General features: G+C 37.8%; 1 protein-coding gene across 1 annotated transcript; it reads right to left on the bottom strand.

Annotated features, from left to right (window-relative positions):
* Positions 1-27966: 27966 nt before the first annotated feature.
* Positions 27967-63260, bottom strand: LOC311279426 (adhesion G protein-coupled receptor E1-like; the record flags this gene model as incomplete). The annotated part of the gene is made up of 15 exons (XM_084390923.1): positions 27967-28205; positions 30282-30444; positions 31848-31939; positions 32024-32090; positions 32307-32539; positions 32617-32823; positions 32899-33060; positions 33170-33351; positions 33573-33689; positions 44533-44728; positions 51745-52076; positions 57328-57384; positions 57874-58116; positions 62259-62451; positions 63102-63260. The coding sequence occupies 15 exons, from the start codon at positions 63258-63260 to the stop codon at positions 28149-28151; spliced, it is 2460 nt and encodes an 819-aa protein (XP_084247049.1). The 3' UTR covers positions 27967-28148.
* Between the last annotated feature and the right edge of the window lie 8829 nt (positions 63261-72089).

The following is a 72089-nucleotide window of genomic DNA, read 5'->3' as shown; positions in this document are numbered from 1 at the left end:
ATCTGTTTATCATATGAGGAAATATGAGCACAACTCCACTTTTTCCTTCTAAAATTCAAATTCAATTTGTACAGAAAAACGGTCACATATCCAGTTCCTTGTCAGTGCATTTTCATATAAACATTACTTTTGTTTTCTAGCATGAATATTACACTATAATATCTAATACATATTAGGTATAATATCAGGTTTTTATCTGTTATCAGTTTTAACTCAATGACTGTGATGGTTGCTATAACATTATCAGCTGCTGGTAATTGACCATTAGCTGTTGTTGTTTTTTCTCAGCTCGACACGACCAGTCATCATAACTAATCCCAACAGTAACTTCCTCAATAAGATGGACATTTCAAGTCTCATTCATCCCTCAGATTCTGATTATTGACTTGTATTAAATGATTATATATATATATATATATATATATATATAAATGTGCATAAACAGTTCTATGAGTTATTTATGTTACATTTACATACATAAATTCTGTGGAAGATGGCTGCATTTAATATTTCATATTTTTAGGGTATTCCTCTCAAATCAGAGTCAGTCTATGGAACTTTTTTTTCTTTTATAGAATGTGAAAAAACATGTTTTAAAACACAATTATTATATTATTGTTCATTGTTTTTGTGTATTAAGGTATTTTGTAACAAAAAATAAATAAATACATTACAATAATTTAGGAAAGCCTTAATGTGACCAAGCAAATCAAAATCCAATATACTCATTTACTTGGTTTGATAAATTGAAAGTGAATCTGTTCTGTCAGCTTTCTGAGCTCAACAAACAAAACAATTGTGTAAGATTGACAAACTTTACAACTTAACTAGGATTCCATACAATGTAAATTAATTTCCCTTTAGCATGCACAAATTCACTCACATTATTATAATTTTTTTAATTTGCAAACATTTAACAGAAAAAATAGTTTGATTATTTTGAGGAATCTATAAAATCATGCTTTTCTCCCTCCACCAAGAAAATCCTGCATGTTTAAATAAAACAGTGTCAAACTGACACTAGGGGCCCTATCTTGCACCCAGCGCAATTGCCTTTGTACACCGACGCATGTATCATTCCTATTTTGCACCCGCGCAAAGCGGACTTTTCCCTCCACAGACGCACGTCGGTTAACTAAGAAATACACTTGCGCTCCCCGGGGCGGTTCAGCGCAAAGAGGAGGCGTGTTCCGGCGCAAACGTTCCCTCATGCTATTTTACAGGTTTAGAAAACAATTGCGCCACTGACCGAAAAAAAACAGTTTAAAGTCAGTGGCGCGTTGCGCATGTTATTCATATGCTATTTTAAGGGCGCATGCTTGGCCTTAATCAATGTAGCGTGTGCACAACGCGCATACACTTTGATTCTCTCATCTACACACAGACGCAGCAGTTTTCATTTTTGCAAATCATACATTATTACGATAGATAGATTGATAGATAGATAGACATTTTATTATAAAAGCATACATCTAGCTTACACATTTACCCAAATTATCATACGCCTGTTTAACCGAAGTTAATTTGGGTGTGTTTCTCCATCCCCAACGTCCCTGACGGGAACGTCGGTCTCCTCGGCTGTGAACCGCTCCTGTCGTGCGCCTGGCAAATCCGCCGTAATAATAGGAATCCGCTTTAGAACAAGCGCGCCTGCTCTTAAAGGGAATGTGAGATGTCGCTCTGATTGGTTTATTTCACGTTACGCCCAAACCACACCTATGAATAATGAAGCTACTTCAGACCAACCCCTTTTAGATTTGCACCAGGCGCAAGAGTCATTTATCCCGCCGGGAAAATAGCAACAGCGCCAAAGACCCGCCCACAAAGTTACTTGCGCTTTGCGCTTTGACACTTGCGTTTCAGATCGTTAAAATAGGGCCCTAGGTGTCGCTCTTGATTGCCCAAATAACCTCACCTATTCAGAATAGGCCAATGATATCTGCAAGCACAATTTGCATAGCTGGCCACGCCCAGGACATACGGGTATTTCACAAGTTCACACTTACACATAATTAGATAGGGTAAAGGTTTGCATGTTTGGCGTGCTGTCCGGAGGTAGGGCTCCAAGCTCGGAATTTGGCCCAGACCCAGAGTGTTCCCCTAAAAAACGAATGAGCAAAGGACAGTCACCAGATTAAAAGTTTCTTTACCATTAGTGAGGCTGTGGGTTTAAGTTACTTAAAAACAGAAATACGTACATAATAACGTTCCAAAGTGATTTTGTTAATCGGCGGAGGAGAATTGCTCCTTAGGCTGGAGGTTTTGTGGCAATGTAATCCACGAGGAGAAAAAAATCATCATCCGACGGGAAGAGCTTGATTTCGGACAGGTTGGGAACTTAGGGTGGGGCCAAATGCTGATAAACTGTTAACAAACAGAGGTAAGTCTGCTATCTATATACCTCTTACCGTTAACTGAGTTGATTAACTGAATGCATTCCTCTCGTGTTAAATAGGTTAATTAACTTAACGTGCTCCTCCCGAACTTTGTTAATAGTCGTCAGATTAACTTCATGAGGACGTGGATATAGCATTGTATAACTTCTCCACTGGCCTTAATTGCTTTGGCCGCCATGCATTCCAAGCCAGACGCCTTTTCGCTCTTCAGCGAGCATATGGCGGATCGCACCTCGTCTGCCGAAGGTCAATCGTCAAGCATCAGCACTGCGGCTGATCATGATTAAGGAGCTGCTGAAAGTTCTCCCGCCATCGCTGCTGTGATCCGTCGATCTGATGAAGGAGTCATCCGCCTTCTTGATGTTGTCATTGGTAGACTTAGATCGTCCACTCAGCCTTTTGAGAGTCTGATAGTGAACACATATTCTTGCCTCAATGCTGCACTTGTACTCAATACTTGCACAATTCCAATGTATTTCGCTCACCCTTCATCGGATCCATGGCTGGGTTCGGTGTCTGGCAGGCAGGCAAAGTGGCGTGGCACATTCCACGATGGTTGTGGTGATTTGTGTTTCTTCATCAACATCATCTAAGCTAGCGAGAGCCACAAACTTGTTGGTAAGGGCAGTCATAATTGGTCCCTGATCACAGGGTGCTGAGCTGGATCCAGTTCGGCTTTGCTGATGACATTACTTTCTTCACTGCCTGTTGTAGTCGAAGCTGCAATTTGACAAAATTGCAAACATCTTAAAAAAAAACATCTTAAACTGTACACCTGTAAATCAAGCATAGCGTTAGTTCTGGCAGGTCACGTTAGTCAAGCTCGCATCAGCTGACCCTCAGCTGATCCACATCTACCTATAGGAATACGACACCTATCACCGTATACATATATAAGCTCCTTCAGTATTATCAGCAGCTATCGCGTTTCTCAGGAGCAAATTAAATGGCGAAATTCGTCAGGCAAACAACATCATCTCACAAGGAATCGTGCAATCGGGAATTTAGCAAGAGGAATTCATTCCCCACAAGGATTTCACCTCAGATTCATCTTAAACTTGAACACGAGATTTGTCGCATTGATCACAAGTTTCCTGATTTGGAAGTTACCTCAGTCTGCATTGCTGCTGGCATCGCTGCATTATTGTCACAGGACTCGACGTGATTCATTCTCCATTAATCTCTGGAAGTTTTCACAAAGCTAAGCTAAGTTCCTTTTTAATGCTCATTGTTAAAATCTATCAGGGTTTTGGCAACATGCTTGTTGCTAATGCTATACGTGTGGCTTGGGCTATTCTAACTTAGTCGTTTTCATTAAAATTGCTCTTGCAAGGCTTACGCAATCATATTGGCCATGTGCGTTACTATGTGTTGTCATTGGCAACTGATCGCGTTGCACACGCTGTGCTTTTAGCGCTATGCAGCGCAGATTCAAGCAGCTGTTTGATATGAATTAACAATTCATGGTGCAAATGGAAATATTCTGCTGTGGCACAGCTTTAAAAGACATAGTAAACAGTCACAATTCAGTTGAGTCACTTTGGACACGCTTGGTCTATCTAATTCTTGGAAACACGTCGTTCTTAAAGCTACAGTGTATTGTATTTTGTAGTGCTTTCATTTTAATATATTTTTTACAGTCTATGATTTTAATGCATTGTTTCTTTTAAGGGCTTGCATCTTTATAGGCTGAAATTCAACATGATGGTATATTTAAGCTGTGTATGTAAAAAAAAAAAAAAAAAACTATTATTGAAACACTGCTTGTTCTAAGGCTATATAGTGGCTATTAAAAAATGCTTTCTTTAAAAGATGTTAGTTGCTATTGAAACAGTTATTTTATTTTTAAGGTTATTTAGCTCAGTCGTTTTTGGAACATGGCTGTGTTTTAGTCTTATACCTGGTGTCATTGTCACATGCTATGCTAAATTTTTCAGGCATCAGTAATATGCTGTCATTTCAGCAGCAGCATTGCTATCAGTACTGTATAGTGGTTGCTAGATCAATGTTATCGAATATGTGTTTGTTACTTCGGCTTGTGCATGCTGTCCTCAGCAACATGCTATAGTAATCAAGCGTTGTTTGTGCTGGTTGCATTGGAAAAATGCCTACTTTATTCTATCTGATTATTGCAAAATAATGTGTTAAAGTTACCACATGCTTGTGGCTAAATCTATCTAGATATCAGTAACATACTTGTGCTTAATTCACAGTACATTCACCGCAGAGGTCTGGTATTCAACACTAACAACACTGTAGCTTGATGGTCCTGTGAAGGAGTGTGGAATCATGGGAGTCGTCATCGTCACCTCCACAGCCGAAGGAATCCGTAGGACGGGAGCAGTAATCATGTTCATTAATGATGAAGCACACTGTATGTCATTGCTTAGCTGCGCAGTGCACACTGCATCTGACTCAGAGCTAGAGGGTTATGCTTCTCCGACCGGACTACACTAGTTTTAATACTAGTCCTATGGTTATACAAACATGCTAGTTGTATTAGTTTTCTTGTCGCTAGTCGGAGCTATTGCTGTAGGGTGCATGCTTCCCCTGCCAATCTACACTAGTTTTAGCAATAGTTATGTGATTTACACACTGATTGTTGTATTAGTCGTTGCCGCTAGTCGGAGCTATTGCTGTAGGGTGCATGCTTCCCCTGCCAAACTACACTAGTTTTAGCAATAGTTCTGTGATTTACACACTATGATTGTTGTATTAGTTTGTTGCCGCTAGTCGGAGCTATTGCTGTAGGGTGTATGCTTCCCCTGCCAAACTACACTAGTTTTAGCAATATTTCCGAGATTTATACAACATGCTTGTATTAGATTTTGCTGCCGCTAGGGGTGTAAGCTTCCCCCAATAGATCCCATACAATTGTTAAATTGGCTACAGCAACACGCTTGTTGCCATGTGTCCTTGGCTTGCTCCAGCTTGGTGTGATGCTTCCCCAATTAGATTGGATATATAGTGCTCAACATATGACGCTAAAATCAGGATGTAACCATTCTATCAGCCTCAGTCATGGTGGGTGTAAAAATTATAATAACAAAATGTGTGTGTATATATAATTTTTTATAATTTTTCTCTTTTCTACAGAAGTAAACTACAACCAAGTATAACAAGGTTATGACGTCATTGACAGGTGGCAGTGTACGCAGTACACGTCAACAAATTACTTGTCTATAACTTTGTGAGTAAATGTATCCAAGCATCAGCATCACGCTTGTTACATTAAACCATCCAGCTAATTCTAATTCAGTATTGCTAATTCTGGGTGAACCAGAAGTTTCCACCAGGATTACTCCAGTATTGTGTACTTCAGTACTTATTTCCAATGAAAAAGATCATTGAAAATTAAATCTCCATCTCTCATCTCTAGCTCACAGAAACTGGAACTGGACCGCGGATATACAACAAGCAAGCAGCTGATTCATTTTGATATCTAACTTTAACTTCTTCATTTCAGGTGGTATGTCATTCATTGCAATATGCATGTTTACTGCTGAACATTTCAGGTATTAACAACATGCTTGTTGCTATGGCTTATGTGGGTATTGGCATCATACTCATTTAGGCCATCTAGGTAAGGGCAACATACTTGCTTAAGGCTTCTGGTATTGTTGGTAACATGCTGTTGCTCAAGCTTTTCAGGTATTGGCAACATGCTTGTTGCCTTGGCTCACTCAGGTAACTACAAAGCATCCAGATTGCGCTGTCAGTTGGTTTTGGGGGATATTGGCATATGGTTTTGTTTTGGGGGATTATTGCTGCTCTCCCTGCTCTTATCCATGCTAGGCTGCATGGATGCGCAGGGAGTTCTCGCCCAGAACGGAACCATTCCGCCAATCCAAACTGTATGCTAATTGTCAATCATATTTGACGGTAGTGGTCCTGACAGAAATCAAGCATAGCGTTAGTTCTGGCAGGTCACGTTAGTCAAGCTCGCATCAGCTGACCCTCAGCTGATCCACATCTACCTATAGGAATACGACACCTATCACCGTATACATATATAAGCTCCTTCAGTATTATCAGCAGCTATCGCGTTTCTCAGGAGCAAATTACCCTCCTCCATCCCCAGCTCCTCCTCTCGCCCAGTCAGGATTTGACATTCTGATTTCCCTTGAATCAGAATAATTATTGAATAATGTTGTACTTTAAATCTTGAATTAAATATATTTGCAAATTTTCATGTTGGTTCTGTTCTGTTTACCCCAAGGGGGATTATTGCTGCTCTCCCTGCTCTTATCCATGCTAGGCTGCATGGATGCGCAGGGAGTTCTCGCCCAGAACGGAACCATTCCGCCAATCCAAACTGTATGCTAATTGTCAATCATATTTGACGGTAGTGGTCCTGACAGAAATAACATATCTTTACATTCACAAAACTATTATATATATATATATTCGGTCTATAAATCTATTACTGTATTATATTGCATTATTGAAAAAAAAATCTTACTATTTTTATGTTGTTATATTTAATTGTTACTCTTTAATTCCTATGTATCTCTGTACTTTCCTTCTGCACTGGAAGCTTCTGTCACCAAGACAAAGTCTGTGTGTGTGTGTGTGTGTGTGTGTGTGTGTGTGTGTGTGTGTGTGTGTGTGTGTGTGTGTGTGTGTGTGTGTGTGTGTGTGTGTGTGTGTGTGTGTGTGTGTGTGTGTGTGTAAACATACTTGGCAATAAAAGTATTTCTGATTCTTAATCTGATATTCACATTTTCTGTTATTTTTACAACATGAGTCAATAATCAGAGTTATTTTTAGGTATATATTCATATTTGAATTTGAAGAGGAAACAACAGACCTGAGTTCATATTTCCTCATCAGCTTAATGGACAGATAACTTCTCTATAAACATCACATCTACTGTAAACACACACAAATATCATATTCAGTCAGTCGTGTCGGGTGAGGATCACTGTATATCAGTGTGTGTGTTTGTGTGTAAACATACTTGGCAATAAAAGTATTTCTGATTCTTAATCTGATATCCACATTTTCTGTTATTTTTACAACATGAGTCAATAATCAGAGTATGAGGGATGAATGAGACTTGAAATGTCCATCTTAATGAGGAAGTTAAGAAGGGAATGTTGGGATTAGTCATGAAAGGTTGTGTTGATCAAAAAAAAAAAAAAAAAAAAAAAACATATGATCAATTACCAGTTGCTGCCAACATTACAGCAACATCACAGTCCTTGAGTTAAAACTGATACAATCCTGATATTGAATTACCATTGAGATGCTATTGTATAGAAGGTCACTGAAAATGCATTGTAAAGGAACTGGACATGTAAGTTATTTTTAGGTATATATTCATATTTGAATTTGAAGAGGAAACAACAGACTTGGGTTCATATTTCCTCATCAGCTTAATGGACAGATAACTTCTCTATAAACATCACATCTACTGTAAACACACACAAATATCATATTCAGTCAGTCGTGAGGATCACTGTATATCAGCTTATATCAGGTAAGATCTTGTTTTTGCTCATAATGATTATCATCAGTCTATTTAAGCCAAAGGGTTAGGTTGGATTGGGGGATGTAAAAAATAAATAAATAAATAAATTCATTAAATGTATTGTGATTGTCATAACATTTTAGTAACTAAACATAATTTTATTAGGTTTAGTGACAACATGTTACAATGTTTCTGGTAAGATATGTTTTTATTATTATTATTGCTTGACACAAAGTTCATGATTTCAATCAGTTCAATTCAATTATTGTGATTTGATTCAATATTGACTCATTTGGATAAATATTAGGTACACAAGATAGGTGTTAATTTTTCTAAAAAAAAAAAAAACTCACCTAAAGCTGTAAACATACAGAGAGCCCTATCAGCTGGTAGTATTAGGCCTATTTAAGGTTAAAAATAACTAAAATTAAATATAATGCGTTTTGTATTATAATAACAACTTTATATAATGATAGTCTAAGTAAAAGTATAACAAATATGTAATACAGTACACATATTTAGCTAAATACTCTCTACAGCTTTTTTTCTAGCCAAACAGCAAAATCCCCAGTGTTAAATTAACACTGCTCAGTGTTTATGAGTCCACACTCAGATTGTTATAAGTATAACACTGAAGCAGTGTTGAAGTTAATGAGATAATTAAGTGATTAATTGAGTTATGATTGAGCATTATTGAAGACATCTGATGTTAACAAGCAGAATCACAAAAAAAAAAGAAAAAAAAAAAGAGGCAAGTCACCATTATGGTAATCAGTGTTCATTGTTAGATTTAGTTTGACTGCTGTACCTGAGTTATAACAGCCAGATGAACAAATAGAAAATGTGAACTGATGGTGTTGATTATGTTTTAACATAATCAGAATTTCACAATCATTTGGCCTGAATCACTGAACTCATATAAAGCCTAATTTCTGTGTTAGCTTTACTTTTTTGATTATAGCAGTACTGCCCTTGTACAGCATAATATTTTTAACATTATTAATTCAAAATATTTCTTGAAAAAAAAATGTTCTTACACAAAACACTGATTTTTTTTTGTTTGTTTTTGACACACAGCCATCAAGAATCAGCCTGTGAATCTCAACAATGGTAACAATTATAAAGCATGTTGCAGTGCTCTGGTCTGGAAACTCAAATCAAAACTCATTCATGGCTCCCATCATGTATTGCTGCATGAATGAATAATGAGCTTATGTTCAGAGTTGATCTGTCACCATTGCTGAGATTCATACGCTAATTCCTGATGTCTGTGTATGCCTATGTGCAAAAAAAAATCTTTTTAGAAGTTTTTTTTTTAGTGTGTAATTTCATTTGGATTTCATTGAAAAGGCTAAAAATGTTATGTAATACAAGCACAGTGCTGTAGGGATGGGGAAATGAAGCCTTGTGAATCACTGAGGCTTTCCCCTGACTGTTCTGGGAAAAGATTCAAAGCTTCCAGAGTGTCGAGAACTGGTCGAGAACAGCGCCATCTGGTGCTTATTTAAAATAAAGCAGCCAGAAGCCTGTGTAATGCTGGGTACACACCAAAAGATAATCTGGCTGATTTTGGGCCGATTTCTCCCCTTCCGACAATCCTAGTTATGATCCCGATTATCTTGATGGTTTAACAGATTTTTTTATCAGATTTTCCCTTGGTGTGAGGTGTGTTAAGAGTGTCCGAACCTGCTCGGAAGAACGTCGGAGCCGCTCCGATCGCGAATCGTAAATATTAAACGTTTAATATTTACGATCAGAAATCCTGATGTGTGGGGGGAACTCCGAGGACAAACACGCGCACGCTCTGGAGATTATCACGTGAAACGAAACAATATCCAATCAGAAAGCGAGATGATGGAAGACACGGTCATTCTCACACACACACACACACACACACACACACACACACTTGCAGGAAGCTTAATGTTAAGATTTAGTATTCATAAGTGTAAATTTCGAGGAAACAAGCCTTTGTTTTTCATTTTAAGAGCAGAAACTTTACAATACCTAAACACAATATTGGGTTTGAAAAATAAGAAAGCTGCAAAGTGCGTTTCAATCTGTAAACATTTTCAATTTTTTGTTTAACTTTTAAGTTTGTCACTGTTTATGTATATGTCTTTTTATGTTTGTTTATCGGCTTTACTCTTTGTACCCCCCTGACTGTAATTGTATAATTCTTAAAATCAATTTAAAAAAAAAAAAAAAAAAAAAAAAAAAAAAAAAGCTGAGTGTTAAGGGTTCTGTGAGGTTCTATAGACTAGAGGGATTAAATAACTTTTTCTAAAGAGACAATAAATCCAATAAAGAATAAATAAAGACAATAAAGAATGAATATATTTCTGTATAAAAGGTTATATATAATGGTAGGTACAATGGTTTTTTCACGTGAATTTTCTGTGAAAATCATTCCAAACACTATCGCAATTTCTTCCTGCATATCGTCCGTCATGCTTATTCTGAAGTCTCACGATATTTTGCGAGATTTCCTGTGTTCATAGTCGAGACTCTGGTTGAAAATCTGTTTGTGTGTGGTGTGCTGTCTTTGTCACATCATGGCACACCACACACTATAGGAGCAAAACGCTTAAATCTAGGATTTTTTGTCCTCATGTTTGTGGTCTGTCACATTTTGAAAATCTTATAAGATGTAAAAAATCTTTTGGTGTGTACCCAGCATTAGAAGCTCTGGCAGATGAAGCAACCACAACACACTCCATAGTTTCAATGTTATGTGTACAAATAAAAGCCTTACATGTTTGTGTTTGATTTGTTCATTAAATAAATTAATTTTCCCATTAAAGTGTGACAATAAAATATAATATAAGCTTATATGATTAAATAAGATTTAATGTAGGCCTTCTCTCTTTCTCTCTCTCTCTCTCTCTCTCTCTCTCTCTCTCTCTCTCTCTCTCTCTCTCTCTCTCTCTCTCTCTCTCTCTCTCTCTCTCTCTCTCACTTGTTACTGATAGTGCTTATGTAACTGTAGGAATGACAGAGAGGTGATAAAGTTTTTAATTATTTTAATTAAGAAATAAAAGTAGTTTCACAGTGTTGGGGCTGAGTCTATTTCTCCTCTTAGACAGTACTTCCCCAGCCTTAGAGAACACTCTTTCACATGGTACAGAGGAGGCCGGGGTACAAAGAAACTGTAATGCCAATGTAAATAGGTGGGGGTAGACTTGTTTCTGCATTCTCCAGTATTCAAGTGGATCTTCAGCTCTCTGTATGTTTGTCTCTGTAAGTCACCAAAAGTGCAAAGATTTTACAAAAACAAAAAGACACAACAAAACATAATAGCCTAAGTAGTGAAAAATTAATTTTGGTTATTTAAATAATATATTGATTAACTTTCAAAGTACAGCACTCTCCTCACAAACCCATTAACCAGACTGAGGCAGCAATGACTCGTTAAATACGATCTGGAGTTCGAGCCTTCTGACACCCAAAGCGAAACGCGCACGTGATTGGACAGAAAGTGAGGCTTCGTTTGTCATCGTTCACGTGACTCTAGTAAACCAATACACACCCCGATACGGGGCTTCACTAGAAATTGTGTCGCTTGTGTGATACCGCACATCGAAGCTTCAGTGTCATACGTAACATCACTACAGTGCTGCTATAATCCATAAAGTAAACTTAACTTAGAAATTATCGAGATCATCTTTTCTTTTCTCTTTGTTCATCTGGCTGTTATAACAGCCAAACAAAATCTAAAGTTAAAAATGTAAGGTTCAAGAGCCCAACTAAAGCATCACCATAATGATGACTAAAAAAAATTCTCCTTCAGTGACTACGTTTACAAGCTGTTAAAATTAGGGTTATGGTCGGGTTAGGGTCACTATTTGGGTTTCTGAAACATTCGGAATAACCCGTTTACATGCGTGAGCAGAGAGAGTTACTCCTGTATACATGGAATTTGTAATCAATTGGCAATATCCCGATGTAAACGGCGACGCACGGTTAGCGCCTGGACGTACGGACAACCTTAAGACGCAATATGCGTCATTTCCGATTCTTCTTCCTGTATCCAAAGGCAACAACAACAGCAGCAACACGCGGATAATGAATAGTTCGGGGCAGATATAGCGATCGCCTTTGTTTGCGCTTTCCTCCTTGCTCCAAAAGTGTGGTGCTGTGCTGCGTCTCGCCATGTTAACCTCTACTTCTTGTTTACTTCCGGTATACTGCACGCGGGTTTCTGTATGCGCCGTCTCTACTCAAAAGACCAAGATTCCTTGCGAATAGAACATGCGCAGAACACAAATAAATGTTCCTTTTGATGGGGATATGCCGATACGCGTTTACATGACCAAATATTCGGGTTAGAAAAGGGGTACTCCAGGGATCATATCCGGGTTTTTAAAAACCGGGATATGAGCATATCCGGGTTTTTGCCGGTGTTTACATGGCCGTGCGCGACCGGGTTATTGCTAATATTCCGGTTTTGAACGGGTTATTGGCTGCATGTAAACGTAGTCAGTGATTCTGCTTGTTAACATCAGGTGTCCTCAGTAATGGTAAATCATCTCTCAGTTAATCTCTTAATTATCTCATTACATTGACACATTAACATTGTTTTGATGGTTGCTGTCTATCTGGGACCCTAATCAAACACACCTGAAGCAGCTAATCAATGTCTTCAGGATTACTAGAAAGCTACAGACAGGAGAGTTTATCAGGGTTGGAGCTAAACTCTGCAGGACAGTGGCCCTCCAGGACCGAGTTTGCCCTTCCCTGATCTAGATGCTGAAAAATAAGGAAAATGAGTTGCTTTGTTGTGTATTTGTTGCTTTTTTTTTAAAACCTGTTGAATCAACTTAGCTCAGTGGTTCTCAATTCCAGTCCTTGGGACCCGCTGCGCTGCACATTTTGTATGTCTCCCTTATTTAACACACCTGAACCAGATCATCAGCTCATTAGGAGAGACTCCATGAACTGAACTGATAAGAGAGACATACAAAATATGCAGAGCAACGGGTCCCAAGGACTGGAATTGAGAACCACTGACTTAGCTGAACAAATAAATGGTTAAATTATAATAGTAATAAAAATACTTTTGTATTAGTTTAACATTAGGGTTAACTTGGGTTGACTCTTTTACTCCGTGGTGGATTTGCATACACTGTTAGACCTTACCAGGTTTTTTTTTTTACAGTAAAATACTGGCAACACTGTTACTGTGTGACTTTATTTCTGTCATAATCAGACTTAATGAGAAATAACTGAGGTTTAGATGTTGATGATGTATTGACAATATTTCATTTAAACTTACCATGATCGTGGTTAGTGCTTTCTTTAGTTGGGCTCTTGACTCTTTAACATTTGTTTTTCTCTAACTTCTATAACCATGTCTTTATAAGACAAACTTGTTATGGCAATAAAAGCCAAGGAAAAGTATACTCTGGTGTTGATGGTTGTGTGTTGATGATGGGGTATCAAAATCAAGTGTATGATTCTCTGATTATGAAGAATTGGTTGTAATAGTCATATGATACTACAACATGATGTCATGAGATCAGATAATTTGTGTTTTACATATTTACAAATTACAATTTTTTTCAATTTACAGGAACACACACATATATCAAGAATCAGCATATGAACCTCAACAATGGTGACAAACAAAATATTCAGATAAACAGATAAACTCTGAACATCACAAATCAAGCTACTAAAAATCAAAAACAACAACAAAAATAAAAGCACATGGTAAAAATAAAAAAAATTAATACAAATCAGCTACATAATTTATGCATGCAGCAATGCATTCTGGGAATTATGTACTATGGTGGTACCCAGCATACATTGCACCATGAAGCATTTCATTTGAATGTCACCATTGTTGAGATTCATACGCCGATTGTTGATGTCTGTGTGTGAGAAAATGACATGGCATTTTAAAACTTTCTATGCATTATATATTTTGAAAACTGTTCAAATTATGACAATGCTGTTGAATTGCATATGTGTATGATTAGTAATCAATCATATTAAATGACCCACATGACTGCTTAAGAATAGATTCCCAGTCAACACTTTGATCTCACAGTGATGTCACCATGTGGTCACACCGTCAGCAATCTGAGTTCACAGTGATCTAAAAGTGTAACCTCACAGCGCTCTCACTGTGTGCTCAAACTGTGACCACAATACCCACATAGCAACATTGTGTCGGCCCAGATCCGGCCCACATCAAGAACTACAACTGACTTCAGCCACAGCCTAAGATGAAATCAACTGAAGAGAAAAGAAGACATTAAATCTGTGAAGATCTCAGCAGAGGAGGATTAAACAACTCCACAAACAGCATTACCAGCTTCACTTATTACTAACCAGACTGACTTTATTTCTGTCAGACGTCTACAAAAGTTTTTTATTGAGAATGAACAGGTGTTTAACTCTAATGTGTTTCATTTGAAGTCACCATAACAGTGAATAGTGTTTCCATTAGTTGGGCTCTTAACTCTTATTATATCTTCTATCTTTTTTGGCCGCTGTGACAGTGTGTTTGTCAAACACATTTGCAGCAGTAAAGAAAGCTAAAGTGAAACGAGATCAGGTGATGATGGTTACCTGTTGATGGTTTTATAATCATCATGAAGTAACCTGTTTCACTGAGGTAATTTGAATCTAACAATTGTGTTGTACCAATAATATATTCTCATTACAAACCCTATGTTACTGCAGCATGAGTTCCAGCAATATTATAACAATCAATTAGAAGATTTTAACAAACATGAGCACAAAAAATTACTGTTCGATGACAAACACAGACATCAATAATCAACGTATGAATCTCAACAATGGTGACAATCTAAAGTACCTTGCTGCAATGCATGCTGGGTACCATCATTGTACAAAACTCCCAGCATGCATTGCAACATGAATAAATTATGCAGCTGAATTGTCCTATTATTTTAATTCTAAATATGTGCTTTTATTTTTTGCTGTTTTTTTTGTGACATTTAGTAGCTTTTCAGTGATGTTATGAATTAATCTGTTTATCTAAAAAATATATATATATATTGTCACCCTTGTTGAGATTCATGTGCTGATTTTTGATATCTCTGTGTGTCACGGTGGATTCATTTTTCATGTTCATGTTTGTTAAAATCTTCTAACTGATTGTTATAATATTGTTGGACCTCACTCTGCAGTAACACAGGGTTTGTGATGAGAATATATTATTTGTACAAATTACCGCAGTGAAGCAGTCTATTTCATGATGATTATAAAACCATCAACAGGTAACCATCATCACCTGATCTCGTTTCACTTTAGCTTTCTTTGCTACTGCAAATGTGTTTGACAAACACACTGTCACAGCAGCCAAAAAAGACAAAAGATATAATACGAGTTTAGAGCCCAACTAATGGAAACACTAGTCACTGTTATGGTGACTTCAAATGAAACACATTAGAGTTAAACACCTGTTAATTCTCAATAAAAACTTTTGTAGACGTCTGACAGAAATAAAGTCAGTCTGGTTAGTAATAAGTGAAGCTGGTAATGCTGTTTGTGGAGTTGTTTAATGAAGTTGGAGCCTGACATCAAATGTTTAGACGTCAACCTAATTTTCATTTTCAACTAAAATGTTCAAATCCAATAACATTTATAGCTGGGGTGACCTCATATTGTGGCCATAAAATGAGCACACAGCGAGTGCACTGTGATGTGAGATCAATGTGTTGACTGGGTTACCATGTGAATGAAATGAGGTACAGCCTTGTTTTAAGCTCGGTTGATGACATCATCAATACAGAGCCATAAACACCAGATCACTTTTCTCTCTGCTTTTTTGCTATAACTGTTGTGTCTTATAAACACACAGGTAAATCAGCCAGAGAAAAACTAATGTTCAAATGTCAAGGGCAAGAGCCCAGCTAAAGCCAACACTGATCACCATCATGGTAACTACACAATAAACAAACCATCAACATCTAAACCTCTGTTAATTCTCAAAAAGACCTTCTGATTATGACAGAAATAAAGTCAGTCTGGTTAGTAATAAGTGAAGCTGGTAATGCTGTTTGTGGAGTTGTTTAATCCTCCTCTGCTGAGATCTTCACCGATTTAATGTCTTCTTTTCTCTTCAGTTGATTTCATCTAAAGCTGTGACTGGAAGTCAGTAGTTTACTATAAATTCTAAATGTGTGTAATGTATTTATGTGAACATAATGTAAATATATTTATGTGAATGACTGCTCAGGAGAGTAAATGTTGAACTGAAGTGTTATTTTATGTGTTTTTGCACATAATGCTATAGTGGAGATATGTTGTTAGTGTTTAATGTTCTGTTGGAATTTAAAGGGTTTCTGTTGAGTTTTGTGTGTCACCATTGTGCTGAAGAGTAGAGCCTGTGCTTCAGTCCAGGACGAGCAGAGAAACACTGATGTTTTGCTGCATGTTGCTTTATTTAAAGACAGTGACTGTGTAGTTGCTGATGCACTGATAATCTTTTTGTTAAGTTATTTGTCTCATGTATGTGTGCTGTTGTTCACTAACAATTATCTGCAAGAGGATTGAGTTAAATTTATGTTTTGTCAACTAAATTTAAATTTATTTTATTTTTTAGAAATATTATTTTTTTGAGTGGACTCAAAATAACTAAGATCACAGTATAAATATGAAGTGGCAATTGACCATTTTAAGATATTTGGCTTCCTTAAATTAAATGAGTTTACACAGGTTTTAATTCATACTGTAAAGATTACAGTAAAGAACTGTAAATGCACAGCTGTTCTTGTTTTGCTGCTTTTACAGGTGTGCTGTATTTTTACTGTTAAACTGTAGTTGATGTTTTACAGTACTATTGAAAAATTTACAGGCTTACTGGCAACCAAAATTGCCAGTAAGTTGCTGTCAATTTTACAGTAATTTGTTTACAGCCCATTGTGCAGAAGAGTAGAGCCTGTGCTTCAGACCAGGAGAAGATCTAAAACATTGATGATATGCTGCATGTTGCTTTAATTAACAGATGGTGTGATCTATTTAATTACAATTTTCTTTTTTTTCTTTTCTTTTTTTGTGGTCTCAAGCCCAACTAATGGAAATACTGATCACCATAATGATGACCAAACATTTTCAATAAAACATCAACATCTAAAACTCTGTTAATTCTCAAAAATATATTCTGTAGATGAATGACAGAAATAAGGTCAAACTGGTTTGTAATAAGAGTGATGTCATGTCTTTTCAGTTGATTTCTTCTAAGGTTGTGTCCGGAAGTCAGTTGTAGTTCTTTTGTTTCTCTTTTCTTCAGTGATTCTGCTTGTTATCATCAGGTGTCTTCAATAATCAAACAATCATCACTCAATTAATTACTTAATTATCTCATTAACTCTAACACTGCTACAGTGTTACTTTTAACACCCTGATGGTTCCATTATCAACACAGAGCAGTGTTAATTTAACACCGGGGAATTGACTGTGCATAAATGGATCCTTAGCTGCCTATCCTACCCCATAAGTCATTGTGCGACAGCATTTTTATTTAAACAAAATTGCGGCCGAGAGTTCGGTGGTGGACGGCAAATTCACATTTAAATGTAAGTATTATGTTTTCATTTACTCAAATAGCTAGCGTGTTTCTGTAGTGCTGTCATGCAAGCTATGTCTACAAAGCTTTTAATCAAATTTGAGTATCCAGAAATATGATTTCTGAAGTATTTTGTATGCATGTCCTGATGTGTCAGTCATATTTTGCAGTGTTAACAATGCACTAATGTTAAGATTGCACCCCTGTGTTAATATTTTTCATAAGTACCCTTCTCTGCTTTTTTTAGAGCAATTCTGGAGAAAATGGGTAACTCCCATACAGGCAAAAAAAATAAAATAAAATACAAAGTAAGAAAGTTCATACACATGTCTTTGCTCAAATGTATTGTGCTGTTGTTGTTAACAAAGCAGAGGTGGAAAGTCCAGGTTCAGAAAGTAAAAGTCCTCCTCAGTATCTTGTTCCAATCACCTGGATTTGTTAATTCAGCAGGAGAGAGAACTAATTAGTGAAATCAGCTGCACAGCAAAAACTCCCGTGTTAAATGAACTCTCCAGGGCCCGGTTTTTCAAAAGGTTTAATCCGGATAAAATTGATCCGGATTTAGTCATCCTTTTTTTTGCGATCCGTGATCACATAATCCATCTTACTTTTGAGCCAGTTTTTCAAAGCAACATCGGATTGGATCAATCTGATCCGGATAGGAACTTTTCAGGATCACCAAATCCTGTTTACTAGAGCCTTAAATGGAACCAACATTGTAGCCTATACTGGCTTAGCACAGAACAACAGTTGGCAAAATACCGGTGGCCACAAATAACCATTGTTTATTTTAATTTTAAGACACAGAAACACTGTAATAAACAGAAACATTTTACTTTCCTTATTTTGTTATAATGTTAAATTGTAGATTTTGTTGTTTTACCATATCTCATTAGATGTGACATGCTTCATATATGATTCAAATATGAAGAAATGTATATATCATCAGTAAACATTGATTTTGTGATCATTCACTTAAAAAAAAACCTCTCTGGTTTTATTTGGTTCGAAAAATCACAACTGAATCCACCCTTCTGATGGGATCAGGATAATCCTGTTTTTTTGGATCAAATAGATCCCAAACCGAGTTCAAAGTTCTGAAAAACCCAAAGGGCAGGTTTGATCCAGATCAAATTTAAGATCGGATTACATGATCTGATCTTAGTTCAGAATCCCTCTTTTGCTTTTGAAAAACCCATTTCCAAGATTTGATCCAATCCATGATCCGAAATCCCACTGGATAACTTTTGAAAAACTGGGCCCTGGGAGTTTATATGACTCCAGACTCAAGAGTGTTAAAGTGTTAAAATATGAGTGTTAAATTAACACTCAAGAGTGTTAAAGTTAATGAGCTAATTAAGTGATTGCTTGAGTGATGATTGACCATTATTGAAGACACTTGATGTTTTTTTTTTTTAAATATTTTATTTACACATTTTCAATTACACAAACAGTGTAAATATAGACAGAAAAAAAAAACAAATAAAGACACATAAACTCAAATAAAAATGAAATAAGTGGAATACACATTCCCTCCCTCAGAAAGAAACAAAATAGTATAGATAATATAATATAAAAGTAAAATCAACTACAGAAAAAAAAAAAAAAAAAAAAACCTGCTCAGAAGTAATACAAAGCACTGTTAGGAGCAATCAGCACCAGTAAGAACACGCTTGTTATCTCAACAAAGTGAAATACATGTACATGGCGAGAAGCACCGATAATGCATACACACCTAAAATACCCACAGGGTTATAGTCTCGACAAGTACAACACAAAAGGCTGCCACATTTTATCAAAGGTCGCAGAGGTCAAACAAACGCTATGTCGAACCCTCTCTAGATGCAATAGATGAGTGATTTCTAATAACCAGGTCTTAAAAGATGGCACATTTTCATTTTTCCATAAAGTTAAAATATTCCTTTTTGCAATGACCATACTATATTGTACCGTTTTTTGTTGAAGATGGGTTAGAGTAGTAAGGTGTCGGGCCCCGCCCAATATAGCAGTGTAAGGGTCTGGGGTGATATCACAACCATGAATCGTGGAGAGGCAATTGAAAATATCAGACCAGAATTCGTATAGCTTGGGGCAGAACCAGAAGAGATGACCAAGAGTGCCATCTTCTGCTTTACATTTTGGACAGATTGGGGAAACAGAGGGATAAAAAGAGTGTAGTTTAGTGCAGGAATAATGGAGTCTATGGATTACTTTGAATTGGATGAGTTGATGTCGAGAGTTTATCGAGCAGCAGTGGATGGAGGAAAGGCAAGTATCCCAGTCATCAACACTGATTGTAATACCAAGATCTTTCTCCCAGGCTTCCTTTAGGTGTCGAGTAGGAGCAGGCTCATAGGCTGTAAAAATGTTGATAAAACGAGAGATAAGTCTCCTTGAATCAGGGGCCTGGTTTAGTAGAGCGTACAAATCTATGGAGACAGGGAGTGACTCAAAGTTTGTTATGTTTTTGCGTGTGTAATCCCTAATCTGGAGGAAACGGAAGAAATGTGAAGGTGGGAGTGCGTATTTTTCCTTCAGTTGCGTGAAGGTAGCGAAAGCTTTTTCAATATAAAGGTCTGCTAAAGTGGCAAGACCTTTGTTCTTCCAAATCACAAAAGTGTTATCACTTAAAGAGGGGGGGAAAGTGGGGTTGTGGCAAATAGGGGTGTAAGCTGAAAAATCGGGTAGATTGTATGTTTTTTTTATTTGTTGCCAGATTCTTAGGGAGCTGGCAACTATGAACCTATAACCAGCAATAGCTGTCGGAAGTTTGTTTGTTGAAAAGAGAAGAGCAGGAAGAGAGCCTTTGGGAAGGTCCTGTTCAATTGCAAGCCATGCAGGGGTAGAATCTGTAACATTACCTGGGTGTGCATTTTGCCAATACGTCAAGGCTCTACAATTTGCGGCCCAGTAGTAGTGCTGGAAATTAGGCAGGCTAAGGCCTCCTGTCGATTTGGGTTTGGTGATGTGTTTTTTAGAAATTCGGTGTACCTTAAATCCCCAAATGAAAGAAAAGATTATGGAGTTCAAAAGCTTTAAAAATGTCTTCGGTATGAATATAGGCACAGATTGGAAAAGATAGAGGAACCTGGGGAGAGCCATCATTTTAATTGCGTTCACGCGCCCTATCATAGATAAGGGTAACAGCCTCCAGGTTTCAATATTAGATTTAAGTTTTTCTAACATATTTAAATAGTTCAATTTATAAATTTGTTTGGGGTCTTTGGGGATAACCAATCCTAAATATTTTATTTTGTCTGTGACAATATGGAAGGGCGAGCTGTTAACAAAATTTGGGCTCAAGTTATTTTTGAGAGATAAGAATTCGCTTTTGTCCCAATTTATAGTGTAGCCGGACAGTTCACCGAATTCATTAATAAGTTCGAGTAAAAGAGGAACCGATTCTTCAGGATGGGAGAGGAACAGGACTACATCGTCCGCGTAAAGCGAAATACGGTGGTCCACTTTGCCTAGGATTAAAGGAGCAATGGAGGGGTGATTCCTTATATTGGTGGCGAGAGGTTCCATTGCCAGTGCAAAAAGTAGTGGGCTTAGCGGGCAGCCTTGACGACAGGAACGTTGCAATGAAAAAATGGGTGATTTGTCACAATTGGTGACAACCGAGGCTGTCGGGTGGGCGTATAGCATTTCGACCCAGGAGGCAAAATTATCACCCAGACCAAACTCCTTTATCACCGCCAGGATGTACTTCCATTCGAAGACACTTGATGTTAACAAGCAGAATCACTGAAGGAGAAATATCAAAAAATTAGTCACCATTATGGAGATCAGTGTTTGATTTAGTTGGACAGTTGACCTTTAAATCTTTAACTTTAGATTTTGTTTGGCTGATGTAACTGAATTATAATAGCCAGATGAACAAAGAGAAAAGGTGAAGGGGTTGTGTTGGTTATATTTGAACATTATCATCATTTGACCTGAATCACTGAACTCATTTAGAGCCTAAATCCCTGACTTAAAATTATATTGGTAATCACAGCATCACAGTGATTCTGCAGAATAATATCCAGATTTGAATATCCAATGATTTCATAAAAAGTTGTTCTGATAAAATATATATTTTTTATTTCAGGCACAAACAGACATTAATAATCAGTGTATGAATCTCAACAATGGTGACAAAAAGAATATTCAATTAGAAAAAGTACATTACTAAGACAATTCAGATCATAATTTATTCATACCGCAATACATGATGGGAGCCATGAATGAGTTTTGATTGGTGGCACCCAGAATGCACTGCAACATGCTTTATTATTGTCACCATTGTTGAGAATCACAGGCTGATTCTTGATGTCTGTGTGTCCAAATCAATTACTTTTGTAAAGTCTTTTTAAGAGATCTTTTTGATTATATTGATATACTGTAGAATCACAGGCTGCTGTAATCAACAAGGTAAACCTAACTCTCTAAATGAGTTTTGTGATTCAGGTCAAATGATGATTATGTCAAAACATAACCAACACCACCCGATCAACTTTTCTTGTTGTTCATCTGGCAGTTATAACTCAATTACAGCAGCCAAACTAAATCTAAATAGATTAAGGGTCAAGAGCCCAACTAAAGCCAACACTTATCCCTATAATGGCAAAAAAAAAAAAAAAAAGATTTTCTCCTTTGGTGATTCTGCTTGTTAACATCAGGTGTCTTCAATAATGTTCAGTCATCACTCAATCAATCACTAAATTATCTAATTAACTTTAACACTCTTGAGTCTGAAGCCAAATAAACTCCCAGGAGAGTTAATTTAACACTGGAGTTTTTGCTGTGTGAGTTCATGGGTGGAATAAACACATGGCAGGACTTTTATTTTCTGACCCCTGGACTTTCCACCTCTGTTGCTTCATGTGGGCCAGATCATCTTTCCACGTGTGCCAGATGTGGGCCGGATCTGGACCGACACAATGTTGCTATGTAGGATGAAGGCCAATTTTGAAAATCATACAGGTTTGGAATGACAAAAGGGTGAGTAAATTATGACAGTTTTCCCTTTAATGTGCCTTTTGACAATTGACAATGTTTTGAAAGCAGGAACCTTGGATTGGATAAATAATCAGTGTTTTATCTCACTACTTCACATGTTGTATCTGTATCACAGTTATACTAGTTATAGACTCTTTATATTTGTTTATGTTAGTTGTTGTCTTTGTAATAGTGTTTACCAAAACACATAATTTATTGCAAAGGAAACCATGAACAAAGATTAACAGGTGATATTTATTTAATCATCATAAAGAAAAAAAAGATCTGATAAATATCATTACTGACCAATAAAGGTTACTAGTTATTAATAGAGTTTTACCATCAATACTTTGTTTGCCAAAGATAAAAGATTCTGAATTTTATTTTTTAAATACATTTCAAGCAAAGAAAATGTAGAGAGACACACACAATAACATCAAGAATCAGCTTATGAATCTCAACAATGGTGACATGCTTCATGCTGTAATGCATGCTGGGAGCTATTAGTTTTATAATATGGTGGCTCCAAGGATGCTTTGCTGCATAAAGCATGTCCCCATTGTTGAGATTCATATGCTAATTCTTGATGTCTGTGTGTGTCTAAAATAATTTTCCCTACAATTGTATTTTAAAAATCACAATTCAGAGTGTCTGATCGGTGGCAAGAAATTATAGTTGATGAAAATAATTAATTAATTAATTATCCCATAACCATATTTGGTCAGTGGTGAGATAAGTGAATTATTCTACTTCATGGTTTCAAATTATATCATCCGGTCATCTTTGTTTCTGACTTCCTATGTAACAAATGATGTGTTTTGGTAAACACTGTTACAAAGACCACAAACTTAAATAAAAAAGGCAAGTCAAACTGACCAACTAAAACACTGATCACCATAATGCTGACTTTACTAAACCTATTATTTCCAATAAGCCATCAACATACACCTCTATTAATTGTAATTGGTAATAAGTGAAGTTTGTGGAGTTGTTTGATCCTCTGCTGAGATCTTGAGAGATTTAATGTTGTATTTTATGTTTAGTTGATTTAATATCCAGAAGTCAGTTGTAGTTCTTGTGTTTCTCTTTTCTTCAGTGATTCTGCTTGTTATCATCAGGTGTCTTCAATGCTCAATCATCGCTCAATTAATCACTTAATTATCTCATTAACTCTAACACTGCTTCAGTGTTACTTTTAACACCCTGCTGGTGGTTCCCATGTAAACACTGAGCGGTGTTAAATTTAACACCAGAGATTTTACTGTGTGTATCATTTCTTTCCATAGACAGTAAAATAAATGGACACAGCGACCCCATAGACTTCAACGGAGACAAGTGAAGTCACTTAGAAGCACTCTCCTCCTGATGGCTGAGCGTACTGTGCAGCCAAGAGAAATCTGAATCATTCCCTTCCGAATCTTGCAGAGACGGAGAGTGTGAGTAGGAGCTGTCCATGAGCTAGGAGCAGGAGCAACTTTATGACTCTATATGGCAGAGGTCTTCAATCCTGCTCCTGGAGGGCCACTGTCCTGCTTTAGTTTAGTTCCAACCTGCTTCAGCACACCTGCCTTTGAATATTCAAGCGATTCTGAAGAGCTTGATGAGCTGATTCAGGTGTGTTTGATTAGGTTTGGAACTAAACTTTGCAGGACAGTTGCCCTCCAGGAGCAGGATTGAAGACCTCTGCTCTATGGGCTTCTACCTTGACTTTATCTGACGTTTTGCCTCCACGTCCCCCCCGATTGCCTGTCAGCTTCTCCTCCTGTCTATACGGTAATTTCTCTACTGTGCGACAGACAGTCGCGTGGTTATGATGCAATCGTTAGCCTATTTTTACAAAAACGGCTTCTACGGGGCCATCACTTCTCAGAGATCTTTGATGCCAGAAATATTAGACTATTTAACAAACAAAGCCTGAACGCCCTCTGCAGAAAGGCGCTCCAGCTCAGTGGCCAGCTTCTCACATACACTCACCTAAAGGATTATTAGGAACACCTGTTCAATTTCTCATTAATGCAATTATCTAATCAACCAATCACATGGCAGTTGCTTCAATGCATTTGGGGGCGTGGTCCTGGCCAAGACAATCTCCTGAACTCCAAACTGAATGTCAGAATGGGAAAGAAAGGTGATTTAAGCAATTTTGAGCGTGGCATGGTTGTTGGTGCCAGACGGGCCGGTCTGAGTATTTCACAATCTGCTCAGTTACTGGGATTTTCACGCACAACCATTTCTAGGGTTTACAAAGAATGGTGTGAAAAGGGAAAAACATACAGTATGCGGCAGTCCTGTGGGCGAAAATGCCTTGTTGATGCTAGAGGTCAGAGGAGAATGGGCCGACTGATTCAAGCTGATAGAAGAGCAACTTTGACTGAAATAACCACTCGTTACAACCGAGGTATGCAGCAAAGCATTTGTGAAGCCACAACACGCACAACCTTGAGGCGAATGGGCTACAACAGCAGAAGACCCCACCGGGTACCACTCATCTCCACTACAAATAGGAAAAAGAGGCTACAATTTGCACAAGCTCACCAAAATTGGACAGTTGAAGACTGGAAAAATGTTGCCTGGTCTGATGAGTCTTGATTTCTGTTGAGACATTCAGATGGTAGAGTCAGAATTTGGCGTAAACAGAATGAGAACATGGATCCATCATGCCTTGTTACCACTGTGCAGGCTGGTGGTGGTGATGTAATGGTGTGGGGGATGTTTTCTTGGCACACTTTAGGCCCCTTAGTGCCATTTGGGCATCGTTTAAATGCCACGGCCTACCTGAGCATTGTTTCTGACCATGTCCATCCCTTTATGACCACCATGTACCCATCCTCTGATGGCTACTTCCAGCAGGATAATGCACCATGTCACAAAGCTCGAATCATTTCAAATTGGTTTCTTGAACATGACAATGAGTTCACTGTACTAAAATGGCCCCCACAGTCACCAGATCTCAACCCAATGCATCTTTGGGATGTGGTGGAACGGGAGCTTCGTGCCCTGGATGTGCATCCCACAAATCTCCATCAACTGCAAGATGCTATCCTATCAATATGGGCCAACATTTCTAAAGAATGCTTTCAGCACCTTGTTGAATCAATGCCACGTAGAATTAAGGCAGTTCTGAAGGCGAAAGGGGGTCAAACACAGTATTAGTATGGTGTTCCTAATAATCCTTTAGGTGAGTGTATATACCTACATCCCTTCCAAAAATGGTAATACATTCACTGTAAAACCCAACAAGTTAAGCTAACTCATTTCATTTGAGGAAACCGATTGCCTCAATTCAATTAAGTTTATAAAAACAATAGTTATGAGTACTCTGAACTTATTTTAATCGAGTCCACTAAAATAATAATTGTTCTTAATACACAATTAAACTTTACACTGCATTTAAATACTTTATATAGCTGAAACTTCACTTTGAGTAAAAACAGTGAAATGACTAACTTTAAATGAACTCAGAGCACTTGCAGTTGCTGTTAGCTCACAATGTCACACACAAAGTCAAATTCAATAAGTTAAGCTAACTTATTACATTTGAGGACACTGATTGCCTTAATTCACTGTAAAACCAAACAAGTTAAGCTAACTCATTTCATTTGAGGAAACCGATTGCCTCAATTCAATTAAGTTTATAAAAACAATAGTTATGAGTACTCTGAACTTATTTCAGTTGAGTTTACTAAAAGTAGATATACATTCCAGTCAAGAAATTAAGTGATTAATTAAGTCAGGGGTGCCCAATCCTGCTCCTGCCGATCGACTGTCCTGCACAGTTCATCTCCAACCCTAATCAAACACACTTGAAGCAACCAATTAACATCTTTACGATCACTTGAAAATTAAAGGCAGGTGTGTTTGATTAGGGTTGGAGATGAACTGTGCAGGACAGTCGATCGGCAGGAGCAGGATTGGGCACCCCTGAATGAAGTGATTAACACCTGCTGTTAACAAGCAGAATCAATGAAGGAAAGAGAAACAAAAGAACTACAACTGACTTCCAACCACAGCCTTAGACGAAAATCAACTCAAGATAAAATATGCGGTCTGGGGTGACGGGATGGGGGGCTTCTATGATATTAGACTGCGGTAGCCTATAATAAAAGATAATGAATTTCAAACCTGAACCAAACATATTTTTATTCAAATATCAACAGTCTGTCATTAGTCTTTAGTCTGCCACAAAACAAAAAAAACATTAAAATCATGAACTCAAATGTCATTGTGAAAAAAAACAAAAAAACAATGACTGTTGTAAGTAACAGTGCGTAAATCAGACCTTTCTGTATAGCCTAACGCTAATAAGCTTAAAAGAAAATAACGAAATAATTGTGTAGTGAAGTATTTTTTTGTACACAGTGCTGCGAACAATCAATCACTCCTTTACGCGTGCATCACTGTCCTCCTCGCGGCTGCGTTTTTGCTTTTTAGCAGCGTGTTGGGGTTCCGGTACACCAGCCATGCCAACGGAATGAATGGAAATTAGCTTATCAATGCATATCTAAATTCACGCCTATGGTATTTTTTTAGAACTTCAAAAAAAGAAACAAAAAAGATTCTGCAGCCAATGAGCAGCCGGCGGGGGCTGGTTGCAGGACGACTCAACCTCTGCAGACAGTTTTTAATGTTTATCAGACAATAACTGCTCAAGATTTTGCTTTAGTGTCATTTTCGGAACAATTAGGGCCAGATTCGGGATTCGGGACAACAGTTTAGATTTCGGGACTGTCCCGAATTTTTCGGTAATGGAGGAGTGTGTGCAGGTGGTGAACAGGAGTGATACTTGGAAGTGTAGTGCTGAGGGTGACTGAGCCTGTGACTTTGACATTCATTTTGTTAAGATATTTTCTAACAAAAATGCATTTGAATAATACAGGGAAGTGTGAATATGACCTGAACAAAAGCAAAAATCTTTCACATGTTTTAATACAAAAACTCAAGACAGAGATTTACTTTGAATGAGACATTAGTTGCACATTTAATATTTTTTTATAGCTTAGTTTTTACATTTATATCACTATACCAACACTGTAAAAAAATTCTAACCTCCCCAACTCAAAATTTTCTAGTGACTGGTCACATCTAAATTTTTCAATTGGCGCAAGTGAAATTCTGTAAATTATCAAATTAAATTTACAGAATTTCACTTGGGCCAGTTGGAAAATTTAGATGTGATCAGTCACTAGAAAATTTTGAGTTGAGAAGGTTAGACATTTTTTACAGTGAAGAAATCCTCTGGCCCTCCCTCTCGAAAATACATTTATGACATATTTTGTACTAGACAATTAAAGTAGTGTACTGTAAAATGGGTCCTTAAGAAACAGCTTTCTGACCTTCACAAACAAAAATATAATTTTGCAAGATTAACAAATTTATAACTTTACAACTCTGAATGTAAATTCATTTATTTCCCTTCACCATGCACACATGAAACAGTTTTTAGGTTGTTGTTGTTTTTTTGTTTGGTTTTTAAATAAATAAATAAAAATATTTCAGCTTAATTATTCTGAAGAATCTGTAAAAATATGCTTTTCACCCTCCACCAAAAAATCCTGTGTTTACAAAAGACTAAATAACGTTTATGAGCTTTACATCAATAACATTAACAGCTATAAAATAAGACACTCGTATAACATGTTTTCCTATCATTCAAGTTGAATTATGAATTTAAAATTCCCAAAACATTCAATCTGTTATATAAAATACACGTATAATAATGGCACTTTTTATTTCCTGATCGTGATTGCTGTAGTCCTCAGTGTTGTTTGACACAGCAAAGACATCTGAAGAACTTCCTGAACTGCTGTCTGACCTGGACAAGAATGAGACGAGAGGAGCTGAGTGACTTCATGACATCATTTAACCTCTGAAACTCATCAACCACAGTGGAATTTCTTTATAATAAACACGTAAGAAAACATGTTTAAAGAGACTAGATTTGCAATTTCAGAAGTAAATGTAGATACTTTTATATACTGTCTCTGAAGAGAGTGAAACAGTTTTCCTATGGAGTGTGATGATAAAATGGCTGAACTAATTATGGAGGACACAAATAATTTTAAACACTGAAGTTTGAAATTGTTTAAAAACTTGGAGTTTGAGAGGAGTAATGCTATGCACACAGTAAATTCCCCGGTGTTAAATTAACACCGCTCGGTGTTCATATGGGAACCACCAGCAGGGTGTTAAAAGTAACACTGAAGCAGTGTTAGAGTTAATCAGATAATTAAATAATTAATTGAGTGATAATTGTTCGATTATTGAAGACACCTGATGATAACAAGCAGAATCACTGAAGAAAAGAGAAACAAAAGAACTACAACTGACTTCTGGACACAGCTGTAGATTAAATCAACTGAAAAGACATGAAATCACTCTTATTACAAACTAGTTTGACCTTATTTCTGTCATTCATCTACAGAAGTTCTTTTTGGGAATGAACACATTTTTAGATGAAAATGTTTGGTCACCATTATGGTGATCAGTGTTCCATCTAGTTGGGTGGTTTGACAATTTATAAAAAATGTTATGTTAATTGTTGTCTTTGTAACAGTGTTTACTGAATATACTAAACTAATATATGATATATATTTCATCATCATCATAAAGAAAAAGTTTGACAAATGTCATAACTGACCAAAAGAAGTAACTTGTTATCAACAGATTTTTTACCATCAATATTTTTTTTTTAAATCAAACATTCTGAATTTTAAGTTTTAAATACATTGCGAGAAAATAAACCGAACACACACACACACACTGACATCAAGAATCAGCTTATGAATCACAACAATGGTTACATGCTTCATGCTGCAATGCATGCTGGGAGCCATTAGTTTTATAATATGGTGGGCATTGCATTGCTGCAGGAAGCATGTCACCATTATTGAGATTCATATGCTAATTCTTGATGTCTGTGTGTCTTCAATAATTTGCTCCACAATGTTCACAAAAAAAACAAAAAAACAAAAACATTCAGAATGTCTGTTCAGTGGCAATAAATTATCATTGGTGAAAAAGTAATCTTTTAATACCAAATACCATTTTTGCCAATTTATGAGATTAGTGAATTGTTCTACTTCATGATGGTTAAAACTACATCACTTGATCATCTTTGTTTCTGGCATACTTTGTAACAAAATTATGTGTTTTGGTAAACACTGTCACAAAGACCACAAACTTGCATAGCAAAGCCAAGAGTCAAACTGCCCAACTAAAGCAAACACTGATCACCATAATGGTGAATTGACTAAAACATATTATTTCCAATAAAACATCAACATCTACACCTCTATTAATTGTCAATAACTAGTTGGTAATAAGTGAAGCTGGTAATTCTGTTTGTGGAGTTGTTTAATCCTCCTCTGCTGAGATCTTCAGAGATTTAATGTCGTCTTTTATCTTCAGTTAATTTCATCTCCGGAAGTCAGTTGTAGTTCTTGTGTTTCTCTTTTCTTCAGTGATTCTGATTGTTATCATCAGGTGTCTTCAATGCTCAATCATCGCTCAATTAAACACTTAATTTTCTAATTAACTCTAACACTGCTTCAGTGTTACTTTTAACACCCTGCTGGTGGTTTCCATGTGAACACCGAGCGGTGTTAAATTTAACACCGGGGAATTTACTGTGCATGAGGACAGACAGACATATCAAAGACATTCTGTATTTATATTCTGACAGTTGGAGTTAGAATAATTTTGGCTCATTTAAACATTCCGTCACAGGAAGGAAATGGAAGAATAGTAACAGATTAAACAACTGACTCTGACATTTCTCTATAAAAGTCATGGATTGCCAAAATAAGAACAGGATCTCCATGAACAACTGTAATAGTCTTTCATATTCAGTTTTGAATGGAATATGGTGGTAAATTGAGTGATGTCTGACCTCATTATTGAGGACACAATAGACCAGGAAGATGAAGGTTCCCTGCTGGGAGTTCAAGATCAGGAAGAGGATCTCCAGCTCCTTCCTGCCATTAATGAAGAAACCCAGAATCCAGGGGCAACCAAGAACCACAAACTGAGCCAGTGTTTTAAATGTCATAACACTGCAGAGAAAGAAAGAAAATGAATAGATATTTATTTATTAATATATATATATATATATATATATATATATATATATATATATACACAGCAAAAACTCCAGTGTTAAATTAACACTCCTGGGAGTGTATATGAGTCCACACTCAAGAGTGTAAAGTGTTAAAATATGAGTGTTAAATTAACACTCAAGAGTGTTAAAGTTAATGAGCTAATTAAGTGATTAATTTAGTAATGATTGATCATTATTGAAGACACCTGATGTTAACAAGCAGAATCACTGAAGGAGAAAATCACAAATTGTAAGCCACCGTTATGGTGATGGGTGTTTGCTTTAGTCGGGCTCTTGACACTTATACATTTACTTTAGATTTTGTTTGGCTGTTGTATCTTATAACTGCCCGATGAACAAAGACAAAAAGTGATCTGATGGTGTTGGTTATATTATGACAATCATCATTTGAACTTGATCACTGAACTCATTAAGATCCTTATTTCTGACTTAGATTTATGTTGTTGATTACAGCATAACTGTGAATCTGCATAAATATCCAGAATTTTAGATATTTCTTGTTGTTTTGAAAAAAAAAAAAAATCTTTCTTTTAGGCACACACAGACGTCAAGATTCAGTCTATGCATCTCAACAATGGTGACGAGCAGAATATTCAATTAGGAAAAGTAAATTACACAGACAATTCAGATCATAATTTATTCATACCGCAATGCATGATGATTAATGAGTTGTGATTGGTGGCAGCGACTGCAACATGCTTTATTATTGTCACCATTGTTGAGATTCACAGGCTGATTATTGATGTCTGTGTTTCTAAATAAATTCATTTGAAAGTCTTTTGATCAGAACAATGGTTATGAAATATTTTTGGATTATATGAAAAATACTGAAAATTATGTGCTGTAGAATCACAGAGCTGCTGTAACTAACAAGTTAAGCCATCTCAATAAGTTTTGTTTTACAGATCACAACATGATTTTGTCAAAACATAACCAACACCATCAGATCACATTGTCTCTTTGTTCATCTGACTGTTATAAATCAATAACAGCAGACAAGCAAAATTTAAAGTAAACATATAAGTGTCAAGAGCCCAACTAAAGCAAACACCCATCACCTTAATGGTAACTTACAATTAGTGATTTCCTCCTTCAGTGATTCTGCTTGTTAACATCAGGTGTCTTCAATAATGCTCAATCATCACTAAATTAATCACTTAATTATCTCATTAACTTTAACACTCTTGAGTGTTAATTTAACACTCATATTTTAACACTTTACACTTTTGAGTGTGGACTCATATACACTCCCAGGAGTGTTAATTTAACACTGGAGTTTTTGCTGTGTATATATATATGCGCCTTATGGAGTGTTCAAATCTGAATGTTTGTTACTTGGTTTGTTTCATCTGTGAAACTTCAGCGTTCAGATTTTTGAGAGTTGAGTTCAGATTGATGATGATGTTGATGAAGAGAATCATGTTTAACTGAAAAGTAGAAAAATAATAATTAATCACTTTGTTTTCCCTTTAATATAAATTAAATTCATGAGAAATATGAAATGTGCTTACTGCTAATATGACACAAACAGGACCCAGAAAACTCCAGATAAAACCTTTATCAATTTTAATCCAGCAGCTGTTTAGAGGAAACATAATATAATAACTGCATGAATTTGGCAAAAATACTGTCTGGTGTAAAACTGTTTTAGTCTTTTTAATCTTGTATGTGCTTTTACAGTGTGTGTAAAAATTATTTTTTTATCAGATAAGAAATGTCACAAAAGACACAAGCTGCTTTATTTCCCTCTAATCAAATGAACTTAAACCTAAAACAACAACAACAATAACTCACTGTTCGCTGCCGTATCCTTCAGGAAGCAGCCCGACAGACACGGCCACCACAACCAGAGCAATCGTATATCCAATCACACACAGGTATCCACTGCTAAGCACCTCCCTCTTTTTGGAGCTGATCTGTGATAGGTTCTTCACACAGATGAAGAGCAGCACAGCTTCAATGAACATCCACACAAAGCCGGAGAGAAAGAGGAAGTGCAGCACACCTGATATCACGGCACACAACACCTGGAGATCATGAGAGACGGTTATGATGATTCTCAGTGAGACTGTGCTGAGCTGTAGGGCTCCTTCATCATTCTCACCTGATGAGGGCGTATGAGGCTCAGGAACTGTTGTGTGAGCAGGAACAGAAGGTGAGCCAACAGAAGACTGATGCAGAGGTTGATTCGAGCCACATTATTCACTCCAGGACTCCACTTACAAAGGGCAAAGGTCAACAGGGCCAAACTGAAGAACACCAGCCCCACGATCACACACACCAAATTCAACAGGTCCAGCAGTGAGTCGCTCTGAGAAAACATGTCAGAGCACATGAGTGCCAAATCTGTGCTGTTCTTCAATGCTCACTATAAATGTTCTCGTACCTCTGATGGGCGGCTGGTTTGCATGATGAGAGCGAATGTGGACAGATGAACACAGGAACACACAGTGTAGCTGCTGTTGGTCTCTAAAACAGAACAACCATCTACAATCCACTCGCTGATATTCCAGTACACACAGGACAGAGAACCGTCGGGGTCAAACTCCTGCAAAAAGAAGAAAGAACATGCAGAAAATATAACAACACTGTATATTAGATGTTTTCAGATGTTCATCAGTTCTCAGGTTGGACAAAAACACATTTCAGTCTCTCACTCTGATGTGTTTGAGGGTGAAGTTGACTGGTTTGGTGAGTTTAGTGTTGGTGGTTTTGGGAAGAGTAGCTGAGATCACAGTGGACATCATGGTTTTAATCGTGTCATTTGATGTGTTGAAGAAGTCTGGCTTCAGTAGATTCTCCATTGTGTTATAACTCATGAAAGCCACAGCAGCTGATCCTGTGTGACAGAAACAGAAGTTTACATGCAATACTACAACAATAAAAACAACAATATATATATATATATATATATATTTTTTTTTTTTTTTTTTTTTTTTGTATAATTTTTTTTTTTAAATGTATATATATATATATTTTTTTTAAATAAGCAAATGTGGCTTAGTGGTAATAGTATTATATTTCTAAGATTTTTTTATCCTACAGAAACATTTCACATACCTTCACTGTTGTTCTTGGCGATCCCAATGAGATCAATGTCCACAGAAGAATTCGTTGTGTCAAGTCGAGGGATTTTATCTAAGGTGACCTGTTGTCCAACCATGAAGACTTGAACCTCTGATGAAAAAAAAAAAAAAGTAATACATTTTTTTTTTTTTAAACAGTTACGTGCTATATTAAGTTATTTACAATACTTTTTTATGAAAGTCCAATTCCATTGAATTTGCACAAAAGACAAACCAATAAAATGGCTATTCATTATTGTTGGGTTTTCATCTCTGATTTAGTGAATACATGTAAATAAAAGCACTATTGTCTGTAGGTCATCTGGGCCCGGTTTTTCAAAAGGTTTAATCCGGATAAAATTGATCCGGATTTAGTAATCCTTTTTTTTGCGATCCGTGATCACGTAATCCACCTTACTTTTGAGCCAGTTTTTCAAAGCAACATCGGATTGGATCAATCTGATCCGTATAGGAACTTTTCAGGATCACCAAATCCTGTTTACTAGAGCCTTAAATGGAACCAACAGTGTAGCCTACTGGCTTAGCAAAGAACAGCAGTTGGCAAAATACCGGTGGCCACAAATAACCGTTGTTTATTTTAATTTTAAGAAACAGAAACACTGTAATAAACAGAAACATTTTACTTTCCTTATTTTGTTATAATGTTAAATTGTAGATTTTGTTGTTTTACCATATCTCATTAGATGTGACATGCTTCATATATGCTTCAAATATGAAGAAATGTATATATCATCAGTAAACATTGATTTTGTGATCATTCACTTAAAAAAAAAAAACCTCTCTGGTTTTATTTGGTTCGAAAAATCACAACTGAATCCACCCTTCTGATGGGATCAGGATAATCCTGTTTTTTTGGATCAAATAGATCCTAATCCGAGTTCAAAATTCTGAAAAACCCAAAGGGCAGGTTTGATCCAGATCAAATTTAAGATCGGATTACATGATCTGATCTTAGTTCAGAATCCATCTTTTGCTTTTGAAAAACCCATTTCCAAGATTTGATCCAATCCGTGATCCGAAATCCCACTGGATTACTTTTGAAAAACTGGGCCCAGAAGGTCAAATGATAGATCTTCCCAAATGGTTTTGATTCCAAATCCAAATGTCCAAAATGTCCTTAAACTCAAACATTTTTCATGTTTTTTCAGGAAGAGTGTTTTTCATGACACAACCTCCCCATCTGTCATCTGTCTAATTTGACGAGCTTCTACCACATGTTGAATGACTTTACACAAAACTACTGACCATTGACATCAACAACAAAACAGACATTGTTCCATGCTCTTTTAAAAAAAAGTGTAACTCTTCACAATTATATAGTTACTGTAGCTGCATTAATCATTGTTGCTGGCACTGCTGATCTCTACACTGTAAAAAAAATGCTGTAAAAAACGGCCACATTTTGACAGTAACAAGCTGTTTTCCATTAAAACTGTGTAACGAATGGGCTAGAATCATGATTCTGTCTCTCCCTGCACACAATGCACATTTCCTTCTTGCTTTTACACTCTGAACTGAGATATGTAAATCAAGACTCTCGACAATCTAAATTACCGTCATGGCTCCGTCATGGCTGGGTTTAGATTGCTTTCTTACACTTTATGGCACCTCGGAGTATTACCAGAACAACACGACACAGCATCTTCTCCTAGCTTTGCAAGCTTCAAAAGAATTCCAATGCACCCCTCTCTCTCTCTCAGCCAGAGAGATAACGAAACTTTCTACGTGACATTCCAGACACACACGCAGAGACACACAGAGCATTCCACACACACACACACACACACACACACACACACACATGGACTTTCCATGGACTTACTCATATACAGACATTTCCAAATGTTTGATATATTCCTGTGTTGCATTTTATATGACCATGTCATATTGGAGTATCTACAATTTTATCGTGTGTTAATCGAACTTTAAATGCCTATAATCGTGCATTTGATTGTAACTTTGTATCCTTAACTGTTTTATATTTCATTCTTGGTATCTTTTTAACCGTCTCGCTCTGACTGAACCAACCGTATACAGGAGATTACAGTAAAATGTATTATTCTATGTGTACCATCTTGCTGGAGTATAACTGCTGAATTTCGACATCATCATAAACTACGTAGATGACCCGATCCGACAGGACAAAGGAAATTTTCCCGCTCTGAAATCTCTGAAGGTGGTTGGTCCACGTACGCGAAGTAGGCGTAACCTAAGCCCCTCCATAAGAGACTGACACAGAAAGTTTCTCCAGAGCACTTCATCTATGAGAGGTTTCCTGTACATAACTCCTTAAGGAGTTTATCCGTATTTCCTTTTCTTTTCTTTATTCTTTGTTTTTCTTTTCGTCTTCGGACCTTTTCCTATACGTTCAGTGAAGTGAACGTAGCCGGTAACTTAACTCTGAGTAGACCTTTTTAAGCTTCCCGCGAACTCCATTTTGCTCCAGAAGTACGAGAAGAACGCCCAGCTCTTAAAGGAACACACTCACGACTCTGCTTTCCTCAGCAACACAAAGAGAACAATTTTGCAAGTATTAGTTTTATTGAACTTTTAATGTGATTTGTTTCCTTGCTGTCTCTCAAAGAGGTTCATCCTGTTTGTGATTTTGCCATAGCCTACTGTGATCATCTCGGTGATCCCTCTCATTTCTCTCCTTTTCTCTTTCTCTCTCTCACTCTCATTTTGTTATTCATTGTCGTGTATGGTCTTACTGGCTGTACTCTGTACATACATATATTCCATGTGTAAATGTAGAATTCTGTAATTCGTAGTTTCATTTTATTAAAACCATTATATTCTTGATTGCTTCTGTCTAAATGCTCATATTACAAAGTTAATGAGAAGTACGATTCAGCTACAAAACTTTTATTATTCACTACGTTGAGTAGTTTAATTTTATAAACACAGGAAAGATTAATGTTCATGGCCGGAAAATTAATCTTTCTTGGAGTTTGTAAGAAGGATAATTTTTCTTGAGAGTTGATAAAGAAATCGTACGGTCAGTTTGCTGGACAAACAGATTGTTCGATAACTAAATTAATTCCATTAAAAGTTATCTCATATAATCGATCTGTAATAAGACTATTGATATATTAATGACGAACCATAACTCATTGTGGTGATCATTCATATATACAATCGATCTATTTTCAGCTTCGATAATTTAATGTAACTGTAATATGCGATATATATTAATCATATTCCTGATTAATTATTAAAATTCCCTTTATATATTATATGAGCTAATGCGGTTACAACTGTAGAAAACACAGAGTGTTAAAATGAACACTGAAGCAGTGTTGAAGTTAATGAGATAATTAAGTGATTAACCCTTAAAGACCGATACGGCCGCCCGCGGCATAAAATAACTATCGTTCTAAAATGTTTAATAACTTTTGAGTCGCTAATCCAATCTGTATGCTTTAAAATGCACCGTAAAGATGAGATTCACAGCTTTCCCGTGTTATCACGGGTGTCTCTATTGGTCATTCATAGGCTGCGTAGTGCCGGTGATTGCGTCATCAAAATCTGCAGCAGTGATTTGTCAAGGAAACACATGTGGTTTCTTTCTCTGAGCCAAACAGGAACGATTGTTGATGCTTAGTCCCACCCCCATGCCCAGATTCGTCCAAACGGTCATCAACTCAACCAACAAACATAGTGATTGGTGATTTTAACAACCAATCACGTTTCTTTATACATTTTTAACAAACGCAATGCATTGAAAACTACGCATGAAAACTAACGGATGCAAAGTTTTTGACCATAGCGCAAAACACGAAAGAGCGCAAAACATGAAAGAGCATAAAACACGAAAGAGCATGAGTATGTAAAAAAAAACAGCAGTACAAATCGGAGGATGTGTTAGAATTGATTTTTTTAAACGAGTCGTTAGACCTGGTGGAATCTTCCGATTCAGAAAATTGTTTGAATCATTTGCACTGTTTATTTATCTATTTGTATTTAGTTTGTGAAGATTATTTGCGCTATTTGTTCATTAGCACTCAGTATATTACCCTCAATGAACCATTTCTTCATTTGCACTGTTTATTTCTTTTTGTATTTAGTTTGTGAAGATTATTTGAACCATTTGTTCATTTACACTCTGTATATTGTATTGTTAGTATTTATATTGCACAGTTGTCACTACTTGTTATATTGTTTGCATTTGTTGTTCATGTTCAAATTATAATATAATTTTCTGAAGAAAAATGTTTGCTTCAGTGTTCTGTTGTAATATAACAACTTTTCTATTTACGTTACTTCCTGAACTTATTTGGACACATCTACATTGTCAGTAAATGTAATACACCTGTTTTTACTCAAAAATGCCTAGAATAATATTATAATAAATGGCTATAACTTGCTGAGGGATTGTTACATGTAGACAAAATTTAATCTGGAAGTCTAAAACAACCAAGTCTAACTTTCTAAAAGAAAAAAACAAAACCTCAGGAAGTTCTGTTTGAGTTCACACTGAAAACACCACATTTTTTGCTACCGGTTTTCTTAAAATCCTGTTAATTTCATAAATTCTCTGACAAAAGAAATGTAAAACTGGGACTTTAAATGAGCTAGCTGGAAACTTTAGGTTCTCCTGTTTAAAATGATATATGGCACTTGATGCTTGCTGCTAGAATGGGTTAGAAAAACAAAGAAAAGTACAGGTGAGTCAGGCGCCCCAAAAATGTTCTAGGTCTTTAAGGGTTAATTAAGTGATGATTGGTCATTAGTGGTGACACGGAATGTTAATAAGCAGAATCATTGAAGGAAAGAGAAAAAACAATAACAGAAAAAAGAGAAACACAAGAACTACAACTGACTTTGTGCCATTACACAGTATTGCACTTAATATTACCAATTTGACTTTATTTCTGTCTTACATCTACTTGAGATTCAACAGAAGTTTAGACGGTAATGTTTTATGGAATTTTTCGTTTCAAGTCACCATTATGGTGGTCAGTGTTTGCTTTAGTTGGGCTCTTGACCCTTTTAATTTTTTTATGATAGTTTTTCTCTGACTGTTCCAACGTTGTGTTTATAAAACACGTGTTATTGCAAGAGAAAACATGACCTGCTCACAATATGTTTTGTTGATGACATTATCAGCATGTCATTCAGAGTCTAAATCTTTTACTATACACTGTTAGACCTTACCAGGTTTTTTTACAGTAAAATACTGGCAACACTGTTGCCAGTAATATACTGTTAATTGTACAATTCTTTACTGTAATCTACAGTATGTTACTGTAAAAATTAAGTTAACTAATTTCACTTGCAGAAACCGACTGCCTTAAACTGACCAACTGTCATTTAAATGTATTAACTAAAATTTATAATGCATTAATAATGTGAGCAAAGTATTGCTGTAAACTTCTTTCATTTGAGACCACTAAAAAACGATTGAACATAAAAAAATTTCCACTGGACCAGCAACTACACAATCACCGCCTGTTAAATAAAGCAACATGCAGCATATCATCAATGTTTGTAAATCTTCTCCTGGACTGAAGCACAGGCTCTACTCTTCTGCACAATGGTGACCCAAAAAACAAAATTTTACAGTAAACTACTGGCGACAGTGTTGCCAGTATATACCTGCTTTATAACTTACAGTTTATTACTGTTAAAATACATTTTGTGGGTGTGTCTTTTTTTTTTATCTTACACTGTTAACCCTTTCAACCCCACAGGAAAATCCACACTACAAAGAGTAAAAAGTAACATTGACGCAGTGTTGCAGTGATATAATTATGTGAATATGTTGAATAATAAGTGAAATAAGTGATGATTGAGCATTAGTGATGAACACCTGCTGTTAACAAGCAGAATCACTGAAGGAAAGAGAAACACAAGAACAGAAAATAGAGAAACACGAGAACTACAACTGACTTCCAGTCATTACACATTATTTAACTTATTATTAAAAGTGTGACTTTATTTCTGTCATACACCTACAGAAGTTGTTATTGAGATGTTTAAAGGTGCATTGCGCAACTTTTCATGTTAAAAATACCCGTTTTCTAACCCATACATGCTTAAACAATTGCCTGATGGGCTGACTGAGCCCTTCTCTGATCACTGCGATTGCCTCTATAATCCTGTACAGTAAAATAAATAAGAGGGATTCGGGTCGGAATCTGAGACTGGGCGTGATGTCATGCGCGTTCACGGCACGCTCATATGTCTGGCAGGTTTGTGTATGCGCCGACGCCGCCATTCTCCGTAGAAAATGGATTCTAAGAGACCGGCTTGTAGTTCATTTCAAACACCAACGCAAACTCCACGTAAGATAAAAAAAAAAAGAGAACTTTTGTCTAGTGCTACCAAAAGGTCCAAATTGGAGTCAGACAGGCGTCGGGGTAAGACGAGAGTAAACATAGGGAAGGCTTTCAACAAATGGAGAGATCTCCGGTCTGCTCTAGGGCTCAAACGGGATCCTCAGTTGGCTTTTTTCTTGATAAAAAGGTAAGATATATCCCATTCTCTAATGTCTGATACGGCCAATAATGACAATAAATGACGATCCATAAAATGTGTAATGCTTTAGCGTAAGCTAGATAAATGTACAATCGGAATAGGTTTTACTAACTTACCATTGTCAGTGATCAGGTTCAGAATGATTGTGATATAAAATGCTGATATATAAGTTAGATACTTAGACACAAATTTTGAGCAAATTACTGCTTAATTACGATGTATTGCTATTGGAATATGCTACTTAGCTGATCAATAAGACAGGCTAAACCCCCGCAAATCTTCGGCGGATTAGCCTGTTTGGCTTTTATGGTAACGTCATAGTGCCACTTGATTGTTTATTACCTTGAGACATTTGGGTGTACTTTGTTGACCGACTGTGTATGGTATGGTATGGTATCATGATTACAATTTTGAGCTTTTACAAAGTTATAACTTATATTGTTCATGAACGTGTTTCCATAATAATAGTCATAAGTGGATACAGTAAACACATAACACAGTTCAACATGGAGATAGATGGGAATAAAAAACGAAGTTTTCTACTACCCCCATTTTTTCCCTCACACATAAGTGTGTTATTTACTCAATTGCCTTTCCTTTCACATATTTTAAATTACTTGCAGAATTAAAACTTTATTACCTCTGAAGACATTATGATTGTAAACAAAAGATTTGTGCGGCTGATGCTCCTTGGGTTATGACCAGCTCGAGCTCGTGCAAGCGTGCGTGTGGTCCATGAGCGTGCACACCTCTGGTTGCAGTTTCGCTTGCCGCCAGAGGGGGCGTAGTTCTGCGAAAACTCAGACTCTCGCGCAATGCACCTTTAACTGAAAATGTTTAGTTTGAAGTTACCATTAAAGGAGAACTCCGGTCAATTTTAACATTGAGCAAATTTTTTTGTAAATTTGGAGTGTTGTCAGTACAGAGAACAACGACAAAAATCGGTGTTGCCTACAGCGTGTTATCCTCTTTTTAAAATTTGCACCCTGTTGACTTAAATGGGGCAAGTTTTAAACCTGCTTTTAGCCTCTTAACATCCTTGATGTGTAATTACAAGTGCCCAGCCATGTGAGTGATTCCTTCAGAGTGAACACGGTGAATTTGACTACAGTAGATGTGAAAGATATTAATAAAAGTGATGTTAATTCAGCCAGCGCACAAACCTGTATTTACTTCCTGTTTTCGGTCGAAGTCCACAGTAGTCGATTGTCGAGTTCACGCGCGTGATCCACTGTTGCTTAGTTACCTATGATCACGTGCCTTTCATGATGATTATTAAACCATCATCAAGTAACCATCATTAGAGTTCTCAACGGGCCTGAAAATAACAACCCGACCCGACCCGGCCCGGCCCGTGGCTTTTAAAGCCCGGACCCGATGTAACCCGACACATCAACATGAATTATCTGCCCGAACCCGGCCCGCGGCCCGACGCCGCGTCGGAATTTTTTTTTTCTCATACACGTATTATCATGACCAGCAGACGGAAATTCAAATCAACCTTTAATGTTCACGACCTTTTAACAATACAAACAATTGAAACAATAAACTTTAAATATATAAATAGGCTGCAGTAGCGACGGTGAATTCACCTGAGGCAAGTTTACTTTTCACCAACTCCATCTTCTTCTCCAGGCTAAAGGCGTGCACGCAGCGGCGTCAGGTCTGCCCCCGCCCCTCTCCGTGATGCGCTTGCACGCAGCAGCCAGACTTTCTTTACGGTGAACAGCAGTGATGATTAATAAATGGTTTTTTTTTTTTCACTGACTGGAAAAGATTAAGCCCGAGGTCCGACCCGACCCGAGTCATTTGATTATATTTTCGACCCGAACCCAGCCCGAACCCGCGGGTCCCGTCGGGCCGACCCGACCCGTTGAGAACTCTAACCATCATCACCTGATCTCGTTTCACTTTAGCTTTCTTTGCTGCTGCAAATGTGTCTAACAAACACACTGTCATAGCAGCCAAAGAAGACAAAACATATAGTAAGAGTTAAGAGCCCAACTAATGGAAACACTAATCACTGTTATGGTGACTTCAAATGAAACACATTAGAGTTAAACCTCTGTTAATTCTCAATAAAACTTCTGTAGACGTCTGACAGAAATAAAGTCAGTCTGGTTAGTAATAAGTGAAGCTGGTAATGCTGTTTGTGGAGTTGTTTAATCCTCCTCTGCTGAGATCTTCACAGATTTAATGTCTTCTTTTCTCTTCAGTTGATTTCATCTGAGGCTGTGGCTGAAATTACTCCATATTTAATATACACAGATTTTTTGGCTACGATAAGGTCCAGTTCTGGTTTATTTCTTTGCTCTTGGCTGACATGTGGCATTACTATGCAGAGTTGTAAAGTCTAGGTTCAGAAAGTACACAGCAAAATCCCCTGTGTTAAATTAACACTCCTCAGTGTTTATATGTGTCCACACTACAGGGTGTTAAAAATTAACACTGAAGCAGTGTTGAAGTTAATGAGATAATTAAGTTAACACTGAAGCAGTGTTGAAGTTAATGCGATAATTAAGTGATTAATTAAGTGATGATTGGCCATTAGTGGTGACACCTGATGATAACAAGCAGACTCACTGAAGGAAAGAGAAACAAGAACAGAAAAAAGAGAAACACAAGAACTACTGACTTCGAGCCATTATTGCACTTATTATTTTACCAGTTTGACTTTATTTCTGTCATACATCTACACATGTTCTTATTTAGATTTAACAGAAGTTTAGATGGTAATGTTTTATGGAATGTTTCGTTTCATGTCACCATTATGGTGACCAGTGTTTGCTTTAGTTGGGCTCTTGACACTTTATTATTTAACATTAAGATTTCTCTGGCTGCTCTAACTCTGTGTTTATAGAGCATATGTGTTGTGGCAAGAGAAACTATGATTTGGGCTGTGTTTCCTGAAAACATTGCAAGCCTAATTTGATTGTATAGACCATTTGTTGCAGTTGGTCTGCGATCAAGTTAAGTTTAAGATGCTTTTGGAAATTCAGCCCTGGTTATGTTTCAATGATGAAATTACTAGTGACCTGATTCAATGTTGTCACCCAGCATTATAAACTGATTATCTAATTGTTTTATTAATTTTTCACTACTGTAGTTACTTACAGCAATGTTTTAAAGATCTGAAGGATTTAAAATCACACACAGACATCAAGAATCTACATATGAATCTCAACAATGGTTACAATCAAACAAATGCTTAATGTTGCAGTGCATGATGGGAGCCACCAATCAGAACGCATCAATGGCTGACATCATGCATTGCAGCATGAATAAATTATGCAGCTGAATTGTCCTGTAATTTTCATTGTTTTTTTTCTGTTTGCTTTTATTTTGCTATTGTTTTGTTCTGACTTTAGTAGCTTGTTTTGTGATGTTCAGAGTTGATCTGTTTGTCACTAGTTTGTTTATTGTCACCATTGTTGAGATTCATATGCTGATTCTTGATGTCTGTGTGTTTAAACACAATAACTTCTTTGCTCAAAGTATTTTAAATTTTTTTGATATTGCTGTTGGATCTCAAACTATAGAATCTCAGAGCTACAATCACCAATACTAAAATGAGACATCAAGCATATAGTCAAAAATTTAGAGTCTGAATGACATCAGTGAATCAGGTCAGTACATGATGATAATGTCATTATCATCAAAACATATTGTGAGCAGGTCATGTTTTCTCTTGCAGTAACAAATGTGCTTTATAAACACAGAGTTGTAGCAACCAAAGAAAAACATATATTAAAAAATGAAAAGAGTCAAGAGCCCAACTAAAGAAAACACTGACCACCAAAATGGTAACTTGAAAAGAAAAATTCCATAAAACATTACCGTCTAAACTTCTGTTGACTCTCAAGAACTTTTGTCGATGTATGACAGAAATAAAGTCAAACTGGTAATAAGTGCAACAATGTGTAATGACTCGAAGTCAGTAGTTCTTGTGTTTCTCTTTTTTCTGTTATTGTTTTTTCTCTTTCCGTCAGTGAGTCTGCTTGTTATCATCAGGTATCACCACTAATGGCCAATCATCACTTAATTAATCACTTAATTATCTCATTAACTTCAACACTGCTTCAGTGTTAACTTAATTATCTCATTAACTTCAACACTGCTTCAGTGTTAACTTAATTATCTCATTAACTTCAACACTGCTTCGGTGTTAATTTTTAACACCCTGTAGTGTAGACACATATAAACACTGAGGAGTGTTAATTTAACACTGGGGATTTTGCTGTGTAAAAGTCCTCCTCAGTATTTTGTTCCAATCACCTGGATTTGCTAATTCAGACAGGAGATAGAACTAATTAGTTAAATCAGATGACTGAGTTTATGGGTGGAATAAACATATGGCAGGACTTTTACTCTTTGACCCCTGGATTACCCACCTCTGCCCATCCCTGATATATAATCTCAGTTTCATCATCAATAATAACAGTTTCTCCACTCACCTACAACAGCAAGAGTAAAATTGACACTGTCACTCGTGTCTGTCGGCTTCACCAATGTAGCGATGAGTTTCTCGCTGGTTTTTAAGATACGGTTTCCATAGGAGGCTAGTTCAGCTGGGCTGACTGGTGATGATGAAGATGACTCTAAAATCTTCCCTGAAGCGTTGAAGGCCACAGTCAAAATGTTGGTCACAGTCTAATTTATTGATCAGATAAACAGTGTCACAGTAAATGTCAACAGAGCAAATAAAACAGCACTGTTTTGTCAATCATATATTATCTACAGTATATAACTGACAAATGTTTGATTATTTGATTATTTTTCTCGTGAAGACTTACAGTCACAGAGAGCACTTGAGATGTGATGTTCTCGATCTTCTCAAGAAGATTTTGGAAACAGTTCTGACTCTGAAATCACAATTGTGAAAATAGTAGGCTATTTGTTGATTTTGGTCATGTTTTTTTTTTTTTTCAATATTAACAGAGAACCAAAAAATGTGTTACTGCACTGAAGGTTCAGTGATGTTAGTACAACACAATTCTAGCAACATAACCCAGTGGGCATTTGATGTCAATTTAACATCAATATGACACCAAATTGATGTCAAAATTAGGTCACGAAATAGGTCAAAAATGAAAGTCATATTGACGTCAAAGTGTTGATGTCAATTTGACGTCAAGAGTTTGACCTCTATCAAGAGTTTGATAATAAGTCATTTTGCCAAACAAAAAGGTGAAACGCATGGCCGTACACTTATTACCAGCTTCACTTACTCTAACCAGATTTACTTTATTTAATTTCCGGTTTAATGAAATCATATTTTGCATTTTAAAGTCACCATGATGGTGGTTAGCGTTTGCTTTAGTTGTGCTCTTGACCCTTGACTTCTTAATATAAAATTTTCTCTGGCTGCTATAATTGTGTGTTTATAAAACTCTGTTGTTGTAGCTAAAAAAGCCATGAGAAAATGAGATCAGGTGATGTTGGCTGTTTATTGATGATGATGACGATGATATCATGATGTAAATGCCTGAAGCCCTGATCTTATTCAGTGTCTTATGTTCTGATTATATAGGACTTGCGGTTTCAAAACTGTTTTATTCATAACAGAAGTCATTTGATTCTACAGCATGTCTAGCAGTTCTGTTTATCAAATAATGTACTTGGTTTTTAAAAACTATTTAGTGCACAAAACCCTGTCATCTATGGCATTACTTAGACGCACACAGACATCAAGAAACAGCGTATTAATCTCAACAATGGTGACAATCGAACAAAATATCCAGATAATCAGATCAACTCCAGGTGCATAATTTATTAAAGCTGCAATGCATGCTGGGAGATTTTGGTGAGTTTTGATTGGTGGTACCCAGCATGCACTGCGGCATGAAGCATTTCATTGATTGTCACCATTGTTGAGAGTCATACACTGATTCTTGATGACTAAGTAATAATGTAGAGGAAAATGTTTAATGCACTAAATGTTTTTAAAATCCATTATAGTCTTCGATAAACAAAATTGCTCTAATGCTGTAAAAAATAAATAGATTCTATTGTAATACGTCATAAAAACCATAAATTCTATATAATCAAAACATTTGACACTGAACACGATTAGGGAATCAGGCATTTACATGATGGTATTGTCGTCATCATCTATAAACAGCCAACATCCCCTGACCTTATCTTCTCATGACTATTTTGCCTATAACAAGTATAGCAGCCAAAAAACTTTTATATTAAAGAGTGAAGGGTCAAGAGCACAACTAAAGCAAACGCTAACCACCATCATGGTGACTTTAAAATACAAAATCTTAATGATTTCATAAAAATGGAAATTATATAAAGTAAATCTGGTAATAAGTGTACGGCCATGCGTTTCACCTTTTTGTTTGGCAAAATGACATCAGCAGAGGTCAAACTCTTGACGTCAAATTGACATCAACACTTTGAAGTCAATATGACTTTCATTTTTGACCTATTCCTTGACCTAATTTTGACATCAAGGTGCCCGCTGGGAAATAGAACAGCACATTCATATTTTACATAACAGATATCTACAATGCAAATTTTATTGCACTACTCTTTGAACTGATTAACCATTTACAATCCAAAGTTGTGAATTGAGTAAAAAAAATTAATATTGCATAAAATATCACCATTTCTATTCCATGTGTTCAAGAGAACAAAATCACCACTTCCTGAAAAACTGTCTCAAAACATCAGTAATAAAAATGGAAGCAGCTGCAACAAGAGAAGCCTGTGGCTCATTTTTGTGCATAAAAATAATTGCTACTCAAAGCTCAGATGAAACCCAATAATAACCCAGTCAACACATGATCACAGTGACATCACACCATTCTCATAGGTGATGCTCACAGTGTCAGTAATATATGAGCTCATTGTGAATTCAAAATGTTGAGCAGGTTGAGAGGAGGCGGTTCAAATATCAGTCAACAGATTTTTCTTATAAGAACGTTCTCCAAACATACAACTGACTTCAGCCACAGCCTTAGATTAAATAAAAGAAGACATTAAATCTGTGAAGATCTCAGCAGAGGAGGATTAAACAACTTCACAAACAGCATTACCAGCTTCACTTAATACTAACCAGACTGACTTTATTTCTGTCAGACGTCTACATTAGTTCTTACAGGAAGTAGAATGTCCCCCCAGTGACCGATATTTGAATCGCCTCCTCTCAACCTGCTCAACATTTTGAATTCACAATGAGCTCATATATTACTGACACTGTGAGCATCACCGTATGAGAATGGTGTGATGTCACTGTGATCATCACATGATCTCACGTGTTGACTGGCAGGGACGCGCGGCAACAAACAAACTAGCCAAATATTAAAAATAAAATGATTACAATATAAAAGATTAATATTATGTGCATAAAATATGGTGGAATCCGTCCCGTAGATGGTGTTCTTGCGCTTTAACCTTGCGCACAAGCAGATCCGTTTCCTCTCTGGAGAAGCGTTCAGTCTTTCCGCTTGCAAATTGCGTCATGTAAATAGCGAATCCGCCATGACGTGAGCGCAACTGACTTTTAAAGGGAATGAGAGATGAGACTCTGATTGGTTCATTGCATGTAAAGCCCAAAACACACCCATTACTCATTAAGAGAATAGAGACGACCCTTTTGGACCATGCGCCGCATGCACTGACCATTTTACCCTTCGTTAAACTAGCAAAAGTGGATTCGGACATGACCTAAGTGCACTTGCGCTGTGCGCTTTAGACCATGCACTTATATTGTTAAAATAGGGCCCTAAAACTTCAATTTCAGAAACTCAACTTACGGGGCATCCTTCATCCAGTGTTATATGTATATCTGCAATGACAGAATGAAGACAATAATAAAATACATCTACGTCAGACAAAACTTTAGAAAATAATCTCATAAAGTTCTATCCATTTATATTGTGTTTTATTCATTTTGAACTTAGTCCAGAGTAGAAGTCAGTGTCTCACTTTAAAGGGGCATTCCACCCATTTGAACATTGTTTTTTATTTAAAGTGGGTCATATATGTAGTCGAAATGTAAAATAAATTTTGAATTTGGTGCCTTCGTGACCGAGGAAAGACAAAAAATAACTTCAGGACGCATTTGTATGAAAGACAACAACTCCCACAATGCACCACATTGCACAGCTCCGCAAGCCACTCCCACTAATCCAGAAAGCGCATATCTGCCTATAAGAGAAATCACTCTTCCGTCTACAAGGCTAGCTACCACCAGAGCTTGAAATTAATTTCACATTCACACAAAATGTCTAGTTAGTTGGCGAACTCATTACTCCTCGTTTGTATTTCTTTCGAAAAGGTGAATTATTGCATGGTACCTGGATGTTCAGTCAGAACATATGCGGTGCGAAACTAGGATAGTTCTCAACACAAACGTCCGTGTCCTCGTCTGATTCAGAGATTTCGTCCAGGAGAAATTGTCATCGTTGAAATTCTTTGCCGCAGACGGTCTCTATCTCTGTGTTCGTAGTTGCATCTTACAGTCTATGAGTTGCATAGTGAGATCACCGGCGCCACCAGTCCGCCCTAACTCTAGCCAGTCCGGGCTCCTCGTCCGCGGCAGGCAGGTCTTCTGCCTCGGCTGCTCTTCGCTATAATGCGGCTTGTAAAGGTAGCCACAAACACCTGATTCAAGCATCAGACTTCCGAAATCCTCTTCTTCTATATCATATTGAGCACTCTCCTCCGCTATTGTCATAACTTTACATCTGTCTCCACAGCGCCTGTTAGCTTAGCTTCAAACAAGATGGAGGATATTGCTTTCAGTTTCAGAGAGTAAAGTCCCACCCACTGATCTGTAATAGGTCTGTAGCGTGAGCGGGTCCCGCCCCCTGGGAAAGATGAGGAACTAGTGCTTGTAGTCTCAACAGAAATCCCCCCCTCTTACACTTCCTCCTACAATGACGCAAAATGACGATTTTTGCGTCATTGTAGGAGGAAGTGTAAAAGGTAAATAACGGATTTCTCCCGTCTCAGGGGAAAATGAGAGAGTGTTGCACGACCATTCAATAGTATGACTGGGTTTCTAACAATGCAAAGCTTAATGCAAATGGGTGGAGTGTCCCTTTAAACGGTTATGATGTTTCTCCATTAGGAGCTGAACTGAAGTTACCAGCACATAAAACTATCAGTGATAAATCACTGCGCTAAACAAGATTAATAGATTAGCTGAAGTCAGAATTAAAGAAAAGAAATTATCAAAAATAAAATGATGGATGCAACCATAAATGTGGGAATGAAGAGACATTGCCTGTGGAATTATTATAATTTTTTATATATATATATATTTTTTTCAGATCTACAAATTCACATTTCACAAACACACACACACACAATCCAGTAGAGGAAACATCATTACCAGCTGAAGTCGTCTCTGATGTGACTGTTGTATCGGTGACGCTGATGTCAGTAACATCTGAAAAAAAGATGAATATTAATACATTTACAAATGCAAATAAATTTGTACAACACAGTATGAGAAATATTGGCCAATTTATATTTCTATAGCAATGACTTGGCAATGTTTATGCTTAAGGCTTGGTCACATAAATTCAACCTTTATGTGACCTTATGACCTTATTTATGTTTCCAACCTTTATGTAAATTCAACCTTTATGTGACCATATGACCTTATTTATGTTTCCAACCTTTATGTTAATTCAACCTTTATGTGACCTTATGACCTTATCTATGTTACCAACCTTTATGTAAATGCAACCTTTATGTGACCTTATGCTTAAGGCTTGGTCACATAAATTCAACTATAGTTGAATTGATTTAAACTTTTCTGAAGATGATGAAGAAAACTACAAATAAAGTAGTAAAGGCGCTGCGTCATATCATTACGCCTGCTGGACTCATGGTACGGCAGCAAAGTTTCTTGATTATTACGCAGGAATGAGAGTATAGTTCCTAGCCATATCAGCCTAGAAAATCGCAACTTTTCATTTTCCGTCGGTCTTAGTACACGATGTAACTACAGAAGAGTCAAAAATATCGAAACTCTTTGGTCATTTTTTTGAGAGACATGCTAATGGTCTTGTCTGATTCAATGATCTATGCTAAACTATGCTAAAAGTGGTACCGCCAGAACCGGAGTTCGGCTGAATGGATTTGAAAACGTTAAAACTCAACTGTTTAACTCTGGGGGAGTTGTAAAATGAACCTATTTTCAAAAAAAAAAAAAGTGGAGTATCCCTTTAACATTGGAGTTTTTGCTGGATTATTTGTTTTGGTTGAATGTAAAAATATAATTTTTGGGATAATTGAATTGAATTAACTTAATTGTTTTGGACAAAATTAAGACTGTTAATCTTATTTAACTAAACGGCATTGGATTAACGTTATGTCATTAACTTAAGTTAATTTAAATAAATAATGTTACATAAATCCAACGAAACCTAGTTACGTGGAACCTGTTGACATAAAAAAGTTAATTAAAGCCAACATAGCATTTTTTTTTTTTTTTAGTGTGATAGTCTGAAGTTCAAAAGGTTAGGCCTGCTGGTTCAATACTGGTTTTTGACAAGTGATGATTGTGTGACTGTTAGTGTATGAGAGAACTGCTGAGTGGTACAAGGCGGCAGATTCAATCTTTTCAGCATTGTATTACTTTTGTGTTGTTATTTTGGTCGAGAATAGGATATCGGTGTGTGGATGTCAAATTGATGTCCAGTTTTGACGTCAATTTGATTTGCATTTTAACCTGTTTTTTTTATGTCGATGTTTGACATCAATTGAATGCATTTTCAACATCAATTGCCCACTGTTCAGACTGTCAGTCCAAATCCGAATTTTGTGCATGTCCGATTGATATTCGATCAGAATTAGCTGATGTGAACAGCAAAAAAAAAAAAAGAAAAAAAAAAAAGAAATGCCTTTAGCCTTGAAAACCTATTAAAATCACATTTCTGGAAATCCGTTTCAGTCTGACTGCTGTGATCAGATTTCACGTGGTTTATGTGACTCTCATAAAATGTAAACGTCAGACGTTGTTATAGGAAACATGCTGAGAGTCACTGCCGAAACAATGCTGTATTGTTGCAAAGTGCCGGATGAGCAGAAAGTGACAATATAGCAGAGACATATTTTGAAACTGCGGAGACAACAGTGCAGAATAAAGTTGCTCATTCCAGCCTCCGGTTCTGCTTCTGCCACAGAAGACGTAGTAGTCCAGCGCACGATACACATTTCCATGTTGTAAAACTTAAATAAGACATCTGTATTGCAAAATCCCCCATGTTGTTGTATTTGGAGTATACCATCGACGCAACGTCATTGTAGGGCTGGGCGATATATCGCATGACATTGTTAGGCGCATCTCGTCAGTAAAGCCGGTTCCTTGATTAGTAGTAAATCGCCATCACCTGCTTTCAGATGGAGCGGCATTTACAACACACAACCGTAGTTAACTGACAAGCTGACGATGGCGATTTATTACTAATCAAGGAACCGGCTTTACTGACGAGATGCGCCTAACAATGTCATGCGATATATCGCCCAGCCTACGTCATTGCCATTGAAAACACTGCAGATATTCCAGAAACAATCAGAACACAGACACATTCTTCATCTTTAAATATAGACGGACATGGAAACACAAATATCATGAGTGTGTAGAAAGAGCTCATATAATTACCTGCACAGTATGCTGAAAAACACAAAGTTGGACTGACCAGCTCATAGACATAATAATTGCCTGGACAGGCTTTGACTTTAATGGGAAAAGACCCGAAATAGCAGCAGTAACTCGCAGCGTAACCGCAGAAATCTCGAGTGACGACTCCATCTGTTACTGTTGGGTGTCCACCACGTATCCACAGTGCGATATCAGTGCCACAGCTGTACTTAGCAACACATGTGTCTGGGATATGAGCGCTCATGTTGTTAATGAAGAGACGATACCAGCCGCTCCAGGAGACAGACGTGTCACACATGTAGGAGGAGACATATGTATTATTGATGGATCTCCATGGATTGTCCAGCACAGTGTAGTTGTAGCAGGGGTCTGCAGAGAGATAAACTTATGAAAATACCAAAGTGAAGTCATACACTCTCAGAAAATAAAGTACATAATTGTACCTTTAGGGGTACAATGGCTTGTCACTGGGGCTGTACCCTCAAGGGTACAATATTGTACCTTAACCTTTAAAAGAAACGGTACATATTATGTACCTTTTAATGCATTTTGACCCTCGAAAAGCTACATATATGTACCTTGAGGTCCAATAATAAGCCCTATGGGGTACACTGTCAGAAATAGGGGTAGAGTAGGAGTCCATTTCTGTTCCACAAGGTACAATACACTAATGTACCCCATAGGGCTTATTATTGGACCTCAAAGTACATACAGTATATGTTCCCAAGCACTAAAAGGTATATGTACCATTTCTTTTAAAGGTTAAGGTACAATATCAAGAGACAGCCTCTGCTAAGCCAATTATTTATTTATTTTTGTAAAAGATGTTGTTTAAAGGTTTTAATGATACCTTAATTATTTAAGGTAGATTTGAACTTATCACTATATTTGAGTAGCCTTGAAGTAAAGGAAATAAAAGTTTTGTAAGTCAATTTTCTGATATTAAATCATTGTAACAGCAAAAACTCCAATAAATGAACTCTCCTGGGAGTTTAAATGGCTCCAGACTCAAGAGTGTTAAAGTGTTAAAATATGAGTGTTAAATTAACACTCAAGAGTGTTAAAGTTAATGAGATAATTAAGTGATTAATTTAGTGATGATTGAGCATTATTGAAGACACCTGATGTTAACAAGCAGAATCACTGAAGGAGAAAATCACAAATTGTAAGCCACCATTATGGCGATCATTGTTTGCTTTAGTTGGACTCTTGACCCTTATATGTTTACTTTAAAATCTGTTTGTCTGCTGTATCTGAGTTATAACAGTCACATGAACAAAGAAAAGTGTGATCTGATAGTGTCGATTATGTTTTGATATAATCATGCTGTGATCTGAAAAATGAAACTTATTGAGATAGTTTGGTTTAACTTGTTAGCAGCAGCTCTGTGATTCTACAGCATATGATCATCAGTGTTTTTCTTATAATCCAAAATATTTAATAAATATTGTTCTGATCAAAACACTTTCAAATGAATTTATTTAGAAACACAGACATCAATAATCAGCCTGTGAATCTCAACAATGGTGACAATAATAAAGCATGTTGCAGTGGCTGCCACCAATCACAACTCATTAATGGCTCCCATCATGCATTGCGGTATGAATCAATTATGATCTGAATTGTCAATGTAATTTACTTTTCCTAATTGAATATTCTGCTCGTCACCATTGTTGAGATGCATTGACTGAATCTTGACGTCTGTGTGTGCCTAAAAGAAAGTTGTTTTTTTAGAAATCCTTTATATTATATCTAAAATTCTGGATATTTATGCAGAATAACAGTTATGCTGTAACCAACAACATAAATCAAAACCATAAAGTTCAAATGATGATTGTCATAATATAACCAACACCATCAGATCACTTTTTTTATTTGTTCATCTGGCAGTTATAACTCAGATACAGCAGCCAATCAAAATCTAAAGTAAACATATAAGGGTCAAGAGCCCAACTAAAGCAAACAATGATCGCCATAACGGTGGCTTACAATTTAAGATTTTCTCCTTCAGTGATTCTGCTTGTTAACATCAGCTGTCTTCAATAATGCTCAATCATCACTCAATTAATCACTTAATTATCTCATTAACTTCAACACTCTTGAGTGTGGACTCATATACACTCCCAGGAGTGTTAATTTAACACAGGAGTTTTTGCTGTGTACAAAGAGCCGTAGTTAACTGACAAGCTGAGCCATATCGCATTAATTATCGCTGGCGATACGTCTGCGATATTAATGCGATATTGCTCAGCTTGTTAGTTAACTACGGCTCTTTGTAGTAAATGCCGCTCCATCTGAAAGCAGGTGATGGCGATTTACTACTAATCAAGGAACCTGCTTTACTGACGAGATGCGCATAACAATGTCATGCGATATATCCCCCAGCCCTACTTCCAGCCACAGCAAAATCAACTGGAGATAAAAGAAGACATTAAATATCTCAAGATCTCAGCAGAGAAGGATTAAACAACTCCACGAACAGCATTACCAGCTTCACTTATTATTAACCACTTTGACTTTATTACTGCCATTCGTCTACAGATGATCTTATTAGAATTAACAAAGGTTTAGAAGTTGATGATTTGAGTTTCATTTAAGGTCACCATGATGGAGATCAGTGTTTGCTTTAGTTGAGCTCTTGGCCCTTGACTTTTACATGTAAGATTTTCTTTGGCTGCTATAATTAAGTGTTTATAAAACATATTTGTTATGGCACAAAAGGCAAGGAAATATGGAGCTTATAATATGACAAAATGATTTGAGTTTGAAATGTGTAAATTTGAACTATTTGCGAGTGTAATCTAACAAAATGGAATTTTAAGTAGTAGTTCAAATAGTTGTGAATTTGATTTTTTTTTTAAACGAATATTGAACATCTGAAATTTAACAAATTGAAATGTTTTTATGGCTGAATTTTATAGATGTATTTTCAAACAGCTAGTTTTTTTGTTCTGAATTCTTATACTGCAAAAATTCAGTTTAAAAAAATACAGATTAAAATTTTCAAGATGAAGAAATTCAGAACTTCAATCTCAAAAATTCTAACTCAAAAATTCAGATCTTACAGAAAGTAGGTCACAGGTCATCCACAGGGAAGAGTAAAGGATGTCAGATAAGTCAAACAGAGCATTTTGGCTGCACTGCAGTAGTTTTCTTCCGCAAACGCGGTGGTGGTTCAAGAGAATCCGTGTATCTTTTATAAAGCTATAAAGCTCAAAGTTCAATGCCAAGCGAGATATTTTATTTAACAGAAGTTGACTACAAAAAACGGCTCGATTGGACTACACCCCTCTACTTCCTTCTTTAATGATGTCACTAGAACCGTTTCTTGACTAACCTCCGCCCACAGGAATGCTCCCTCAACTCTACTGGCTACTTGCGCACTTCTTATAACTTAGGCTACTGTGTTTACTCAGCTCTTATGGTGATTTTCTGAAGTAAAACTGACGCATCATCTTTTGTGTGATGTACAATAAACTTTATTAAACTCATCAGTACATGTTTGATCATCATTCAGACAGCAGACTTGTAGGCTATTAATAAATAATGGATACATAGCCTACAAGCAGATGACAAAAACGTTATAATAACCGTAATTAAACTACTAAACCATACCTGTTTCATCTCTATACAGCACTCTGACTCTGTAGGCATTATTGTCCGACTCGAAATGAACGCCGTTACTGAGAGTTTCTGATATTATCATCATTCCATGAGATGAATTTGTCCTGACAGACTGAGCGCGAGCTCATGAAGCTCCGCCCCCTGGGTCGTCCAGCAGCACCTCATTTGCATTTAAAGGGCACACACTGAAACAGCTCGTTTTTCTGAGCCCCAAAAAATGTCAATTTAAACATGCTGTAAAAAATGATCTGTTGGGTATTTTGAGCTCAAACTTCACATACACACTCTGGGGACATCAGAGACTTATTTTACATCTTGTGAAAAGGGGCATAATACGGGACCTTTAAGTTTTGTAAGCTCCATGCAACTGCTGCAGCGGACTATTATTAGGCTACTAGAATATTAGAAATAGCCATGTTGTGACCATCAGATGATATGAAGGATTTTACAAATAGTTGTGCCCAAAAAGTTTCACGGAAAAGGTATTGCATTACTAAGACTCACACAGACATCAAGAATCAGCATATGAATCTCAACAATGGTGACCATTAAAAAATGATTCATGCTGCAATGCATGCTGGGTACTAGCATAATACAAAACTTATCCATGGCTCCCAGCATGCATTGCAGCATAAATCATTTTTTAATGGTCACCATTGTTGAGATTCATATGCTGATTCTTGATTACTGTGTAAGTCAGCATGATACCATAGAGGTTTTTAAAATCTGATTGTCACAACAATGGGCCTTACAGCAGAATCAGTTCTATTATAATGAATAATACAAGTAATACATCACCTGTCTAATCAGAGATTAGGCTCTGGAAAAGTTCAGAGAATCAAGTCACTAAATTATGATTTTTATCATCTAAACACAACCACATGCTCTTTTTTTTTCTTTTTTTTTTTTGGCGTATGTGCCATAACAAATGTGTTTTATGAACACTCAGTTACAGCAGACAGAGGAAAAACTGGTGTTATAAAGTCAAGGGTCAAGAGCCCAACTAAAGCAAACACTGATCACTATCATGGTGTCTTTAAATGAAACTCAATAAATCATTAGCATCCAACCCTCTGTTCATTTTCAATAACAACTTCTGTAGACACATGACAAAAGTCAAACTGTTTAGTAATAAGGAAGCTGGTAATGCTGTTTGTGTAGTGGTTTAATCCTCCTCTGCTGAGATCTTTAGAGATTTAAACGTCTATCTGAGTTGATTTCATCTAAGGCTGTGGTTGGAAGTCAGTTGTAGTTCTTTTGTTTCTCTTTCCTTCATTGATTCTGCTTGTTAACAGCAGGTGTTAATCACTAATGCTCAATAATCACTTAATTAATCACTTAATTTCTTAACTGGAATGTATATCTACTTTTAGTAAACTCAACTGAAATAAGTTCAGAGTACTCATAACTATTGTTTATAAACGTAATTGAATTGAGGCAATCGGTTTCCTCAAATGAAATGAGTTAGCTTAACTTGTTGGGTTTTACAGTGAATTAAGGTAATCGGTGTCCTCAAATGTAATAAGTTAGCTTAACTTATTGAATTTGACTTTGTGTGTGACATTGTGAGCTAACAGTAACTGCAAGTGCTCTGAGTTCATTTAAAGTTTGTCATTTCACTGTTTTTACTCAAAGTGAAGTTTCAGCTATATAAAGTATTTAAATGCAGTGTAAAGTTTAATTGTGTATTAAGAAATATTATTGTTTTAGTGAACTCGATAAAAATAAGTTCAGAGTACTCATAACTATTGTTTTTGTAAACTTAATTGAATTGAGGCAATCGGTTTCCTCAAATGAAATGAGTTAGCTTAACTTTTTGGGTTTTACAGTGTAAGTTGAGAGACCATTGTGTCAGTTGTTCTACGATCAACTTAGGCTTAAGATGCTTTTGGGAAATGCAGCCCTGATCTTATACATACATTAGAAAATATTGCAGAAAATATTTTTTCACATTATTCAGTAAATAAGCCAATAGAAACACAGTGTGTAACATTACCAGGTGAGATGGTCACTGGTGTGACAGTTGTAGGGCTGGTGTTAATGCTGCCAGTGTCTGAAAGTTTGGATGAATAGTGATTAATGAACAGAGACACAAATATCATGAATGTGTAGAAAGAGCTCATCCCAGCGGGCATCTTGATTCACTGATTCAGATTGATTGATTCAGATTCTCTACAAAAGTAAATCTGGTTAGTGTAAGTGAAGCTGGTAATAAGTGTACGGCCATGCATTTCACCTTTTTGTTTGGCAAAATGACATCAGCAGAGGTCAAACTCTTGACATCAAATTGACATCGACACTTTGACGTCAATTTGACTTTCATTTTTGACCAATTTCTTGACGTAATTTTGACATCAATTTGGTGTCATATTGATGTTAAATTGACATCAAATGCCCACTGGGATGTGAATATAATTACCTGCACAGTATGCAAAATTGCAGTCAGTTGGCCTAACCAGCTCATAGACATAATAATTGCCTGGACAGGCTTTGACTTTAATCGGAAAAGACCCGTGAAAGCAGCAGTAACTCCCAGCGTTACCACAGACATCTCGAGTGACGACTCCATCTTCCACTGTTGGGTGTCCACCACGTATCCACAGTGCAATAACAGTGCCACAGCTGTACTGAGCAACACATGTGTCTGGGATATGAGCACTCATGTTGTTAATGAAGAGGCGATACCAGCCGCTCCAGGAGACAGACGTGTCACAGTTGGAGGAGGTATCTGTATTATTGATGGATCTCCATGTATCGTTCAGCACAGTGTAGTTGTTGCAGGGGTCTGCAGAGAGATAAGCTGTTATGGAAATATATTAAGAAATTAACAAGTTTCAACAACAAAAAAAAACTTTCTTTTTTTTGCTAATTCGGAGTAATTGATTTCGATCCACAATTATTATTTTTTATCTTACACTGTTAACCCTTTCAACCCCACAGGAAAATCCACACTACAAAGAATAAAAAATAGCATTAACGCAGTGTTGCAGTGAGATAATTAAGGGAATATGTAAGTGATTGTTGAGCATTAGTGATGAACACCTGATGTTAATAAGGAAGGAGAAACACACAAACAGAAAATAGAGAAACACAAGAACTACAACTGACTATCAGCCATTACACATTAATATACTTATTATTAACCAGTATGACTTTATTTCTGTCATACATCTACAGAAGTTGTTATTGAGATGTTTAATTGAAAATGTTTGGTTTGAAGTTACCATTATAGAGATCAGTGCTTGCTTTAGTTGGGATGCTGATGCTAAAACATTAATGTTCATTTGACTGTTATAAATCAATAACAGCAGACAAACAAAATTTAAAGTAAACATATAAGGGTCAAGAGTCCAACTAAAGCAAACAATGATCGCCATAACGTTGGCTTACAATTTGAGATTTTCTCCTTCAGTGATTCTGCTTGTTAACATCAGGTGTCTTCAATAATGCTCAATCATCACTAAATTAATCACTTAATTATCTCATTAACTTTAACACTCTTGAGTGTTAATTTAACACTCATATTTTTTGCTGTGTAGTAAATGCCGCTCCATCTGAAAGCATCTGAAAGCAGGTGAAGGCGATTTACTACTAATCAAGGAACCGGCTTTACTGATGAGATGCGCCTAACAATGTCATGCGATGTATCGCCCAGCCCTAAAAGAAACAATCGTAAACTGGTTTCACTCTCGGTGGCTGGAAGTCAGTTGTAGTTCTTGTGTTTCTCTTTTTTCTGTTCTTGTTTCTCTGTCCTTCAGTGATTCTGCTTATCAGGTGTTCATCAGTGTCTCAATTCACTCACTTCTTTTCATTCACTCTGTCAAGTGGACTATATTAGTGAACTAATGTAGGGAATAGTGAATGAGGGTATAGGGTGTGATTGGGCAAACAGCCTCTGAGTGTTGATTTTGCATAGCAAAATCCCCAGTGTTAAATTAACACTCCTCAGTCTACATACGTGTCCACACTACAGGGTGTTAAAATGAACACTGAAGCAGTCTTGAAGTTAATGAGATAATTAAGTGATTAATTAAGTAATGAATGGTCATTAGTGGTGACACTGAATGTTAATAAGCAGAATCATTGAAGGAAAGAGAAAAACAATAAAAGAGAAACATAAGAACTACAACTAACTTTGTGCCATTACACAATATTGCACTTAATATCACCAATTTGACTTATCTGTCTTACATCTACTTGAGATTCAACAGAAGTTTAGACGGTAATGGTTTATGGAATTTTTCGTTTCAAGTCACCATTATGGTGGTCAGTGTTTGCTTTAGTTGATGATAGTGTTTCTCTGACTGTTCCAACTTTGTGTTTATAAAACATGTGTTATTGCAAGAGAAAACATGACCTGCTCACAATATCGTCGCTGTCCGATGAAAACCGCGTATGTCCATTTTGCCGATTTTGAGATTTTTCGATGGATAGAATGTCCAGGTTCATTTCCGTATACAGTATGCTTCACATATCTAAATGACCAATGAAAAGTTGTGAAATCATGTCATCTGATTTTCACGTATATCCATTTGGTGTCAAAGCTGTCAATCATGCCGCGTATCTCCCGCCCTGTGGAGGCATCTCGCGGTCTAAGCGTCTCTGGAAGCTCAGCATTGGATAGCCGAATAACTCTGTGAGGTAAAGTATCAGCAAACGTTTGTTTTTGACAACTGTTCAAGTTTATTATATATTCGCAATATATTCACAACTGTTATTTACCGGTAAATGGTCTAGACGAAGTAATTGTCACTGTTTATTGCGGAGATGTTAACGCACGGGTCTGTTAACTTAAGCAATACTTTTAAGGTAGTCTAATATTTTTCGGACTAATAAATTACTGACACAGTAAAGGGTAGATTTAAATAAAGAATAACGAATTTTAAATAAAGAAAAACAAAATTTAAATAAAGAAAAAAACTAAATTTAAAAAAAAGAAAAAACAAAATTTAAATAAAGAAAAAACAAAATTTAAATAAAGAAAAATGACATTTAAATAAAGAAAAACGAAAATTAAATAAAGAAAAACCCAAAATTTAAATAAAGAAAAACGAAATTTAAATAAAGAAAAACGAAATTAAGTTAAATTAAAAACGAGATTAATTTAGATTGATAACGGGTAAAAAGGCTAATAGCCTACATGTTGGGTCCGTGTACTTTTTTGTTCATTCATTATTCTATTTCGGAATGAAAGATGAAATGTAAAAAAAAGGGTGCAGCTTGTTTTTTTTGTTTAAAGGAAAAAAACAGAAATGGCTGTATTTTTTTTTTTGTATATATCATAGCCTACTTTGTTATGATTTTAGTATTATAATGATTAATAAATGCACACACAATTATCCATGAACTTGATTTGAAGCCTTTCAACTTGTGTGTGCAAAATGCAGAATTAAATGAATGTGCAGCAATTTGTACAAATAGAGTCTGTAGGTCTGAAAAGTGAACAGCACGAGTAATAGGATGCACAATTTGAGATGGGTCAGACATGATTTTGACCACTTCATTAAGTTTTGTAGAAAGCCTTTTTTTTTAAGTGAATTTCGTTTTGTATAAATTATCTTAATTTTAATCAATTTTTCATCAACCAATTGCCTGGAGTGAATTTAATAAATAAGAAGCAAATATATAGCAGACAATATAATCATGGAGGCGCCCGCGCGGTCACTTGCATTGCACGTTAACTGGAGCGCATCTCATCCTAACTTAACGAAACTCAGTGTATGCCTCGCACAGACATGAGAAAGACATCAAATACACAAAGCTTGAAAAGTCTTTAAGCGAAATAATTCAAAACGAAAAGAAAAAGGCTACTCTCTTATTATGTATGATTATATGATCATAGCCTAGCCTATTTTGTGAATTGTTCATTCCCGGTTGGCACACATTTTGCTGCCCTTACAAAAGTGCCGCTCTAGGCAATTGCCTAGTTCGCCTATATGGACGTGCCGGCCCTGGGGTCAGCAATGAGTGTATTGATTCATTGTCCCTTCATAGTTTGCAAGAGACATTTAATAAACTGAGACGTAGGCTATTTAATAAACTGAGCCTATTCATCTGTCAATATGAAACGCGACTTGGCCATTATAATTAATGATCGGAAGAACGCGTATCGACCACCGTTACTGTAAAATTTGCACGTATATCCATTTAAACTCGATTTTGGTCAAATGTGGATTATATCATTACACTGGCAAGAATATGGTTACATTTAAAGATGCCGTACCAAGTATGACAACGCTACGTTCAACTGCTTTTGAAATTACGGTGTTCTCTTACGAGAGGTCTCTCGTACTGCGTATATATTGAAGCCAAAAAATTATCCTTAATTTTGAATAATGCAAAACGCGGTGCAGCAGCATACAGACATAGGCAAGACGGCTCGCGCGCCTATTGGCTGTTCTGCGGCAACTGCAGCAGCCTATCGAGCGAGGCCTAGCGTGACGTCAGACCCAATGAGGGTGCTTCGCGCCCGCTGCGTCACGTCCCGCCGAAACGGGCGTGGCCTAGGCCTATAAATACGGCTCGCAGGCAGCTGATATCTGATTTTTTCATCCTTCAAGCGAAGCACACGCATCGCTGGATCCGGAGTGAAGCCGCGCCGTCTGAGGAAGCCTTTTCAGCGGGACAAGTCGTCACTGAAGTCGCTGGCCGCGCCGCCTTCAATCGCCTTCCCACTGCGCTATCCGGCGCTCATATCCTTTACACTCTGTGCTGTGTGTGTGTTCGCCGCTGCAACACAAACTTACTAAAAGAGCTTGCGTCTTTTTAAAGATGCCTTCCTGCGGCTCGTGCAGAGCCACACTCAGCGACGGGGACCGCCACGTGATCTGCGTTTCCTGCCTGGGTGAGGATCATGCAGCTCTCGCGCTCGCTGACGGCAGCTGCCCTCATTGCGAGCTATTGCCCATGGCGACTCTGCAGACTCGCCTGGCATCTTTCGCTGAGACTGCACCCCCGCCTGCCGTGGCACCGCGCCGTAAAAAGCGCCATGCTCAGCGGGTTCCGGAACCTTCTCCCAGCCGCCAAAGCTCGCCAGTTCGCCCGCCTGCTTCACCGGCTTCTTCAGCTTCTCTTCCTGACGGACAGCGGCCGCGGTCTGCCGCCGCCTCCGTCGACGAAGCTGTCGAAGAAGTCCCGCTGGGAGAAGATGATTCCTGCTCTATCCTGGCGTCAGGCAGTGAGGATTGGGCGAGCTCTGAGGATCTCGCGCCTCCTGCCCGCGCTGCGTCAGGTAAAAGAGCGGCAAGCCTCGGCCTCAAGTGGTCTACGCCTGAGCAGCCTGCTCACAACCGGCTGGATGGCTATTTTCTGCCCGGGGAGCGCGTTTCGCCTGTGTCCAGACCAGCGCCTTTTCTTCCTGAGCTTCACGAAGAAGTCGCTAAGTCCTGGGGCGCCCCCTACTCAGCTAGAATGCGTCCTTCTGTTTCTTTGGCATTCTCCGCCATTGACGATGCAAAGAACAGAGGTTACCATTCGCTGCCGCCGGTCGAAGAGGCGATAGCGGCCCACTTATGCCCGCCCTCCGCTGGGCGGCAGGCTAAGCTGGCGCTACCCTCTAAAGCTTGCCGCACGACGTCATCCCTGCTCCGCCGCGCTTTCTCTGCACACCATGGCCACGCTGCAGATTTTCCAGGCCGATCTCCTCCGAAAGCTGGACGAGAAAGGACCTGAGGCAATCTGCGTGCCAGACTTGAGAAGTGCTACAGACCTCGCTCTCCACGCTACTAAGTCTGCTGCACAGGCCATAGGACAGAGCATGGCCTCTCTCACCGTGACTGAGAGACATCTGTGGCTAACGCTCTCCGAGATGTCTGAGTCAGAGCGTGCCGCGTTCCTCGACGCTCCGCTTTCTCTCGCTGGCCTCTTTGGATCTTCCGTCAAGGATTTCGCGGAAAGATTCGCCGAGGTGCAGAAAGCGTCACAGGCCATGAAGCACTTCCTACTGAAGCGCTCCAGTTCTGCAGCAGGCCGTGCGAAACCGTCTGCTCAGAGCTCACAGCCTCAGCCTCCGCCCACCGCCGCCACTTCGCAGCGCCGACAGGCCCGAAGCGCGAGACCGCGCTCTCGCTCATCCAGCCGCCGCCCCGCTCCGCGTGGTCCACGGCCTAGGATTGCGGTGAAGCCTGAGGCTCCGAAGTCGTCCTAGCACGCCTAGGAAAACGACGGTGTTCGAGTCCCGCTTCGGCCGGACCTCCACCAAGTTCATCGCTCGTCCAGTTCCAGAAAATGCAACTGGTCCAGTGTATTTTGCAGTCAACAAGCCGGTCCCACTGCCCGCTTGCCTGCACACAAATGCTGTTTTCACGGCTACCCAGATAAATCCCAAAAAGAGTGTATTTTCTGGTGTCCCGGCCACGGCCGATGGTGTTATGTGTGTAAACAAAATGCCCACTGCCCAGTGCCCATTCCTACACACAAGCACAGCCCGTCACACAGGGCTCGCGCACATAAAATCGACTCAGATCGATTGCGCATTAAACGTAGAAAATGTGCCCACTACCCAGTGCCCACAAACACTACGTTGTACATGTCCCAAGGTTTCTGTAAAAACGAAACCAAGATGCATTCGCTCTGCTCAGGCGGGCAATGTTCTCAGTGTTGCAAATGTGCCCGCTATCCTGCGCCCACATCCACGCACAGACATGTTAGTTCCTACGGGAATCGCCCCTCCCCCTCTCGGTTGACGGCCGCAGAAGGGTCGAGCGCGGGCAATCTGCCCGCTGTTATCAGCGCGCCCCTTGCCTCAAATGTCACGAGCGCGATGCACACCGAAGCCTCTCTGTCGCTGACCGAACAGAACGCGCTTCGCATTCAACCCCTAGCTATCCATGCAGATGCATGGGCAAAGCTGCCTGGGGTTTCAAAGTGGGTGCTAGACATAATAAAAAGAGGCTATTCGCTACAGTTTCGCCGACGCCCTCGCCGCTACACGGCGCGCGTCGAAACCACGGTGAAAACAGAAGTAGCACATCTACTTCGAGCCGAAATTGTTAAACTATTGAGCAAAGGGGCCATAGAGCCCCTTTCTCAAGCTCAAAGCGAAGGAGGGCTATACAGCAGATACTTCCTGATACCGAAAAAAGACGGGGGTCTCAGACCCATACTAGATCTAAGGCAACTGAACAAAGTGCTTGCAAAGCGACAGTTCAGAATGCTCACGACCAGAAAAATCCTCGCGCAAATTCGCCGAGGAGATTGGTTTGTGTCAATAGATCCGAAAGACGCGTATTTTCAAATACAGATAGCGTCACGTCACAGGCGATTTTTGAGATTCGCCTTCGAGGGCCAGGCATATCAGTACACAGTCCTGCCGTTCGGCTTATCCCTAGCACCCCGTACATTTACGATGTGCATGGATGCAGTGCTCGCACCCCTCAGACTACAGGGCATGCGAGTACTGAACTACTTGGATGATCGGCTGATTTTAGCTCAATCTCACTCGGAGCTCATAGAGCACAGGACCATTTTACTCGATCACCTCGAGAATCTGGGTCTCAGAGTCAATTGGGCAAAAAGCTCTCTGTCCTCCAGGCAGATAATATCTTTCCTGGGCACAGAGCTGAACTCGCTGTCTATGATAGCACGCCTATCGCCACAGCGTACACTGGACATTCAGCGCGCAGCGAGCTCTTTCCGCTGCGGCGCATCTGTTCCGCTCAAGAAGTTTCAGAGGATGCTGGGTCTCATGGCCTCAGCATCATCAGTGCTTCAGCTGGGCTTGCTTCGCATGCGCCCACTGCAGTTCTGGCTGAAAAAGAGAGTGCCACGCGGGGCGTGGACCTCCGGTCTGCTTCATCTCAAGGTCAATCAGCACTGCATCACAGCTCTGGAACCTTGGAAAGCAAAAGACTGGTACCAATCAGGTGTAAGCCTGGGGACTTCCTTGAGAGTGAGGGTGGTGTCTACGGACGCATCCACCTCGGGATGGGGAGCGCTGCTCGAGGGCAGACCGTTCTTCGGCCTATGGTCAGAACGGGAGAAGCTTCTGCATATAAACTGCCTCAATGTTGGCAGTGGACAACGCGCTGACGCGTTTTTGTCCCCAAATACGAGGACACCACGTCCTGGTCCGCCTAAACTGCGGGGTGGCGGAGGTTCTCTCCTTCCTACAGGAGCTGTTGGATAAGGGCAGGTCCCCTTCCACGCTCAAAGTCTATGTAGCGGCCATAGCAGCGTTCTCAAAAACAACGCTCGGCCAGTCTATTGGAAGGAACGATTTAGTCATTCGCTTCCTTCGAGGAGCTAAGAGACTGAATCCTCCCAGACCTCCCACAGTCCCTATATGGGACCTTTCTACGGTGCTGGAAGCCATGAAAGGGGGCCCATTCGAGTGGTTGGAGACGATTGATCTTAAACACCTGTCTTTCAAGACGGCGTTGCTTCTGGCTCTCGCTTCAGTGAAGCGCATAGGGGACTTACACGCGCTCTCAGTAAGCGCGACGTGCATGGAATTTGGGCCGAATGACTCTAGAGTTATACTCAAACCTAAGCACGGTTATGTTCCTAAATCCCTCAATACACCGTTCAGAGCACAGGTCATTTCCCTGTCTGCCCTGCCGGTCACTGAAGGAAATATGGACGAAAGCTCCCTTTGCCCAGTCAGGGCGTTAAGAGCTTATGTGTCTCGCTCGTCTGTTTTCAGACAGACGGAGCAGCTCTTTGTTTCGTTCAGCGGGCGTTCTAAGGGACTAGCCGCTTCGAAACAGACCTTATCCAGATGGGTAGTGGACGCAATAGCGCTAGCTTACACAACCAAGGGCATGCAGTGACCGCTGGGTGTCAAAGCGCACTCCACGAGAAGCATGGCTTCATCGTGGGCATGGTCAAGTGGGATTGCCTTGCAAGAATTTTGTATGGCGGCAGGCTGGGCCTCTCCGTCTACATTTATAAGGTTTTACAACCTAGAGGTTCCCGCACTACAGGCCAGACTACTGTCGGTCTAGTATGGCCAAAATATCATAACTGGCGCTGTCAGTTATGCAGCTATTGAGTATTGCAATCCTTGCTCTATGCTGCTATAAGGAAGATAGTGGCTAACCCCCCTCTCTTCCAGGATTCCCTGTGAGTCCCCTGGGTGATTATGTACTGTATGAACTCCGGGCTGTCGCCCTTGAGTCTATGGTATCAGATCCCAGCACGCACGGCGTTTTACAGTAGGTTCCCCTAGCGTATTCTACGCAGTACGAGAGTATCTCTCGTAAGAGAACGTACTCGGTTACTAACGTAACCTCGGTTCTCTCTAGAGAGAGGAACGAGTACTGCGTATCCTGCCGTGCCTGCACGCGCTCTGGTTGCTTCGACTATGAAAAACCAGAGAAATAATGCCTGCGAGCGGTATTTATAGACCTAAGCCACGCCCGTCTCGGCGGGACGTGACGCAGAGGGCGCGAAGCGCCCTCATTGGGTCTGACGTCACTCTAGGTCTCGCTCGATAGGCTTAAGCAGTTGCCAGCAGACCAGCCAATAGGCGCGCGAGCTGCCTCGCCTATGTCTGTATGCTGCCGCAACGCGTTTTACATTAATACAAAATTAAAGGATATTTTTTTTGGCTTCAGTATTCTCGTGGAAAAGGATTTTCCCCTAGCGTATTCTACGCAGTACTCGTTCCTCTCTCTAGAGAGAACCAAGGTTACGTTAGTAACCGAGTACGTTTATTCTTTCACACACAGACACGCGATTCATATTTAGGCTAAACACTCTTTACAAATATGTACCCTTCATTCATCTCACAGAAACGCGAGTCATATTATAGAAATGCAATTCATCTTTTTGCGGTTTACAGGCCTACACTAACGTTATTCCATAACGTTATTCCACACTTGAGAAAATAAAACAGCCAACCTCACTCCTCAGCGCGATCTGCTGCTCATATCAGGAGATATTTCGCCTCATCAGCACTGTGGAAACTTTTCTCCATAAAGGCTATAATGTCTCACTCGCGACCATGCTCGCGACGCGCTTTGTTTACAGCTGATGTGGGGGCGTTTCACAGACTGAAATGGTTCTCAGAATTTGCATTTGAATAGCGCGCGCTCTCCGGGGAGTGGTCAAATTACTGTGAATCATCTCGTAATGAGGTCGACTGGAGTCGCTCTCTTTGTATACAGATTACAGAAACTAAGAATATTTGTTTTTTATATAAATGACTTCAATTAAAAGCTGCGATCTCAAGCTTTATGCCCGTGGGTCTGTTTGCCTGTTTGACTGAATTTTCGCGGAGTTATAGATCATTTTCGAACGCGTTTCAAACGGGAGTTTACTGACAGAGAGAAGGCAGAAATCGCATCATCTTATTTTTTCTTTATTTGTCAAAAAGCAAAACACTTTATTTTTATTGTGAGTATACAGAAAAAAAATAGAAACTGAACAGGATCGATTGATGTATTACACGAAAATGAAAGATCAAAATTAACAGAGCATTTAGTGTTTATTTTCATTGCTAAAAAAAAAAAACGAGCAAAACGCGCGGGCGCGTTTTTGGTCCCCAGAGGGTTAAAATAATAAGTTCAATAATGTGTAACGGCTCGAAGTCAGTAGTTCTTGTGTTTCTCTTTTTTCTGTTCTTGTTGTTTCTCTTTCGTTCAATGATTCTGCTGATTAACATCAGGTATCTTCAATAATGCTCAATCATCACTTAATTAATCACTTAATTATCTCATTAACTTCAACACTGTTTCAGTGTTAATTTTAACACCCTGTAGTGTGGACACATATGTACACTGAGGAGTGTTAATTTAACACTGGGGATTTTTCTGTGTAGGTTATAGTCTGTAATCATATCATTAACAATAAGTGCTTTTGAAGTAAGGGATCAAATATTCAGCAACCCAAGCTTTATCATTTGCTCATTTGTATTATATCTGTTTTTTATTTGTTGAACATCAATTAAATTTTTACCCTTAGATGGGTTTGGAAGTTTTTTTTGTATGTCCAAATTCGGGGAACAGACACAGTCTCTATATGATGATAGCTAGGTGAAATAGTCTCTATGTGATAGGATTTATCTGACCTTGGTGACGTGAGACAGCTAGCAGATGGTCGGTTTAGCCAGTCTGTCTGCTTCCTGACCTCTGTTAATTCTCACTAAGATCTTCTGAAGATGTCTGACAGAAATAGTCAAAGTATCTGTATTTTATGTCTGTGATTAAGGGCAGCACAAGTGTCTGAGCCATAAAGTCTTTCCTTCAGATCTAGTTTCTCTCATGATCCAGAGATATATGATTTACAGATGTGTCTTTCATGTTCATGATTTTTGGACAAACACAAACTGTCTGTGAGTTGCTTTGCAATTGCAAAAGGAAATTACATTGAAATTAACACGAGTTTTAATTTAATGCATCCTGAGAGTTTTTGGTCAAGAAACAGAATAAATTATATCTAAATGAGACCATAAATTATGTTGAAAATATATCCACAATGGCCACATTTGAACTAGTTTTTAACCTTGTATGGAGGTTCCATGAACGTCTATATCAGACGTGCTGAACACGTCAAAAAAAGACTTCATAAAAACTGTCATTTTGGCTCCTCAGTGGACTTTTTCAGTCTTTTCAACGTCCGACTTTTTGACAAAGACGTTGAAAAGACGTCTTTTGGACATAATTTTGTTTAGTGGGTTGTTGTATTACAAATTTATTAAAATGTTTAATTTAGGTTTACATTGAATTTAGCATGTTAAGGTTAGGTATAAAATATTATTATCAGAGTTTTCTAGCAAAAGACTCCGGTCAGTCCTGTTTTACTGAAACTCTTAATGGCTCTTGGAGCTTGCACAGTAAATTCCCCGGTGTTAAATTTAACACCGCTCGGTGTTTATATGGGAACCACCAGCAGGGTGTTAAAAGTAACACTGAAGCAGTGTTAGAGTTAATGAGATAATTTTAGTGATTAATTGAGCGATGATTGAGCATTGAAGACACCTGATGATAACAAGCAGAATCACTGAAGAAAAGAGAAACACAAGAACTACAACTGACTTCCGGAGATGAAATCAACTGAAGAGAAAAGATGACATTAAATCTCTGAAGATCTCAGCAGAGGAGGATTAAACTCCACAAACAGCATCACCAGCTTCACTTATTACCAACTAGTTATTGAGAATTAATAGAGGTGTAGATGTTGATGTTCTATTGGAAATAATATGTTTTAGTAAATTCACCATTATGGTGATCAGTGTTTGCTTTAGTTGGGCAGTTTGACTCTTGGCTTTGCTATGCAAGTTTGTGGTCTTTGTAACAGTGTTTACCAAAACACATACTTTTGTTACAAAGTATGCCAGAAACAAAGATGATCAAGTGATGTAGTTTTAACCATCATGAAGTAGAATAATTCACTAATCTCATGAATTAGCAAAAATAGTATTTGTTATTAAAAGATTAATTTTTCACCAATGATAATTTCTTGCCACTGAACAGACATTCTGAATTATTTTTTTAATTTAATTAAAAAAAAAAAATTTGTGAACATTGAGGAGCAAATTTTTCAAGACACGCACAGACATCAAGAATTAGCATATGAATCTCAACAATGGTGACATGCTTCCTGTAGCAATGCATGCTGGTAGCCACCATATTATAAAACTAATGGCTCCCAGCATGCATTGCAGCATGAAGCATGTCACCATTGTTGTGATTCATAAGCTGATTCTTAATGTTAGTGTGTGGATGTGATTGTCTTTGGTTTATTTTCTCGCAATTTATTTAGAAGTTAAAATTCAGAATGTTTGATCTTTGGAAAAAAATATATTGACGGTAAAAATCTGTTAATAACATGTTACCTTTTTATGTTGATGAAACATATATCATATCTTAGTTTATGGTTTCCTTTGCAACATGTGTTTCAGTAAACACTGTTACAAAGACAAAAACTAACATAAAAAAAAATAAAAATTGTCAAACCACCCAATTAGAGGGAACACTGATCACCATAATGGTGACCAAATCTTTTCATCTAAAAATTTGGGTAACCCTTCCTTTTACAGTCCCCTAATTACTAGGTATTTACCTGGTAAATATATGGTACGTTATAGTTGGTTATTGGTAATTACCAAAGGTAAAGTAAAAATTATCAAAAATATTTATTGTAAAGACAACTATCGCATAGCGGTAACGTTTCGAGCACGCAGGCTCTTCATCAGACAAAAAAAAGTTTTTTGTCTGATGAAGAGCCTGCGTGCTCGAAACGTTACCGCTATGCGATAGTTGTCTTTACAATAAATATTTTTGATAATTTTGGAGCTTAGGTGTTGCCGACTTTACTTTAATTTTTACTTGATGTTTTTTAGTCGAGCACCCTTTTGAGATTGATGTGCGTGCTTTTGTTTCATTTTTTTAATTACCAAAGGTAACAAGTATGTAAATGCAGATAAACTACAAACTAATTACTAGGTATTTACCTGGTAAGCATATGGTAAATTATAGTATTTTAGTGTGTAATTACTTAAGGTGATTAGTATGCAATTACAGAGAAACTACCAGGGGAAAAAAAACACCACTGTTAAATATCAACTCAACAAAGTACTGTGTACTTGTTACCTGTTTAGGTTGGTAATAACTCAGATTTAATTGTGTACTTCCTCAGAATGTAGGCAGCCAATTTTTAGAAACACCTCCAGTATTACCCATCAATTCAAGTTAGGTTTATAGTTATCCTAGGGTTATGTTGGTAACAGTCCATGTTTATTTATTACTATCTTGAAATTAAGACGGTAGTTTCCAATAAATTACCTTGTCTTACATAGTTGTTGTTCATTGCTACACCCATTTATAGAGGGTTTATCAAATAATGTACCTTACACCTGGTAACTACCCCGCAGGAACAGTTTTCCCTAATGTCATGGCACATCTTAAATACTGGGTATGTTCTTGCAGATGTTTTTACAATTTACTCAGTAAGTAAAGTGCAACTGTACTGTAAAAGGAAGCCTTGTTTATTGCCATGGTATTACCGGAATTGTACCACACTGTTAGACCTTACCGGGTTTTTTTACAGTAAAATACTGGCAACACTGTTGCCAGTAAAATACTGTTAATTGTACAGTTCTTTACTGTAGTCTAGTTTGTTTCTGTAAAAATGCACTAAATTCTAATTCAAATGAACTAATTACACTTGCAGAAACCGACTGCCTTAAATTGACCAACTGTCATTTAAATGTATTAACTAAAATTTATAATGCATTAATAATGTGAGCAAAGTAAAACTGTGAACTTCTTTCATTTGAGACAACTAAAAAACTATTGTACATAAAAAGATTTCCACTGGACCAGCAACTACACAGTCACCGCCTGTTAAATAAAGCAACATGCAGCATATCATCAATGTTTGTAGATCTTCTCCTGGACTGAAGCACAGGCTGCACAATGGTGACCCAAAAATTAATTTTACAGTAAACTACTGGCAACAATGTTGCCAGTATAAAACAGTTTTATAACTTACAGTTTATTACTGTTAAAATACATTTTGTGGGTGTGTCTTTTTATCTTACACTGTTAACCCTTTCAACCCCACAGGAAATCCACACTACAAAGAGTAAAAAGTAACATTGAGACAGTGTTGCAGTGAGATAATTAAGGGAATATGTAAGTGATTGTTGAGCATTAGTGATGAACACCTGCTGTTAATAAGCAGAATCACTGAAGAAAAGAGAAACACAAGAACAGAAAATAGAGAAACACAATAACTACGACTGACTTCCAGCCATTACACATTATTACACTTATTATTAACCAGTATGACTTTATTTCTGTCATACAGAAGTTG

This window comes from Rutilus rutilus (assembly GCF_951802725.1).
Source record: "Rutilus rutilus genome assembly, chromosome: 2".
Lineage (NCBI taxonomy): Eukaryota > Metazoa > Chordata > Actinopteri > Cypriniformes > Leuciscidae > Rutilus > Rutilus rutilus.
Note: the sequence above shows the minus strand (reverse complement) of the source record. Positions and strands in the feature narration are given on the sequence as shown.